Raw genomic sequence first — 72,089 nt, 5'->3', positions numbered from 1 at the left:
GGGCCTGTCTCCATGCTGTAAACCTCTATTCAGAGCCAATCAGATTTGAGTTTGATCGTGTTGACAACATCAAACCAATCGGGGTGTAAGAAAATTGCGAGGTCATCACAGGGATAAAGGCCAAAGTAACAGCTGTTACAAGGGAGAACATCTTGGACGAACATCTCCAGACGGCAGCGCAGACAATGGAACAGTAAATATTCCTCTCCGGAGCAGTACTTCACTCTGCTAGTTTAATATCTCTTAGAAGAATTATCCAACTATCAAAACGATGGATATCAAATCAGAAAACCTTATGGACAGCGGACAACTACCAGAGACTCTCACACTTTGAGTGCCATCCGACCTGGGTACATATACTTTTTGAGAGTGACTGAATGTCTATTATTACAGTTTGGGGTAATGAATGTTCCTTGTGTTATTGGAACAGCATTTCAGCCGAATTTATGTCAGTAAATATGTTACTTGTTTAGTTGAAGTTCCTGGTTATTGAACTAAAGTACCTTGTTACTTATTCACTTAAAGCCAGTCTCAAGCCATTATATTAACGAACCTCCAAAACTTTCATTGAGAAGGGATAACACTTTACCAAATAATTGTACCATATTATGACTTGAGGTAAAGGGGATTAGTCTCTGTGTCGGAACAATCAGCACAAGATGTTATTACCCCAAAACTGCCAGAAATTTATGTTCTAAGTTAAGACATGCGCCCGACTCATAAATGCATGTAATTACATAAGGAAACATTTGGTATACGGTACGGGAGCACAGTGGTTAGCATTGTTGCCTCACTGCACCAGGAACCCGGGTTCGAATCCCAGCTTGGGTCACTGTCTGTGTAGAGTTTGCATGTTCTACCCGTGTCTGCGTGGGTTTCCTCCGGGTGAACCAGTTTCCTCCCACAGTCTGGTTGGGTGCATTGGCCATGGTAAATTCTCCCACAGTGCCCCCGAACAGGTGCCAGAGTGTGGCAACTCGGGGATTTTCACAGTCACTTCAATTCAGTGTTAATGTAAGCCGACATGTGATGCTAATAAATAAATAAAACTTAAAACAATATTGTGCAATATTTTGATCAGACGATGTGTATGAGAGTCAGACGTGCACCAACCAGCAATCAAGAAGATAATTTAAATTAATTAGCCACCAATGGACCAGAATTTTACATTGTCCCTCTGTCTTTGCAGTGAGCAGATGTTCCGAATGTCAAGGCAGCTTTTACAGTTAAACTACATCCTGGATCCAGGGCAGGGTGAAAGGTGAGGCCTCAGATATATTCACCAATGTGTCTGGGGACTGAGCTCTGTGTATGATCACGTGTTCATGCCCTGGGACAGAATCCCAAATTCCATCAGGAAGCCAGATTAGACCCCAGCAACTTTTCTGTTTTGGCATTAATGTGAGGATTGTGTGCTTCACTCCAGGGGTAATTCCACCAACTAATTAGGGGCTCCAACCACATTCCATCGACTACCACCAACACACTTAAAATATAGGACACCTCCTCCGACTGACTTGGAACAACCCCACTGGTGAAAGCATTACAGAACCTGTCATTCATATATCACTGTTCACAGACAAAAATACCCCGTGGAAGATCGTAACACCATGTGATAACAGACTCTGAGACAAAGGGCCAAGCCCACCACACTGCACATTAAATGGCAGACGCGACCAAGACAAATTCCATGGATTTCTCAGCAACTTTCCCAGATGTCAGTGACCGCTGTGAGTCACAACATCTTGTTAAAACTCTGTCTCCCTCAGGACAGGTTTTGACCCTTTACTTTTGAAGATCGAGGTCTCCAAGTTAACTAAAAGCCACTAAACCATCTCAACCTCTCCGACTCGGACTGTCTCAGCCTTCCGTGTGATGGGAGAAGAAAATGTATTTCCAGATGACCTTCAGGGAGGAAATGAAGGTGAAAGGCAGAGTGATTCAGGGAAAGATTTCCCATGAGTTAAATCACAGACACCAAGGGTGAGAAATAAGAAGGGACAAAGAAGCAGGAAGAGAGAGACCAAGATTTCAGGAGGCTGGAGGTGGTGAACGAGCGGAAGATTTCTGGGGTGGACTGGCTTGAAACAACAGAAAGAATCCCAGAAGTATATATACCCGATATATTGATTTGATTTGATTTATTTTTGTCACAGGATGCAGTGAACAGTATTATTTCTTGCACTCTATACAAAGACTTACAAAACTCTATACCAACTCTTGCTCTCTACACTACATTTGTCGTGTACTTGGGTGAACAGGAAAGGAATTTAGTGTTACAGACATAGCTGGGACAGCAATTACTTTCAGGTAGGTTCATTCGAAAGTCTGACAGCAGCAGGGAAGAAGCTGTTCTTCAGTCAGTTGGTGCGTGACCTCAGGCTCTTGTATTTTTTTTCCAATGGAAGAAGATGGAAGAGAGAATGTCCGGGGTGCGTGGGGTCCTGAATTATACTAGCTGCTTTTCCGAGGCAGCAGGAAGTGTAGACAGAGTCAATGGATGGGAGGCTGGTTTGCCCAATGGACAGAGCCACCTTCACTACCCTTTGTAGATTTTTGTGGTCTTGGTTGGAGCAGAAATCATACCAAGCTTCTGATAAGGCCTTTTGACCCTAAGACAGTCGACCAAATTAGGCCACTTGCTTCACCATTCAATTATGGCTGATATTTTTCTCATCCCCATTCTCCTGCTTTTTCCCCATAACCCCTTATTAATCAAGAACCGAACTATCTCTGTCTTAAAGACACTCAATGACCTAGAACGTAGAACATTACAGCGCAGTACAGGCCCTTCGGCCCTCAATGTTGTGCCGACCAGTGGAACCAATCTAATGACCCTCTAACCTAAACTATTCCAATGTTATCCATATGCCTATCCACTGACCATTTCAACGCCCTTAAAGTTGGCAAGTCCACAACTACTGAGACAGGGCATTCCAGCCCTCTGAGGAAAGAACCCACCTCTGACATCTGCCCCATAATTACCACCCCTTAATTTAAAGCTATGTCCCCACGTGTTAGCCATCACCATCCGAGGAAAAAGGCTCTCACTCTCCACCGTATCAAAGAACAAAGAGCAAAATCAGCCCGGGAAACAGGCCCTTCGGCCCAGCTAGCCTGCGCCGCCATCTCATCACCACCAGTCCACCTCTCTACCCATGACCCCTGTCTAATGTTTTATGGCCATCCAGATTGGGGGAAATCGATTTAGGGACAATTTATTCCTGCCAATCAGCCTAACAGCACATCTTTGGGGTGTGGGAGGAAACCGGAGCACCCGGAGAAAACCCACGCAAGCATGGGGAGAATGCGCAAACTCCCCACAGACACCGGCCCAAATCCATGTGTCTGCACAGCAATCAGTGATAGTCACTGAGCTGTCGTCTTGCCCAGTATCTTGTCCAGTTTAGGCACACACTAACGACATGAAGCACTAGGCCAATCTCGAACAACTGAGAGCAGCCCCAGTATGACCCATCGCCTGTCTGCCCCTCATTGGACATGAGGTGGACCGACTTAAAACCTGTCAATGGAAGGAGAAAAAAAAACATTATTATCATACTATACCCATTTACATTACCAGGGATGCCCCAATGCTAATGACCCTTATTTAAAAGGTTCTCCTATATCCACCCATCTCCAACTCAGTCATGTGCCTGTCGAAGTTACTCTTAAATGACTCTAGCGTGTTTGCCTCCACCACCTTACTTGGCAGAGCATTCCATACCCCCACTACCCTCTGTGTGAAAAACCTCCCTCTAATATCTGTGTTGTACCGCTCCCCGCTCACCTTCAGTCCATGGCCCCTTGTCCTATGTGTCTCTATCATAGGAAATAGCTTACCTCTGTTTACTCTGTCTATACCCGTCATAATCTTATATACCTCTATTAGATCCCCCCTCAGTCGGCGTCTTTCAAGGGAAAAGAGCCCCAATTTCTTCAATCTTTCCTCATACCCCAGTCCTTCCATACCAGGCAACATCCTGGTAAACCTCCTCTGCACTCTCTCCAGAGTCTCCACGTCCTTCCGGTAGTAAGGCGACCAGAACTGGACGCAGTACTCCAAATGCAGTCTAACCAACGTTCTGTACAACTGCAACATTAGACTCCAGCTCTTATATTCTATACCCCTTCCTATAAAGACTAACATACCATAGGCTTTCTTCACCACGCTCTCCACTTGCACTGCCACCTTCAAAGACTTGTGCACTTGCACCCCCAGGTCTCACTGCGATTCAATACTCCTTACGGGCTTACCCTTTATCATATAACTTCCCTCTACATTATTCCGGCCAAAATGCATCACCTCACATTTATCCGGATTAAACTCCATTTGACACGTATCTGCCCAATCAACCCTCTGATCATCTTGTACGCCTCAATTAGGTCACCTCTCAACCTTCTTCTCTCTAATGAAAATAACCTCAAGTCCCTCAGCCTTCCCACCATACCAGACAACACCCTGGTAAACCTCCTCTGCACCCTTTCCAATGCCTCCACATCCTTCTTATAATGCAGCGACCAGAACTGTACACAATACTCCAAGTGCGGCCGCACCAGAGTTTTGTACAGTTGCAACATGACCTGGCCCCCACAGACGTCTGCAGCAGAGTTCCACAGATTCTCCACTCTCTGGCTGAAGTAATTCCTCATCTCTGTTTAAAAGGATCATCCCTTTAGCCTGAGGTTGTGCCCGCTGGTTCTAGTTTTCCCTACTGATGGAAACATCTTCTCCACATCCACTCTATCCAGGGCCTCGCAGTATCCTGGAAGTTTCAATAAGATCCACCTCCTCATCCTTCTAAACTCCAATGAGTACAGACCCAGAGTCCTCAACAGTTCCTCATATGACAAGCTCTTCATTCCAGGGATCAGTGTTGTGAACCTCCTCAGGACCCTTCCCAAGGCCAGCACATCCTTCCTTAGATATGGGGCCCATAACTGCTCACAATATTCCAAATGGGGTCTGACCAGAACCTTATACAGCCTCAGAAGTATATCTCTGATCTTGTATTTTAACTCTCTCGTGTTGAATGCTAACATTACATTTGCCTTTATAACTGAACCTGCACGTTAAGCTTCAGAGAATCTTGAACAAGGATTCCCAAGTCCCTTTGTGTTTCTGATTTTCTCAGCATTTCCCCATTTAGATAATAGTCTCTGCCTCCATTCCTCCTTCCAAAGTGTAAAACCTCACACTTTTCTACCTTGTATTCCACCTGCCACTTCTTTGCCTACTCTCTGCCTTCTGCCAGTCAGCCAATCCTCTATCCATCTTACCCTTAATACCGTGGGCCCTTAACTTCTTTTACAGTCTGTTATGTGACACCTTGTCAATGGCCTTTCAGGAATCGAAATAAATCCTGTCCATTGGTTCTCCTTTATCGAACTTTCTTGTTCCCTCCTCAAAGAACTCTAAGAGATTTGTCAGACATAACCTCCCCTTGATGAAGCCATGCTGACATTAGCTACTTTCCAGCCCTCTGGGACCCTCCCTGCCTCCAGTGATTCCTGAAAGATCACCACCAATGCCTCCACAATTTCCTCAGTTATCTCCTTGAGAACACCGGGCTGTAGTCCATCTGGTCCAGGTGATTTATCCACCTTCAGACCATTCAGTTTCTGCAGAAGCTTCTCCTTAGTGATGGCCACTGCACTCACCTGTGCCCCTGATTCTCCTGACACTTTGGCATCGCACTGGTGTCTTCCACCAGGAAGACTGATGCTAAGGAATGCATTTCTTTGTATCCTATTATTACCATTCCAGCCTCATTTTCCACTGGTCCAATGTCTATTTTTGCCTTTTATAGATTGAAAAAAAGACTCTTCCTATTTTCTTTTATATTACTAGTTAACTTCCACTTATATTTCTTTGTTTTCCCTCTTATTGCTTTTTTAATTGTCCTCTGCTCACTTTAGAGTCCTCCCAATCCTCTGGCTTCCCACTAATCCTCGCCACTTTGTCTGCTTTTCCTTTTGCTTTCCTATTTCCCTCGTCAGCCACGGGTGCCTCGTTCTCCCCTTAGCGTGTTTCCTCTTCCTTGCGATGGATTGTTGTTGTGTCTCCCAAATAACTCCCAAAACCTCCTGCCATTGCTGTTCCACCGTCTTCCCTGCTGGGCTCCCTTTCCAACCAGCTCCTCCCTCATGTCTTTATTTCATTGTAATCCCATTACATCTGATTCCAGCTTCTCCCTCTCAAACTGCAGGGTAAATTCGATCACATTGTGATCACTTCTCCCGAAGGGTTCCTTCACCTTACATTCCCTAATCCAGTCTGCCTCATTACACATCACCAAATCCAGAATTCCCTGTTCCCTACTAGACTCTGCCACAAGCTGCTCCGAAAAAACATCTCTGACACTTTCCACAAATTCCTTTTCTTGGGATCCACCTGATTTTCCCAGTCCACCTGCAGACTGAAGTCCCCAATGAGAATTATTTTATTGCCTTTTTTCTGTGCCTTTTCTGATGTATTTGCTGCCCCCATCCCGATTACTGCTCGGGGGCCTACATATAATTCCCATCAGGGTCTTTTTACTTTTGTGATTCCTCAAATCTACCCACAGAGATGTTATGCCTTCTGATCCTCTATCGCTTCTTGCTATCACAGAGTCAGAGAGTCATAGAGGTTTGCAGCACGGCCCAACTTGTCCGCACTGCCCTTTCTTGACCCCTAAACTAGTCCCAATTGCCCCAGTTTCGCCCATATCCCTCCATATCCATCTTACCCATGGAAATGTCTCAACGTTTTTTCAAAGACCAGCCTCTACTCCGAAACCTGGCAGCTTGTTCCAAACAGTCACTCCTCTCTGTGTGAAATAATTACTCCACTGGACCATATTTCTTCCCCTCACCCACCCCCATCTCAACTTTAACCTACGCTCTCTAGTTTTAAGACTCCCATAACTTTAAGAAAAGATATTGACTAACAAGCTGATCTGTGCCCGTTATTATTTTATCGACTTCTAAAAGATCACCCCAAAGCCTCCGACATTCCAGAGAAAAATATCCCAGACTAACTGGCCTCTCCTTATAACTCAAGCCATCAAGCTCCAGTAGCGTCCAAGTAAATATTTTCTGCTCTCTTTCCAGTTTAAAAATGTCCTTTCTATAATCGGGTGACCAGAATTGCACGCAGTATTCCAAGTGTGGCCTTACCAATGTCTTGTGCAACTTCAACAAGACGTCCCAACTCCTGTATTCAATGTTCTGACCAATGAATCAAGTCTGCCAAGTGCCTTCTTCACCACACTGTCCACCTGTGACTCTACTTTCAAAGAGATATGAACCTGTACCCTTTGTTCTATAATTCTCCCCAATGCCATACCATTAATTGAGTAAATCCTGTCCTGGTTCAATCAACTAAAATTCATCACCTCGCATTTATTGAAATTAAAATCCATCTGCCGTTTGTCAGCCCACTGGCCCATTTGATCAAGGTCTCATTGCAATCCTAGATAACCTTCTTCACTGTCCTCTGTGCCACCAATCTTGGTGTCATCTGAAACTTATTAACCATGCATACTAAATTATCATCCAAATCATTGATATAAATGACAAGTGACAGTGGATCCAGCACTGATTCCAGAGGCACATTACTGGTCACAGGCCTCCAGTTTGAAAAACAACTCTCTATAACCACCATTTGTCTTCTGTCATCAAGCCAATATTGTATCCATTTGGCTAGCTCATCCTAGATTCTGTGAGATTTAACCTTATGCAACAACCTACCATCTGTTGCCTTGCCAAAGGCCTTGCTAAAGGCCATGTAGACAACATCAACTGCACTGCCCTCATCTACCTTCTTTGTTACCCCTTCAAAAAACTCAGTCAAATTTGTGAGACATGATTTTCCACTCACAAAGCCATGCTGACTGTCCCTGATCAGTTGTTGCGTCTCTAAATGCCTGTAAATCCTGTCTCTCAAAATACCTTCCAACAACTTACCCACAATGGATGTGAGGCTCACTGGCCTGTAGTTCCCAAGCTTTTTTCTGCAGTCCTTCTTAAACAAAGGCCATCTTTGCCATCCTTCAATTTTCAGGCACGTCACCTGTGACTATCGATGATTCAAATATCTCTGCTTGGGGACACACAATTTCCTTCCTCGCCTCCCACAATATCCTCAGATACACTTCACCAGGTCCCAGCCATTTATCTACCTTGATGCGCTTTAAGGCTTCCAGCACCTTCTTCTCAGTTATCTGTACCCTCCTCAAGACATCATTACTTATTTCCCCAAGTTTCCGAACATTCATAATTTTCTCAAATGTGAAACCTTTGAGACACACATTTACCTCCTTAATCTTATCGACCCTGTGCCAATGAACTCGTGGCTCAGGTAGTAATCCAGAGATTATTACCTTTCTCGTTCTCTTTTTAGAGTTAGATCCTAACTGTTCATACTCCCTGAGGAAGGACATTTGTTCCTGTTCTAGCGATGTCATTGGTATCTACACTGTCCAAGAGAACTGGATCTTTCCCCTCCCAGTCCAAGTTCCTCTGCAGCCCAGATGAGAAATCCCCAACCCGAGCAGCAGACAGGGAACACAATCACAGGTCAAAGTCTGAGGATTCTGGATAGACCCTTTAGAACGGAGATGAGGAGACATTTCTTCACCCAAAGAGTGGTGAGCCTGTGGAATTCATTACCACAGGAAGTAGTTGATGGCAAAACATGGAATGTATTCAAGAGACGGCTGGATATAGCACTTGGAGCGAATGGGATCAAAGGTTATGGGGAGAAAGCAGGATGAGGCTATTGAGTTGGACGTTCAGCCATGATCGTGATGAATGACAGAGCAGGCTCGAAGGGCCAAATGGCCTCATCCTGCTCCTATCTCCTTTATTTCTATGTTTCCATGTAATGCACATGTACCTCTTGTTAAATCTGAATATTGGAGTATAAATTAGATATTGTAGTTTGTTTGACTTTGCAGATTTTGCAGAGTGAATTTCATGTTGTTTGATTCACATCGTTGTTTATTCTCCGAGCAGGTAACTGGCATTTCAAACTTCTGTCTCCTCTAAACACAACGTTACTGGTCATTAAACAGAGTGTGAGAAAATCAAGGCAGGAGTTCTTTCATGGACAAGCACGGTGCAGAAAAAGAGCGATTGACCTGCACACAGCCAGTACTGAGTGGGAGAGTCATGTCAATACCTGTCCTATTCCTGCAGTGAGTAACAGAATACTGAAAGGCCTGGATAGAGTGGATGTGTAGAAGATGCCTCCATTATTGGGGGAGACTGGGACACAAGGGCACAGCCTCAGAGGAAAGGGACAACCCTTCAGAACTGAGATGAGGAGGAATTTCCTCAGCCAGAGGGTGGGTGAATCTGTGGAATTGATTCCCACAGAAGGCTGTGTGGAGGAAGGTTCAATCGGTGTAATTAAGACAGAGATAGATCGGTTCTTCATTGGCAACGGAATAAAAGGTTCCGGGAGAATTGGGTTGAGAAACATATCAGCCCTGATGGAACGGTGACACAGAGTCGCTGGAACGAATGGCCCAATTCTGCACCTTGTGTTCTCATGGTATGAAAGGCTATTGGATTACGAGGGATATCAAGAGAACAAAATTCTCAAAAGCACCCTGATGAGGTCAAGATGCTGTGACGAGCAGCAGTCTAAAAGCCAGGGGAATAGTGAACCCGCGACTCTCCAATCTGTTATTACTGGTGATGAAATTATCCGCTGACCTGAAAATACTTTCATTAATGATGTTTTGCTGGATTGACTGTGTCCCCGCTGGCAGCTGTGAGGTAACTTCACCGAGCCATTGGAGGATTGGTTCAGGTATAAATCTGTGAGCTGCTTCCAATGCGTTACGCAGAGCACCAGTTGGAGGTTTACTGTCAGGAAATTTCAATAATCTCCGTGTAAAATGGGAGCAACCAAATATGTAGACATCAGTCTGATTGGTTATCCAGTTCTTGTCATTATCAGTATCCCTGGTGAGTAACAGGAAACAACTATTTATTTTAGAAAGCTCTGATTTCGATGAGTTGTCTTTTTATTCACACTTGATTCCACGTTGACCACCGCTGCTCCAGTTTCTGATGACAGTTCAGCCAAGAATATAATTGTACTTTTTCTTATTTGCATGGATCTGCAGATCTGAGAGAGAGAGAATATTAACAACATCTTGTGATTCACAAAGGACACTAACATCTGGGTGGATAGATGAGAAATCCATGTAATCTGTCTTGGTCGCATTTACCCTTTCATGTGCAGTGTGTTTTGCTGTATTACAGTTTGCCTGTTACCTGACATATGCCTCATGTCAATTGTGTGAATCAATCGTGGAGGAATGGTGGCACAGTTTTAGCATTGCTGCCTCACAGAACTAGGGACCTGTGTTTGATTCCCGGCTTGGCCGAATGCCTGTGTGGAGCCTGCACATTCTCCACGTGTCTGCGTGGGTTTCCTCTGTTTGCTCTGGTTCACTCCCAGACTCCAAAGATTTTGGGTGAATTAGTGTGCTAATTTCTCCCTCTGTGTACCCGAACAGGAGCTGGAGTGTGGTGACTCGGGGAGTAATTTTTATCCAATTTCTTACAGCCAACCTGATGGCGATCGTGGTCCTGTCCCGGGGAAGGTGCGGCCTCACCAAAGGGATCACCTGTTATATGGTCACCATGGCGATAGCCGATCTCCTGGTCTGCATTTTTAACGTCGCCCTGGTCATCTTTTACTATCATTTCCCGTATTCCTTCCTGATCTACACCAGTGTGTGTCGTGTAGTTGCTTTCATGCAAGTATCCAGCGTCCACTTGTCCGTCTGGTCCACAACATTATTTACCCTTGACCGTTTTGTAGCCATTTCTTGTCCAAAACTAAAATTAAAATACTGCACCGGGAGAACTGCCACTGTGATTCTCGTGGCCATGAGTGTACTCAGTTTTGCCATGAATATTCCGGTATATTTCCGTTATGAGCCCGTCTCTCTTGTTGGCAATGTGCAGTGGGGCTGTCAAACAGTGAAAGAATATGTTTCTTCACCAGCATGGCGAGCTTACAGGTGGATCGCTAGCCTCTCAGTCCCATTGGTGCCATTCCCCTTGTTAATGCTGTTGAATATTCTTACCGTCCGGCACATCTTGGTGGCCAGTAGGTCTCGCAGGGCCCTGAAGTCTCACGGCCCTGGGGAGGGCAGCAGTGACCCCGTGTTGAAGAGCAGAAGAACAAGCATCGTCCTGCTCTTCACCGTCTCAGGGAGCTTTATGGTTCTGTGGACGCCAATCACAATACTGGACCTCCTGTTTGACTTCACCGAGATGTCTACCTTGGAAGGTGCCAGCTCGCTTCACTTGGCAATGAGAATCACAATCCTGATGATGTATTCCAGCACCTGTATGAACACATGCATTTATATATTGACCCAGAGGAGGTTCCGGGAAGAGATTCTGAACATGGTGAAATATCCATTCATTCTCCTGTTCAAATTCCATAAGTAATTTTAGAAGAATGAAAATGCTGGATAGATTGGACGTGGTAGACATCCATTGTTAGGAGAGATTGGGTTCTGAGAACAGAGCCTCAGAGTTAAAGAACGACCTTTTAGAACAGAAATGAGGAGGAGTTTCTGCTGCCAGAGGATGCTGAACCTGTGGGATTCATTGCCACTGTTGGCTATGGAGGTTCTTGATTGGAAAGGTCATCAAAGTTTACGGGAAGAAGGTGGGAAAATGAGGTTGAGGAATATATCAGCCACGATCGAATGGAGGAGGAGACGAGATGTGCCCAATGAATTAATTCTGTTCCTTTATCATATGGCCTTAATTATTGGGAGATGGGAATGGAGGTTGGGGGATCTAATTGTTGTTTGATTTCTCAATTGGACCTCAGCAAGCAGAAATCATGGAAAATAGAATCATAGAAACCCTACAGCACAGGAAGAGACCATTCGGCCCATCGAGTCTGCACCGACCGCAATCCCACCCATTGCCTACCCCCACATCCCTACATATTTACCCGCTAATCCCTCTAACCTACACATCTCAGGACAATTTTAGCACGGCCAATCAACCTAACCCATACATTTTTGGACTGTGGGAGGAAACCGGAGCACCCGGAGGAAACCCACGCAGACACAAGGAGAATGTGCAAACCCCACACAGACAGTGATCCGAGCCGGGAATCGAACCCAGGTCCCTGGAGCTGTAGCGCAGAAGTGCTAACCACTGTGCTACTGTCACACTGTCAATTCTCGCTGTTCATGGCTTTTCTATCTTTCACAAAATCAGGGTTTTTATTCAGCTGAAGGCGTCTGGACTTATTTTGTTGTCCTTGACACATGGGGTTCCCATTGATGAGAAACTCAGCTGGACTTGCCACTTGAACACATTGGCTACAAGAGCGGGTCGGAGACTCGGAACACTGCGGCGAGTAACTCACCTCCTGACTCCCCAAAACCTGCCCACCATCTACAAGGCACAAGTCCCCACTTGCCTGGATGGGTTCAGCCCCAACAACACTCAAAAAACTCGATTCTCTCCAGGACAAAACAGCCCCGTTTGATTGGAACCACATCCACAAACACTCACTCCCTCCACCACCCACACTCAGGAACAGCAGTGTGGACCATCTACAAGATGCACTGCAGCAATTCACCAAAGATCCTTAGACAGCACCTTCCAAACCCATGACCATTCCCATCGAGTGCAGCAGATACATGTGGAAGACCATCGTCTGCAAGTTCCCCTCAGAGCCACTCACCATCCTGACTTGGAAATTTATCGGCCGTTCCTTCCCAGTTGCTGGGTCACAATCCTGGAATTCTCTCCCTGACGGCACTGTGGGTCAACCCACAGCACATGGACTGCAGCTGTTCAACAAGGCAGCTCACTACCACCTTCTCAAGGTCAACGAGGGATGGGCAATAAATGCTGGGCCCAGCCAGTGATGTTTATATTTTTAAAAAATTAGTGGGATATGGGTGTTGCATGTATTGGCCATGCTAAATTCTCCAGTGTGGCCAATATGGGATTTTCACAGTAACATCATTGCAGTGTTAATGTTAGCCTGCATGTGACACGAATAAATAATCTTCAAAAAACAGCTTAACAGAATAAAATATGCAGATTTGATCAGAGTTAACGTGGATGTTTTGTTTGGAACCGAATCTCAAGGTTTTCCTGGGAGGAGAAATGTGTCCGTGTGAGAAAGCAGCAATCCAGCCTCTTCTGCTGTGGGGGGGTGGGGGGGACCCGATGTTTATTGTAACTTTGGGCTGTGTCGGAGAGCTGGCCTCCAAATCCAATGACCTTCCCCATCAGCAGAGGGAGAATCAGTCACCGTGGGTGATCCATTCCGTATCCGGGGTACAGCTTTACCAAGTTGAAGTGAACCCACGTCCCCAAGTCTTCTCCATTGACTGGGACAGCCTGTCAGTCCCACTCCTGGTGTTAGCCACTTAGCTCAGGGGGCTGGCTGGATAGTTAGCGATGCAGAGTGACAGCGTGGGTTCGACTCCCGTACTGGCTGAGGTTATCCATGAAGACCCTGCCTTTCCCCTGGCCTGAGGTGTGGTGACCCTCAGGTTAAATCAGCCCCAGTCACCTCTGCCCCTCAAAGTGCAGAGCAGCCTATGGTCACCTGGGATGGTGGCGACGTTACTTTACAATAGTGCGGTCCCCAGAACTGGACACAACACTCCCGCTGAGGTCTAACCGGTGTCTGGGAGGACAGTAGAGGTCTCAATTTAATGTTTTCTCTGAAAAACAGCACTCATAGAAGTGCAGCACCCCCTCAGTGCTGGAACGGAGTGCCAGCATCATTACTGATGTCAAGTCCTGTCCTGGGACCCATCACATTCTGACCAGGAGCTGAGAGGATTTGCTTTGCCAGCGTGCAGTTTGAAATTTGGGAAATTAGTGGCAAATTTAGGAGTTTGGGAAAAAAATCAGGAAGAATATCCCAGAAGGCTTAAAGGCGTAGGTTAGAGGGATTAGTGAGTATAATCTGTAGGGATGTGGGGGTAGGGCCTGGGTGGGATTGTGTTCGGTGCAGACTCGATGGGTCGAAGGGCCTCTTTCTGCACTGTAGGGTTCGATGGAAATTTGGCATGTCCGCTTCAACTCTCACCACAGAAAGCATCCTTTCTGGTTGTATCACAGTTTGGTACGTCTCCTGCTTGTCCAAGTCCACAAGAAAGTGCAAAGGGTTGTGAACGTAGCCTAGCCCATCACGCAAACCAGCCTCCCATCCATTGGCTCTGTCTATACTTACTGTTGCCTCAGAAAAGCAGCCAGAATAAGCAAGGATGCCACGCACCCCGGACATTCTCTCTTTCTACTTCTCCCATCAGAAAGAAGGTACAACAGCCTGTGACCACGTACCAACCAACCCGAGAACAGCTTCTTCCCTGCTGCCATCAGACTTTTGAATGGACCGACCATATATTACGTTGACGTTTCTCCACACCCTCGCTGTGACCGTAACACTCTATTCTGCACCCTCTCCATTCCTCCACCTCTATGTACTCTATGTTAGATATCACTTCTCTGTATAGTGCACAAGAAACAATACTTTTCACTGGGAGGGATTAAATGGCCACATTTGTCCCAAATCCAGAAAATCCCAACCGAGGCCCACGGAATTTTCCATGGCCTGCCCCTTGCCCGCTCCGATTCCCGTGATGGGCAGGGCTGGTAAAATCCTGGTCACCGTATCCCTATCTGTGTGACATTAATAAATCAAATCAAATCAAACTGCTTCTGTCCGCTGACCCTACAGCCCACTGCTAACACCACTAATGTCTTCCTGTACCAATGTGCCCTGGTCATCACGGAAAAAATCCAAGGCTGAGATAGACAGATCCCCGGATTTTGAGAAAGTCAATGGATATTGGGGAAGGAGATGGGAAGTAGAGGAAGGAGATCCTGCTGATTGTATTGAATGGTGGAGCAGCAGGCTGGTGGGGGCCAGATAGTCCACTCCTGCTCCTAGTTCTTATCATCTGATAACCTTGTATTCTCTTCTTACTTTCAAGAAATAACAATATTATTGAGTCGGCTGTGACTGTGACATTAGGAGGTTTACAATAATGTATTGAGACTCTGTTGAATCTGTCACTAACAGAAACCCATTGAAACAAACATAGAACATTACAGCGCAAAACAGGCCCTTCGGCCCACGATGTTGCGCCGACCAGTTAAAAAACAATGACCCTCTAACCTAAACCAATCCCTTTTCATCCATAAACCTATCCACGGATCTCTTAAATGCCCCCAAACTAGGCGCATTTACAACTGCAGCAGGCAGGGCATTCCAATCCCTCACCATCCTCTGGGTAAAGAACCTACCCTTGACATCCGTCCTATAACTACCCCCCCTTAATTTAAAAACGGATAACAATGGCCTGAATCTTTTGCCCGTTGAGTCGCCAATGATGCCAGAAGTGGCCATGATGCCAGTGAGTGTGAAGATGGCACTGTGTAAGGCTGATTGCTGCTGGGGAGGGCAGGGAGAGGGTGGGTGCTGAGGAAAGGGTGGTGTGGGCTGGCCTTTCCTGTTGGAAAGTTCGAGTTTGGGGCTCGATTCTTCCAAAAACAGTCTGAGGGCTGAATTGGCGGGAAAAATGCTGGTAATGATGCTGATTTTACCAGTGGGAGTTTGACTGGAATCTCCCCACTCTGCAACACAGAGGACACAACCGGCAATATCATTCAAAGCTTGTGGGGGGAACGGGGGCGGAGGGGGTGGGGGGAGCTGATTCGCCCCAGAATTTGCCAGTTCTGGAACTCTACGCCTGTGCAGTCGGCCCGAACTGCCAGTCTCCCACTTGCTGGTCAGCTCGATCACTGGTCAGCCTGGGAACCCCCCACAGCTGCCCATCCAGAGCCCCCTCCCGCCAAACCCCCCAACCCCCCACAGCCCAGTTGTGGCCTCACTGTCCTGGGCCAGGCCCACCCCCCCCTCCCATCCCGAAGCAGCCCAGACTCCAGCCCCCCACACCCAACAGTGACGATCTCCCCCACTCCCCCAGGCCCCCTCCCTAACCACCCCCATCCTTCGGATGCTCCAGTTTCCTCCAAGACTCCGAATGACGAGCTGGTTGGCTGCATTTGGACGAGCAAAATTCTCCCTCAGTGTCTCCAAACAGGTGCCAGAGTGTGGCGACTGGAGGATTTTCACAGTAACTTCATTGCAGTGTTAATGTAAACCTTCTGGCTAATAAAGCGACTCACAAATAAGCTTTCTGGGTAAGATGTTTCAGGAGGGATATGGGCCAAAAGTAGGAAATTGGGACTGTCTTAGGAGTTTAAAAAGGGGTGGCACGGACAAGTTGGGCCGAAGGGCCTGTCTCCATGCTGTAAACCTCTATTCAGAGCCAATCAGATTTGAGTTTGATCGTGTTGACAACATCAAACCAATCGGGGTGTAAGAAAATTGCGAGGTCATCACAGGGATAAAGGCCAAAGTAACAGCTGTTACAAGGGAGAACATCTTGGACGAACATCTCCAGACGGCAGCGCAGACAATGGAACAGTAAATATTCCTCTCCGGAGCAGTACTTCACTCTGCTAGTTTAATATCTCTTAGAAGAATTATCCAACTATCAAAACGATGGATATCAAATCAGAAAACCTTATGGACAGCGGACAACTACCAGAGACTCTCACACTTTGAGTGCCATCCGACCTGGGTACATATACTTTTTGAGAGTGACTGAATGTCTATTATTACAGTTTGGGGTAATGAATGTTCCTTGTGTTATTGGAACAGCATTTCAGCCAAATTTATGTCAGTAAATATATTACTTGTTTAGTTGAAGTTCTTGGCTATTCAACTAAAGTACCTTGTTACTTATTCACTTAAAGCCAGTCTCAAGCCATTATATGAATGAACTTCCAAAACTTTAATTGAGAAGGGATAACACTTTACCAAATAATTGTACCAGATTATGACTTGAGGTAAAGGGGATTAGTCTCTGTGTCGGAACAATCAGCACAAGATGTTATTACCCCAAAACTGCCAGAAATTTATGTTCTAAGTTTAGACATGTGCCCGACTCATAAATGCATGTAATTACAGAAGGAAACATTTGGTACACGGTACGGGAGCACAGTGGTTAGCATTGTTGCCTCACTGCACCAGGAACCCGGGTTCGAATCCCAGCTTGGGTCACTGTCTGTGTAGAGTTTGCATGCCCTACCCGTGTCTGCGTGGGTTTACTCCGGGTGAACCAGTTTCCTCCCACAGTCTGGTTAGGTGCATTGGCCATGGTAAATTCTCCCACAGTGCCCCCGAACAGGTGCCAGAGTGTGGCAACTCGGGGATTTTCACAGGCACTTCAATTCAGTGTTAATGTAAGCCGACATGTGACGCTAATAAATAAATAAAACTTAAAACAATATTGTGCAATATTTTGATCAGACGATGTGTATGAGAGTCAGACGTGCACCAACCAGCAATCCAGAAGATAATTTAAATTAATTACCCAACAATGGACCAGAATTTTACATTGTCCCTCTGTCTTTGCAGTGAGCAGATGTTCCAAATGTCAAGGCAGCTTTTACGGTTAAACTACATCCTGGATCCAGGGCAGGGTGAAAGGTGAGGCCTCAGATATATTCACCAATGTGTCTGGGGACTGAGCTCTGTGTATGATCACGTGTTCATGCCCTGGGACAGAATCCCAAATTCCATCAGGAAGCCAGATTAGACCCCAGCAACTTTTCTGTTTTGGCATTAATGTGAGGATTGTGTGCTTCACTCCAGGGGTAATTCCACCAACTAATTAGGGGCTCCAACCACATTCCATCGACTACCACCAACACACTTAAAATATAGGACACCTCCTCCGACTGACTTGGAACAACCCCACTGGTGAAAGCATTACAGAACCTGTCATTCATATATCACTGTTCACAGACAAAAATACCCCGTGGAAGATCGTAACACCATGTGATAACAGACTCTGAGACAAAGGGCCAAGCCCACCACACTGCACATTAAATGGCAGACGCGACCAAGACAAATTCCATGGATTTCTCAGCAACTTTCCCAGATGTCAGTGACCGCTGTGAGTCACAACACCTCGTTAAAACTCTGTCTCCCTCAGGACAGGTTTTGACCCTTTACTTTTGAAGATCTCGGTCTCCAAGTTCCCTAAAAGCCACCAAACCATCTCAACCTCTCCGACTCGGACTGTCTCAGCCTTCCGTGTGATGGGAGAAGAAAATGCATTTCCAGATGACCTTCCGGGAGGAAATGAAGGTGAAAGGCAGAGTGATTCAGGGAAAGATTTCCCATGAGTTAAATCACAGACACCAAGGGTGAGAAATAAGAAGGGACAAAGAAGCAGGAAGAGAGAGACCAAGATTTCAGGAGGCTGGAGGTGGTGAACGAGTGGAAGATTTCTGGGGTGGACTGGCTTGAAACAACAGAAAGAATCCCAGAAGTATATATATCCGATATATGGATTTGATTTGATTTATTTTTGTCACAGGATACAGTGAAAAGTATTATTTCTTGCACTCTATACAAACACTTACAAAACTCTATACAAACTCTTGCTCTCTACACTACTTTTGTCGTGTACTTGGGGGAACAGGAAAGGACGGGGATGCAGAATTTAGTGTTACAGACATAGCTGGGACAGCAATTACTTTCAGGTAGGTTCATTCGAAAGTCTGACAGCAGCAGGGAAGAAGCTGTTCTTCAGTCAGTTGGTCCGTGACCTCAGGCTCTTGTATTTTTTTTCCAATGGAAGAAGATGGAAGAGAGAATGTCCGGGGTGCGTGGGGTCCTGAATTATACTGGCTGCTTTTCCGAGGCAGCAGGAAGTGTAGACAGAGTCAATGGATGGGAGGCTGGTTTGCCCAATGGACAGAGCTACCTTCACAACCCTTTGTAGATTTTTGTGGTCTTGGTTGGAGCAGAAATCAGACCAAGCTTCTGATAAGACCTTTTGACCCTAAGACATTCGACCAAATTAGGCCACTTGCTTCACCATTCAATTATGGCTGATATTTTTCTCATCCCCATTCTCCTGCTTTTTCCCCATAACCCCTTATTAATCAAGAACCGAACTATCTCTGTCTTAAAGACACTCAATGACCTAGAACGTAGAACATTACAGCGCAGTACAGGCCCTTCGGCCCTCAATGTTGTGCCGACCAGTGGAACCAATCTAATGACCCTCTAACCTAAACTATTCCAATGTTATCCATATGCCTATCCACTGACCACTTGAATGCCCTTAAAGTTGGCGAGTCCACAACTGCTGCAGGCAGGGCATTCCACGCCCTTACTACCCTCTGAGGAAAGAACCTACCTCTGACATCTGCCCCATAATTACCACCCCTTAATTTAAAGCTATGTCCCCACGTGTTAGCCATCACCATCCGAGGAAAAAGGCTCTCACTCTCCACCGTATCAAAGAACAAAGAGCAAAATCAGCCCGGGAAACAGGCCCTTCGGCCCAGCGAGCCCGCGCCGCCATCTCATCACCACCAGTCCACCTCTCCACCCATGACCCCTGTCTAATGTTTTATGGCCATCCAGATTGGGGGAAATCGATTTAGGGACAATTTATTCCTGCCAATCAGCCTAACAGCACATCTTTGGGGTGTGGGAGGAAACCGGAGCACCCGGAGAAAACCCACGCAAGCCTGGGGAGAATGCGCAAACTCCCACAGACACCGGCCCAAATCCATGTGTCTGCACAGCAATCAGTGATAGTCACTGAGCTGTCGTCTTGCCCAGTATCTGGTCCAGTTTAGGCACACACTAACAACATGAAGCACTAGGCCAACCTCGAACAACCAAGAGCAGCCCCAGTACGACCCATCGCCTGTATGCCCCTCGTTGGACACGAGGTGGACCGAGGTGAATGGAAAGAGAAAAAAACATTATTATCATACTATACCCATTTACATTACCAGGGATGCCCCAATGCTAATGACCCTTATTTAAAACTATCTCCTATATCCACCCATCTCCAACCCACTCATGTGCCTGTCGAAGTTACTCTTAAATGACTCTAGCGTGTTTGCCTCCACCACCTTACTTGGCAGAGCACTCTATACCCCCACTACCCTCTGTGTGAAAAACCTCCCTCTAATATCTGTGTTCTACCTCTCCCCCCTCACCTTCAGTCCATGGCCCCTTGTCCTACGTGTCTCTATCATAGGAAATAGCTTACCTCTGTTTACTCTGTCTATACCCTTCATAATCTTATATACCTCTATTAGATCCCCCCTCAGTCGGCGTCTTTCAAGGGAAAAGAGCCCCAATTTCTTCAATCTTTCCTCATACCCCAGTCCTTCCATACCAGGCAACATCCTGGTAAACCTCCTCTGCACTCTCTCCAGAGTCTCCACGTCCTTCCGATAGTAAGGCAACCAGAACTGGACGCAGTACTCCAAATGCAGCCAAACCAATGATCTGTACAACTGCAACATTAGACTCCAGCTCTTATATTCTATACCCCTTCCTATAAAGACTAACATACCATAGGCTTTCTTCACCACGCTCTCCACTTGCACTGCCACCTTCAAAGACTTGTGCACTTGCACCCCCAGGTCTCACTGCGACTCTATACTCCTTACGGGCTTACCCTTTATCATATAACTCCCCTCTACATTATTCCGGCCAAAATGCATCACCTCACATTTATCCGGATTAAACTCCATTTGACACGTATCTGCCCAATCAACCCTCTGATCATCTTGTATGCCTCAATTAGGTCACCTCTCAACCTTCTTCTCTCTAATGAAAATAACCTCAAGTCCCTCAGCCTTCCCACCATACCAGACAACATCCTGGTAAACCTCCTCTGCACCCTTTCCAATGCCTCCACATCCTTCTTATAATGCAGCGACCAGAACTGTACACAATACTCCAAGTGCGGCCGCACCAGAGTTTTGTACAGTTGCAACATGACCTGGCCCCCACAGACGTCAGCAGCAAAGAGTTCCACAGATTCACCACTCTCTGGCTGAAGTAATTCCTCATCTCTGTTTAAAAGGATCATCCCTTTATCCTGAGGTTGTGCCCGCTGGTTCTAGTTTTCCCTACTGATGGAAACATCCTCTCCACGTCCACTCTATCCAGGGCCTCGCAGTATCCTGTAAATTTCAATAAGATCCTCCCCCTCATCCTTCTAAACTCCAATGAGTACAGACCCAGAGTCCTCAACCGTTCCTCAAACGCCAAGCTCTTCATTCCAGGGATCAGTGTTGTTAAAATCCTCAGGACCCTTCCCAAGGCCAGCACATCCTTCCTTAGATATGGGGCCCATAACTGCTCACAATATTCCATATGGGGTCTGACCAGAACCTTATACAGCCTCAGAAGTATATCTCTGATCTTGTGTTTTAACTCTCTCGTGTTGAATGCTAACATTACATTTGCCTTTATAACTGAACCTACACGTTAAGCTTCAGAGAATCTTGAACAAGGATTCCCAAGTCCCTTTGTGTTTCTGATTTTCTCAGCATTTCCCCATTTAGATAATAGTCTCTGCCTCCATTCCTCCTTCCAAAGTGTAAAACCTCACACTTTTCTACCTTGTATTCCACCTGCCACTTCTTTGCCTACTCTCTGCCTTCTGCCAGTCAGCCAATCCTCTATCCATCTTACCCTTAATACCGTGGGCCCTTAACTTCTTTTACACTCTGTTATGTGACACCTTGTCAATGGCCTTTTGGGAATCGAAATAAATCCTGTCCATTGGTTCTCCTTTATCGAACTTTCTTGTTCCCTCCTCAAAGAACTCTAAGAGATTTGTCAGACATAACCTCCCCTTGATGAAGCCGTGCTGACATTAGCTACTTTCCAGCCCTCTGGGACCCTCCCTGCCTCCAGTGATTCCTGAAAGATCGCCACCAATGCCTCCACAATTTCCTCAGTTATCTCCTTGAGAACACCGGGCTGTAGTCCATCTGGTCCAGGTGATTTATCCACCTTCAGACCATTCAGTTTCTGCAGAAGCTTCTCCTTAGTGATGGCCACTGCACTCACCTGTGCCCCTGATTCTCCTGACACTTTGGCATCGCACTGGTGTCTTCCACCAGGAAGACTGATGCTAAGGAATGCATTTCTTTGTTTCCTATTATTACCATTCCAGCCTCATTTCCCACTGGTCCAATGTCTATTTTTGCCTTTTATAGATTGAAAAAAAGACTCTTCCTATTTTCTTTTATATTACTAGTTAACTTCCACTTATATTTCTTTGTTTTCCCTCTTATTGCTTTTTTAATTGTCCTCTGCTCACTTTCGAGTCTTCCCAATCCTCTGGCTTCCCACTAATCCTCGCCACTTTGTCTGCTTTTCCTTTTGCTTTCCTATTTCCCTCGTCAGCCACGGGTGCCTCGTTCTCCCCTTAGCCTGTTTCCTCTTCCTTGCGATGGGTTGTTGTTGTGTCTCCCAAATAACTCCCAAAAACTCCTGCCATTGCTGTTCCACCGTCTTCCCTGCTGGGCTCCCTTTCCAACCAGCTCCTCCCTCATGTCTTTATTTCATTGGAATCCCATTACATCTGATTCCAGCTTCTCCCTCTCAAACTGCAGGGTAAATTCGATCACATTGTGATCACTTCTCCCGAAGGGTTCCTTCACCTTACATTCCCTAATCCAGTCTGCCTCATTACACATCACCAAATCCAGAATTCCCTGTTCCCTACTAGACTCTGCCACAAGCTGCTCCCAAAAAACATCTCTGACACTTTCCACAAATTCCTTTTCTTGGGATCCACCTGATTTTCCCAGTCCAGCTGCAGACTGAAGTCCCCCATGAGAATTATTTTATTGCCTTTTTTCTGTGCCTTTTCTGATGTATTTGCTGCCCCCATCCCGATTACTGCTCGGGGGCCTGCATATAATTCCCATCAGGGTCTTTTTACTTCTGTGATTCCTCAAATCTACCCACAGAGATGTTATGCCTTCTGATCCTCTATTGCTTCTTGCTATCACAGAGTCAGAGAGTCATAGAGGTTTGCAGCACGGCCCAACTTGTCCGCACTGCCCTTTCTTGACCCCTAAACTAGTCCCAATTGCCTCAGTTTCGCCCATATCCCTCCATATCCATCTTACCCATGGAAATGTCTCAATGTTTTTTCAAAGACCAGCCTCTACTCCGAAACCTGGCAGCTTGTTCCAAACAGTCTCTCCTCTCTGTGTGAAAAAATTACTCCCCTGGACCATATTTCTTCCCCCTCACCCACCCCCATCTCAACTTTAACCTATGCTCTCTAGTTTTAAGACTCCTGTAACTTAAAGAAAAGATATTGACTAACAAGCTGATCTGTGCCCCTCATTATTTTATAGACCGCTAAAAGATCACCCCAAAGCCCCCTACGTTCCAAAGAAAATATCCCAGACTAACCGGACTCTCCTTATAACTCAAACCATCAAGCTCCAGTAGCGTCCAAGTCAATATTTTCTGCACTCTTTCCAGTTTAATAATATCCTTTCTGTAATAGGGTGACCAGAATTGCACACAGTATTCCAAGTGTGGCCTTAACAATGTCTTGTGCAACTTCAACAAGACGTCCCAACTCCTGTATTCAATGTTCTGACCAATGAAACCAAGTCTGCCAAGTGCCTCCTTCACCACACTGTCCACCTGTGACTCTACTTTCAAAGAGATATGAAGCTGTACCCTTTGTTCTATAATTCTCCCCAATGCAATACCATGAATTGAGTAAATCCTGTCCTAATTCAATCAACTAAAATGCATCACCTCGCATTCATTGAAATTAAAATCCATCTGCCGTTTGTCAGCCCACTGGCCCAATTGATCAAGGTCTCATTGCAATCCGAGATAACTTTCTTCACGGTCCTCTATGCCACCAATCTTGGTGTCATCTGAAACTTATTAACCATGCATACTAAATTATCATCCAAATCATTCATATAAATGACAAGTGACAGTGGATCCAGCACTGATCCCAGAGGCACATTACTGGTCACAGGCCTCCAGTTTGAAAAACAACTCTCTATAACCACCTGTCATCAAGCCAATATTGTATCCATTTGGCTAGCTCATCCTAGATCCCGTGAGATTTAACCTTATGCAAAAACCTACCATCTGTTGCCTTGCCAAAGGCCTTGCTAAAGGTCACGTAGACAACATCAACTGCACTCACCTCATCTACCTTCTTGGTTAACCCTTCAAAAACCTCAATTAAATTTGTGAGACATGATTTTCCACTGACAAAGCCATGCTGATTGTCCCTAATCAGTTGTTGCATCTCTAAATGCCTGTAAATCCTGTCTCTAAAAATACCTTCCAACAACTTACCCACAATGGATGTGAGGCTCACTGGCCTGTAGTTCCCGGGCTTTTTTCTGCAGTCCTTCTTAAACAAAGGTCATCTTTGCCATCCTTCAATTTTCAGGCACGTCACCTGTGACTATCGATGATTCAAATATCTCTGCTTGGGGACACACAATTTCCTTCCTCGCCTCCCACAATATCCTCAGATACACTTCACCAGGTCCCAGCCATTTATCTACCTTGATGCGCTTTAAGACTTCCAGCACCTTCTTCTCAGTTATCTGTACCCTCCTCAAGACATCATTACTTATTTCTCCAAGTTTCTGAACATTCATAATTTTCTCAGATGTGAAATCTTTGAGACACACATTTACCTCCTTAATCTTATCGACCCTGTGCCAATGAACTCGTGGCTCAGGTAGTAATCCAGAGATTATTACCTTTTTCATTCTCTTTTTAGAGTTAGATCCTAACTGTTCATACTCCCTGAGGAAGGACATTTGTTCCTGTTCTAGCGATGTCATTGGTATCTACACTGACCAAGAGAACTGGATCTTTCCCCTCCCAGTCCAAGTTCCTCTGCAGCCCAGATGAGAAATCCCCAACCCGAGCAGCAGACAGGGAACACAATCACAGGTCAAAGTCTGAGGATTCTGGATAGACCCTTTAGAACGGAGATGAGGAGACATTTCTTCACCCAAAGAGTGGTGAGCCTGTGGAATTCATTACCACAGGAAGTAGTTGATGGCAAAACATGGAATGTATTCAAGAGACGGCTGGTTATAGCACTTGGAGCGAATGGGATCAAAGGTTATGGGGAGAAAGCAGGATTAGGCTATTGAGTTGGACAATCAGCCATGATCGTGATGAATGGCAGAGCAGGCTCGAAGGGCCAAATGGCCTCATCCTGCTCCTATCTCCTTTATTTCTATGTTTCTATGTAATGCACATGTACCTCTTGTTAAATCTGAATATTGGAGTATAAATTAGATATTGTAGTTTGTTTGACTTTGCAGATTTTGCAGAGTGAATTTCATGTTGTTTGATTCACATCGTTGTTTATTCTCCGAGCAGGTAACTGGCATTTCAAACTTCTGTCTCCTCTAAACACAACGTTACTGGTCATTAAACAGAGTGTGAGAAAATCAAGGCAGGAGTTCTTTCATGGACAAGCACGGTGCAGAAAAAGAGCGATTGACCTGCACACAGCCAGTACCGAGTGGGAGAGTCATGTCAATACCTGTCCTATTCCTGCAGTGAGTAACAGAATACTGAAAGGCCTGGATAGAGTGGATGTGTAGAAGATGCCTCCATTATTGGGGGAGACTGGGACACAAGGGCACAGCCTCAGAGGAAAGGGACAACCCTTCAGAACTGAGATGAGGAGGAATTTCCTCAGCCAGAGGGTGGGTGAATCTGTGGAATTGATTCCCACAGAAGGCTGTGTGGAGGAAGGTTCAATCGGTGTAATTAAGACAGAGATAGATCGGTTCTTCATTGGCAACGGAATAAAAGGTTCCGGGAGAATTGGGTTGAGAAACATATCAGCCCTGATGGAACGGTGACACAGAGTCGCTGGAACGAATGGCCCAATTCTGCACCTTGTGTTCTCATGGTATGAAAGGCTATTGGATTACGAGGGATATCAAGAGAACAAAATTCTCAAAAGCACCCTGATGAGGTCAAGATGCTGTGACGAGCAGCAGTCTAAAAGCCAGGGGAATAGTGAACCCGCGACTCTCCAATCTGTTATTACTGGTGATGAAATTATCCGCTGACCTGAAAATCATTTCATTAAATGATGTTTTGCTGGATTGACTGTGTCCCCGCTGGCAGCTGTGAGGTAACTTCACCGAGCCATTGGAGGATTGGTTCAGGTATAAATCTGTGAGCTGCTTCCAATGCATTACGCAGAGCACCAGTTGGAGGTTTACTGTCGGGAAGTTTCAATAATCTCCGTGTAAAATGGGAGCAACATCAGTCTGATTGGTTATCCAGTTCTTGTCATTATCAGTATCCCTGGTGAGTAACAGGAAACAACTATTTATTTTAGAAAGCTCTGATTTCGATGAGTTGTCTTTTTATTCACACTTGATTCCACGTTGACCACCGCTGCTCCAGTTTCTGATGACAGTTCAGCCAAGAATATAATTGTACTTTTTCTTATTTGCATGGATCTGCAGATCTGAGAGTGAGAGAATATTAACAACATCTTGTGATTCACAAAGGACACTAACATCTGGGTGGATAGATGAGAAATCCATGTAATCTGTCTTGGTCGCATTTACCATTTCATGTGCAGTGTGTTTTGCTGTATTACAGTTTGCCTGTTACCTGACATATGCCTCATGTCAATTGTGTGAATCAGTCGTGGAGGAATGGTGGCACAGTTTTAGCATTGCTGCCTCACAGAACCAGGGACCTGTGTTTGATTCCCGGCTTGGCCGAATGCCTGTGTGGAGCCTGCACATTCTCCACGTGTCTGCGTGGGTTTCCTCTGTTTGCTCTGGTTCCCTCCCAGACTCCAAAGATTTTGGGTGAATTAGTGTGCTAATTTCTCCCTCTGTGTACCCGAACAGGAGCTGGAGTGTGGTGACTCGGGGAGTAATTTTTATCCAATTTCTTACAGCCAACCTGATGGCGATCGTGGTCCTGTCCCGGGGAAGGTGCGGCCTCACCAAAGGGATCACCTGTTATATGGTCACCATGGCGATAGCCGATCTCCTGGTCTGCATTTTTAACGTCGCCCTGGTCATCTTTTACTATCATTTCCCGTATTCCTTCCTGATCTACACCAGTGTGTGTCGTGTAGTTGCTTTCATGCAAGTATCCAGCGTCCACTTGTCCGTCTGGTCCACAACATTATTTACCCTTGACCGTTTTGTAGCCATTTCTTGTCCAAAACTAAAATTAAAATACTGCACCGGGAGAACTGCCACTGTGATTCTCGTGGCCATGAGTGTACTCAGTTTTGCCATGAATATTCCGGTATATTTCCGTTATGAGCCCGTCTCTCTTGTTGGCAATGTGCAATGGGGCTGTCAAACAGTGAAATAATATGTTTCTTTACCAGCATGGCGAGCTTACAGGTGGATCGCTCGCCTCTCAGTCCCATTGGTGCCATTCCCCTTGTTAATGCTGTTGAATATTCTTACCGTCCGGCACATCTTGGTGGCCAGTAGGTCTCGCAGGGCCCTGAAATCTCACGGCCCTGGGGAGGGCAGCAGTGACCCCGTGTTGAAGAGCAGAAGAATAACCATCGTCCTGCTCTTCACCGTCTCAGGGAGCTTTATGGTTCTGTGGACGCCAATCACAATACTGAACCTCCTGTTTGACTTCACCGAGATGTCTACCTTGGAAGGTGCCAGCTCGTTTCACTTGGCAATGAGAATCACAATCCTGATGATGTATTCCAGCACCTGTATGAACACATGCATTTATATATTGACCCAGAGGAGGTTCCGGGAAGAGATTCTGAACATGCTGAAATATCCATTCATTCTCCAGTTCAAATTCCATAAGTAATTTTAGAAGAATGAAAATGCTGGATAGACTGGACGTGGTAGACATCCATTGTTAGGAGAGATTGGGTTCTGAGAGCACAGCCTCAGAGTTAAAGAACGACCTTTTAGAACAGAAATGAGGAGGAGTTTCTGCTGCCAGAGGATGCTGAACCTGTGGGATTCATTGCCACTGTTGGCTATGGAGGTTCTTGATTGGAAAGGTCATCAAAGTTTACAGGAAGAAGGTGGAAAAATGAGGTTGAGGAATATATCAGCCACGATCGAATGGAGGAGGAGACGAGATGGGCCCAATGAATTAATTCTGTTCCTTTATCATATGGTCTTAATTATTGGGAGATGGGAATGGAGGTGGGGGGATCTAATTGTTGTTTGATTTCTCAATTGGACCTCAGCAAGCAGAAATCATGGAAAATAGAATCATAGAAACCCTACAGCACAGGAAGAGACCATTCGGCCCATCGAGTCTGCACTGACCACAATCCCACCCGTTGCCTACCACCATATCCCGACATATTTACCCGCGAATCCCTCTAACCTACACATCTCAGGACAATTTTAGCACGGCCAATCAACCTAACCCATACATCTTTGGACTGTGGGAGGAAACCGGAGCGCCCGGAGGAAACCCACGCAGACACAAGGAGAATGTGCAATCTCCACACAGACAGTGACCCGAGCCGGGAATCGAACCCAGGTCCCTGGAGCTGTAAAGCAGCAGTGCTGACCACTGTGCTACTGTCACACTGGCAAGTCTCGCTGTTCATGGCTTTTCTATCTTTCACAAAATCAGGGTTTTTATTCAGCTGAAGGCGTCTGGACTTATTTTGTTGTCCTTGACACATGGGGTTCCCGTTGATGAGAAACTCAGCTGGACTTGCCACTTGAACACATTGGCTACAAGAGCGGGTCGGAGACTCGGAACACTGCGGCGAGTAACTCACCTCCTGACTCCCCAAAACCTGCCCACCATCTACAAGATGCACTGCAGCAATTCACCAAAGATCCTTAGACAGCACCTTCCAAACCCATGACCATTCCCATCGAGTGCAGCAGATACATGGGGAAGACCATCGTCTGCAAGTTCCCCTCAGAGCCACTCACCATCCTGACTTGGAAATTTATCGGCCGTTCCTTCCCAGTTGCTGGGTCACAATCCTGGAATTCTCTCCCTGACGGCACTGTGGGTCAACCCACAGCACATGGACTGCAGCGATTCAAACAGGCAGCTCACTACCACCTTCTCAAGGTCAACGAGGGATGGGCAACAAATGCTGGGCCCAGCCAGTGATGTTTATATTTTTAAAAAATTAATTTGTGGGATATGGGTGTTGCATGTATTGGCCATGCTAAATTCTCCAGTGTGGCCAACGTGGGATTTTCACAGTGGTTTCATTGCAGTGTTAATGTTAGCCTGCATGTGACACGAATAAATAATCTTCAAAAAACAGTTGAACAGAATAAAATATGCAGACTTGATCAGAGTTAACGTGGATGTTTTGTTTGGAACCGAATCTGAAGGTTTTCCTGGGAGGAGAAATGTGTCCGTGTGAGAAAGCAGCAGTCCAGCCTCTTCTGCTGTGGGGGTCGGGGGGACCCGATGTTTATTGTAACTTTGGGCTGTGTCGGAGAGCTGGCCTCCAAATCCAATGACCTTCCCCATCAGCAGAGGGAGAATCAGTCACCGTGGGTGATCCATTCCATATCCGGGGTACAGCTTTACCAAGTTGAAGTGAACCCACGTCCCCAAGTCTTCTCCATTGACTGGAACAGCCTGTCAGTCCCACTCCTGGTGTTAGCCACTTAGCTCAGGGGGCTGGCTGGATAGTTAGCGATGCAGAGTGACAGCGTGGGTTCGATTCCCGGACTGGCTGAGGTTATCCATGAAGACCCTGCCTTTCCCCTCGCCTGAGGTGTGGTGACCCTCAGGTTAAATCAGCCCCAGTCACCTCTGCCCCTCAAAGTGCAGAGCAGCCTATGGTCACCTGGGATGGTGGTGACGTTACTTTATAATAGTGCGGTCCCCAGAACTGGACACAACACTCCCGCTGAGGTCTAACCGGTGTCTGGGAGGACAGTAGAGGGCTCAATTTAATGTTTTCTCTGAAAAACAGCACTCATAGAAGTGCAGCACCCCCTCAGTGCTGGAACGGAGTGCCAGCCTCATTACTGATGTCAAGTCCTGTCCTGGGACCCATCACATTCTGACCAGGAGCTGAGAGGATTTGCTTTGCCAGCGTGCAGTTTGAAATTTGGTAAAGTAGTGGCAAATTTAGGAGTTTGGGAAAAAATCAGGAAGAATATCCCAGAAGGCTTAAAGGCATAGGTTAGAGGGATTAGTGAGTATAATCTGTAGGGATGTGGGGGTAGGGCCTGGGTGGGATTGTGTTCGGTGCAGACTCGATGGGCCGAAGGGCCTCTTTCTGCACTGTAGGGTTCGATGGAAATTTGGCATGTCCGCTTCAACTCTCACCACAGAAAGCATCCTTTCTGGGTGTATCACAGTTTGGTACGTCTCCTGCTTGTCCAAGTCCACAAGAAAGTGCAAAGGGTTGTGAACGTAGCCCAGCCCATCACGCAAACCAGCCTCCCGTCCATTGGCTCTGTCTATACTTACTGTTGCCTCAGAAAAGCAGCCAGAATAAGCAAGGATGCCACGCACCCCGGACATTCTCTCTTTCTACTTCTCCCATCAGAAAAAAGGTACAACAGCCTGTGACCGCGTACCAACCAACCCGAGAACAGCTTCTTCCCTGCTGCCATCAGACTTTTGAATGGACCGACCATATATTAAGTTGACCTTTCTCCACACCCTCGCTGTGACCGTAACACTCTATTCTGCACCCTCTCCATTCCTCCACCTCTATGTACTCTATGTTAGATATGACTTCTCTGTATAGCGCACAAGAAACAATACTTTTCACTGGGAGGGATTAAATGGCCTCATTTGTCCCAGGTCCAGAAAATCCCAACCGAGGCCGATGGAATTTTCCATGGCCTGCCCCGTTGCCCGCTCCGATTCCCGTGATGGGCAGGGCTGGTAAAATCCTGGTCACCATATCCCTATCTGTGTGACATTAATAAATCAAATCAAATCAAACTGCTTCTGTCCGCTGACCCTACAGCCCACTGCTAACACCACTAATGTCTTCCTGTACCAATGTGCCCTGGTCATCACGGAAAAAATCCAAGGCTGAGATAGACAGATCCCCGGATTTTGAGAAAGTCAATGGATATTGGGGAAGGAGACGGGAAGTAGAGGAAGGAGATCCTGCTGATTGTATTGAATGGTGGAGCAGCAGGCTGGTGGGGGCCAGATAGTCCACTCCTGCTCCTAGTTCTTATCATCTGATAACCTTGTATTCTCATATTACTTTCAAGAAATAACAATATTATTGAGTCGGCTGTGACTGTTACATTAGGAGGTTTACAATAATGTATTGAGACTCACTCTGTTGAATCTGTCAGTAACATAGAACATAGAACATTACAGCGCAGAACAGGCCCTTCGGCCCACGATGTTGCGCCGACCAGTTAAAAAACAATGACCCTCTAACCTAAACCAATCCCTTTTCATCCATAAACTTATCCATGGATCTCTGGGCGCATTTACAACTGCTGCAGGCAATTTACCCTCTGGGTAAAGAACCTACCCCTGACATCCGTCCTATAACTAGCCCCCCTTAATTTAAAGCCATGCCCCCTTGTGCTAGCTTTCTCCATCCGAGGAAAAAGGCTATCACTATCCACCCTATCTAAACCTCTAATCATCTTATATGTTTCAATAAGATCCCCTCTTAGCCGCCTTCTTTCTAGCGAAAACAACCCCAAATCCCTCAGTCTCTCCTCATAGGACCTCCCCTCCATACCAGGCAACATCCTGGTAAACCTCCTCTGCACCCTCTCCAAAGCCTCCACATCCTTCCTATAATGTGGGGACCAGAACTGCACACAGTACTCCAAGTGCGGCCGCCCCAGAGTTGTGTACAGTTGCAATATGACGCTGCGACTCCTAAATTCAATCCCCCTACCAATAAACGCCAAGACACCGTATGCCTTCTTAACAACCTTATCTACTTGATTCCCTACTTTCAGGGATCTATGTACACATACACCTAGATCCCTCTGTTCATCCACACTACTCAGAGTCCTACCATTAGCCCTATACTCAACACATCTGTTATTCCTACCAAAGTGAATTACATCACACTTCTCTGCATTAAACTCCATCCGCCACCTCTCGGCCCAGCTCTGCAACCTGTCTAAGTCACCCTGCAAACTACGACACCCTTCCTCACAATCTACCACACCTTCGACTTTGGTGTCATCAGCAAATTTACTAATCCACCCAACTATACCCTCATCCAGGTCATTAATAAAAATTACAAACAGCAGTGGCCCCAAAACAGATCCCTGAGGCACACCACTCGTAACTGAACTCCATGACGAATATTTACCATCAACCACCACCCTCTCCTATCTGCTAGCCAATCCCTGATCCAATTTCCTAGATTACCCTCAATCCCATACATCTGCATTTTCTGCAGAAGCCTACCATGGTGAACCTTATCAAACGCCTTAGTAAAATCCATATATACCACGTCAACTGCCTTTCCCCCATCCACCTCTTTGGTCACTTTCTCAAAAAACTCAATAAGGTTAGTAAGGCATGACCTACCCGCTACAAAACCATGCTGACTATCACCAATCAATTCATTACTCTCCAAATAACTATAAATCCTATCCCTAATAATTTTTTCTAAAACCTTGCCCACAACAGAAGTAAGACTCACCGGTCTATAATTCCCGGGGAAGTCTCTGTTCCCCTTCTTAAATGTGAGGTAATCCATTTCGGTAGGAATAACAGATGTGTTGAGTATAGGGCTAACGGGAGGACTTTGAATAGAGTGGAGGAGCAGAGGGATCTAGGTGTATGTGTACATAGATCCCTGAAAGTTGGGAATCAAGTAGATAAGGTTGTTAAGAAGGCGTACGGTGTCTTGGCGTTTATTGGTAGGGGGATTGAATTTAGGAGTCGCAGCGTCATGTTGCAACTGTACACAACTCTGGTGCGGCCGCACTTGGAGTACTGTGTGCAGTTCTGGTCCCCACATTACAGGAAGGATGTGGAGGCTTTGGAGAGGGTGCAGAGGAGGTTTACCAGGATGTTGCCTGGTATGCAGGGGAGGTCCTATGAGGAGAGACTGAGGGATTTGGGGTTGTTTTCACTGGAAAGAAGGCGGCTAAGAGGGGATCTTATAGAAACATATAAGATGATTAGAGGTTTAGATAGGGTGGATGGTGATAGCCTGTTTCCTCGGATGGAGAAATCTAGCACGAGGGGGCATGGCTTTAAATTAAGGGGGGGTAGTTATAGGACGGATGTCAGGGGCAGGTTCTTTACCCAGAGGGTGGTGAGGGACTGGAATGCCCTGCCTGCTGCAGTTGTAAATGCGCCTAGTTTGGGGGCGTTTAACAGATTGGTGGATAGGTTTATGGACGAAAAGGGATTGGTTTAGATTAGTGGGTCAATGTTTTTTTTTAAAAATAAGACTGGTCGGCGCAACATTGTGGGCCGAAGGGCCTGTTCCGCGCTGTAATGTTCTATGTTCTATGTTCTATGTTCTAAACAATGGGACAACATTCGCTATCCTCCAATCTTCCAGTACTATACCTGAGACCAACGACGACCTGAAGATCAGAGCCAGAGGCTCTGCAATCACCTCTCTTGCCTCCCAGAGAATCCTCAGGTAAATCCCGTCCGGACCAGGGGACTTATCTATTTTCAATCCCTCAACAATATCCAGCATATCCCCCTTATCAACTGCAATACTGTCTAGTTTACACCCCTGCAACCCAGTGTCCTCCTCAGCTATATTCATGTCCCCCTGCGTGAACACCGAAGAGAAATATTGGTTCAATGCCTCACCAATCTCTTCCGGTTCCACACACAACTTCCCTCTGCTGTCTGTAACTGGCCCTAATCTTGCCCTAACCAACCTTCTGTTCTTAACATACCTATAGAACGCCTTAGGATTCTCCTTAATCCTATCAGCCAAAGTCTTCTCATGTCCTCTTTTAGCCCTTCTTAATTCACTCTTCAACTCCCTCCTAGCCAATCTAAAGCTTTCTAGTGCACTACCTGAGCCCTCAAGTCTCATCCGGACATAAGCCTCCTTTTTCTTTTTAACCAACGAATCAACTTTTTTAGTGCACCACGGTTCCCTAGCTCTACCAATTCCTCCTTGCCTGACAGGGACATACCTATCAAGGACTCGCAGTAGCTGCTCATTGAAAAAACTCCACATTTCGGACGTTCCCAGTCCCTGTAGTCTCCTGGTCCAACCTATGCTTCCTAATTCTCTCCTAATAGCCTCATAATTACCCTTCCCCCAGCTAAAACTACTGACCCGAGGTTGATGCCTATCCCTTTCCATCACTAATGTGAACGTAACCGAATTGTGGTCACTATCACCAAAATGCACACCAACTTCCAAGTCCAGCACCTGGTCTGGCTCATTTCCCAGCACCAAATCCAATATAGCCTCACCTCTAGTTGGCCTATCTACATACTGAGTCAAAAAACCTTCCTGCACGCTTTGTACAAACACTGACCCCTCTAACGAGCTAGAGCTATAGCAATTCCAATCAATATTCGTAAAGTTAAAGTCCCCCATAACAATTACCCTATTACTTTCACTCCTAACCAGGATCGTCTCTGCAATCCTTTCCTCAACCTCTCTAGAACTTTTAGGAGGTCTATAAAAGACTCCCAGCAGGGTGACCTCTCCTCTCCTATTTCTAATCTCCGCCCATACTACCTCAACAGACAAGTCCTCATCAAACTTCCTCTCTGACACTGTGACACAGTCCTTGACTAATAATGCTACCCCTCCCCCCCTTCTACCTCCTTCTCTACTCCGACTAAAGCATTTGAACCCCGGGACCTGCAACATCCATTCCTGACCCTGCTCTATCCATGTCTCTGAAATGGCCACAACATCAAAGTCCCAGGTACTGATCCACGCTGCAAGTTCATCCACTTTATTGCGAATACTCCTCGAATTAAAGTACACGCATTTCAAACCCTGCTCCGCCCCACCCCCGCGATGCCGTGCATTGCAGTCCCCATCTATGCCCCCCTCACTTTCACCCCCTCTACTCAGGATCCCACCCCCCCTCCGAATCAGTTTAAACCACTCCGCATAGCCTTTGCAAATTTACTCCCCAGGATATTGGTTCCCCTCTGGTTCAGGTGTAGACCATCCCTCTTATAGAGGTCCCACCTTCCCCAGAATGAGCCCCAATTGCTCAAGTACCTGAACCCCTCCCTCCTGCACCATCCCCTCAGCCACGAGTTCAAACTTTCCCTCTCTCTATTCCTCTCTAAACTATCCCGTGGCACAGGCAAGAGTCCAGAGATAACCACTCTGTCTGTCTTGGCCTTTAGTTTCCACCCCAACTCCATGAATCTCTGCTTAATATCCCCTTCCCTTAACCTCCCTATGTCATGCGTCCCCACATGAACTATAACTTGGGGTTGATCTCCCTCTCCCCTAAGAGTCCTGAATACCCTTTCCGATACATCGCGGACCCCAGCCCCTGGGAGGCAACACACCAGCCCTGAGTCCCTCCCATTACTACCGACTCTCCTATCTGTCCCCTTCACTGTGGAGTCCCCAATCACTAGGCCCAATCTTTTACATCCCCTAACCACCTGAGCTTTTACAATAGGCTCACCCCCAGAGACCTGCTCCCTTTGGCTATCCCCAGTTGATTCCTCCTCAACTGTAGCCTCCAGGACCGAAAACCTATTTTGGAGGGGAACAGCCCCAGGGGATTGTCCCCCCAATTGCTTCTTTCCCCTCTTCCTGGCATTTACCCAAGACTCATTTCTGGGAGTGACTATCTCCTTATAACTCCTATCAATGTCCTCCTCCGCCTCCCGAATTATGCGGAGTTCCTCTAATTCCACCTCCAGCTCCTTTACACGCTCCTCCAGAAGCTGCAATCGAACACACTTCCTACAAGTAAAATCACCTGAAACACTACTGGAGTCCCTCACCACATACATCCCGCAGGAGATGCAGCTTACTGCCTGAACTGCCATCCCTGAAACAATTACCAGCAGAAAAAAAACAAAAGGAAAAAAAACTTCCCACGCACTTATAATTAGGTTAGAGGAGGTGGGAGGGTGGGATTCTCTACCAGTGTAGAGGATCGGGTATCCTCTCTGCTCTAATTTATAGGGTCAGGGACCCAAGAAAAAAAAAACTACAACTACCGGTAAGCGTCCTAGTGACGACTTCCGGCTTCTAACTAATTTAAAAAAAAACGCCGATACTCGCGACTTTACACTAGAAATAAAAAGTTAAAAAATATAAACAGAAAATGTACCTTTCTTGCTGCCTCCTCACACGCCCAAAAATCGTTGCCTCTCGATGCTGCTCCTCAGGAACAATGAGAAACCCATTGAAACAAACGGATAACAATGGCCTGAATCTTTTGCCCGTTGAGTAGCCAATGATGCCAGAAGTGGCCATGATGCCAGCGAGTGTGAAGATGGCACTGTGTAAGGCTGATTGATGCTGGGGAGGGCAGGGAGAGGGTGGGTGCTGAGGAAAGGGTGGTGTGGGCTGGCCTTTCCTGTTGGAAAGTTCGAGTTTGGGGCTCGATTCTTCCAAAAACAGTCTGAGGGCTGAATTGGCGGGAAAAATGCTGGTAATGATGCTGATTTTACCAGTGGGAGTTTGACTGGAATCTCCCCACTCTGCAACACAGAGGTCACAACCGGCAACATCATTCAAAGCTTGTGGGGGGACGGGGGCGGAGGGGGTGGGGGGGGCGGGGGGGAGCTGATTCGCCCCAGAATTTGCCAGTTCTGGAACTCTACGCCTGTGCAGTCGGCCCGAACTGCCGGTCTCCCACTTGCTGGTCAGCTCGATCACTGGTCGGCCTGGGAACCCCCCCCACTGCTGCCCATCCAGAGCCCCCTCCCGCCAAACTCCCCAACCCCCCACAGCCCAATTGTGGCCTCACTGTCCTGGGCCAGGCCCACCCCCACCTCCCATCCCGGAGCAGCCCAGACTCCAGTCCCCCACACCCAACTGTGACGATCTCCCCCACTCCCCCAGGCCCCCTCCGTAACCACCCCCATCCTTCCGATGCTCCAGTTTCCTCCAAGACTCCGAATGACGAGCTGGTTGGCTGCATTTGGACGAGCAAAATTCTCCCTCAGTGTCTCCAAACAGGTGCCAGAGTGTGGCGACTGGAGGATTTTCACAGTAACTTCATTGCAGTGTTAATGTAAACCTTCTGGCTAATAAACCGACTCACAAATAAGCTTTCTGGGCGAGATGTTTCGGGAGGGATATGGGCCAAAATTAGGAAATTGGGACTGTCTTAGGAGTTTAAAAAGGGGTGGCACGGACAAGTTGGGCCGAAGGGCCTGTCTCCATGCTGTAAACCTCTATTCAGAGCCAATCAGATTCGAGTTTGATCGTGTTGACAACATCAAACCAATCGGGGTGTAAGAAAATTGCGAGGTCATCACAGGGATAAAGGCCAAAGTAACAGCTGTTACAAGGGAGAACATCTTGGACGAACATCTCCAGACGGCAACGCAGACAATGGAACAGTAAATATTCCTCTCCGGAGCAGTACTTCACTCTGCTAGTTTAATATCTCTTAGAAGAATTATCCAACTATCAAAACGATGGATATCAAATCAGAAAACCTTATGGACAGCGGACAACTACCAGAGACTCTCACACTTTGAGCGCCATCCGACCTGGGTACATATACTTTTTGAGAGTGACTGAATGTCTATTATTACAGTTTGGGGTAATGAATGTTCCTTGTGTTATTGGAACAGCATTTCAGCCGAATTTATGCGAGTAAATTGTTTAGTTGAAGTTCCTGGTTATTGAACTAAAGTACCTTGTTACTTATTCACTTAAAGCCAGTCTCAAGCCATTATATTAATGAACCTCCAAAACTTTCATTGAGAAGGGATAACACTTTACCAAATAATTGTACCAGATTATGACTTGAGGTAAAGGGGATTAGTCTCTGTGTCGGAACAATCAGCACAGGATGTTATTACCCCAAAACTGCCAGAAATTTATGTTCTAAGTTAAGACATGCGCCCGACTCATAAATGCACGTAATTACATAAGGAAACATTTGGTACACGGTACGGGAGCACAGTGGTTAGCATTGTTGCCTCACTGCACCAGGAACCCGGGTTCGAATCCCAGCTTGGGTCACTGTCTGTGTAGAGTTTGCATGTCCTACCCGTGTCTGCGTGGGTTTACTCCGGGTGAACCAGTTTCCTCCCACAGTCTGGTTAGGTGCATTGGCCATGGTAAATTCTCCCACAGTGCCCCCGAACAGGCGCCAGAGTGTGGCAACTCGGGGATTTTCACAGTCACTTCAATTCAGTGTTAATGTAAGCCGACATGTGACGCTAATAAATAAATAAAACTTAAAACAATATCGTGCAATATTTTGATCAGACGATGTGTATGAGAGTCAGACGTGCACCAACCAGCAATCCAGAAGATAATTTAAATTAATTAGCCACCAATGGACCAGAATTTTACATTGTCCCTCTGTCTTTGCAGTGAGCAGATGTTCTGAATGTCAAGGCAGCTTTTACGGTTAAACTACATCCTGGATCCAGGGCAGGGTGAAAGGTGAGGCCTCAGATATATTCACCAATGTGTCTGGGGACTGAGCTCTGTGTATGATCACGTGTTTGTGCCCTGGGGGAGAATCCCAAATTCCATCAGGAAGCCAGATTAGACCCCAGCAACTTTTCTGTTTTGGCATTAATGTGAGGATTGTGTGCTTCACTCCAGGGGTAATTCCACCAACTAATTAGGGGCTCCAACCACATTCCATCGACTACCACCAACACAGTTAAAATATAGGACACCTCCTCCGACTGACTTGGAACAACCCCACTGGTGAAAGCATTACAGAGCCTGTCATTCATATATCACTGTTCACAGACAAAAATACCCCGTGGAAGATCGTAACACCATGTGATAACAGACTCTGAGACAAAGGGCCAAGCCCACCACACTGCACATTAAATGGCAGACGTGACCAAGACAAATTCCATGGATTTCTCAGCAACTTTCCCAGATGTCAGTGACCGCTGTGAGTCACAACATCTCGTTAAAACTCTGTCTCCCTCAGGACAGGTTTTAGAACATAGAACATAGAACATTACAGCACGGAACAGGCCCTTCGGCCCACAATGTTGCGCCGACCAGTCTTATTTTTTAAAAAAAACATTGACCCACTAATCTAAACCAATCCCTTTTCGTCCATAAACCTATCCACCAATCTCTTAAACGCCCCCAAACTAGGCGCATTTACAACTGCAGCAGGCAGGGCATACCAGTCCCTCACCACCCTCTGGGTAAAGAACCTGCCCCTGACATCCGTCCTATAACTACCCCCCCTTAATTTAAAGCCATGCCCCCTCGTGCTAGATTTCTCCATCCGAGGAAACAGGCTATCACCATCCACCCTATCTAAACCTCTAATCATCTGATATGTTTCTATAAGATCCCCTCTTAGCCGCCTTCTTTCCAGTGAAAACAACCCCAAATCCCTCAGTCTCTCCTCATAGGACCTCCCCTGCATACCAGGCAACATCCTGGTAAACCTCCTCTGCACCCTCTCCAAAGCCTCCACATCCTTCCTGTAATGTGGGGACCAGAACTGCACACAGTACTCCAAGTGCGGCCGCACCAGAGTTGTGTACAGTTGCAACATGACGCTGCGACTCCTAAATTCAATCCCCCTACCAATAAACGCCAAGACACCGTACGCCTTCTTAACAACCTTATCTACTTGATTCCCAACTTTCAGGGATCTATGTACACATACACCTAGATCCCTCTGCTCCTCCACTCTATTCAAAGTCCTCCCGTTAGCCCTATACTCAACACATCTGTTATTCCTACCGAAATGGATTACCTCACACTTCTCCGCATTAAACTCCATCCGCCACCTCGCGGCCCAGCTCTGCAACCTGTCCAAGTCACCCTGCAAACTTCGACACCCTTCCTCACAATCTACCACACCTCCGACTTTGGTGTCATCAGCAAACTTACTAATCCACCCAACTATACCCTCATCCAGATCATTAATAAAGATTACAAACAGCAGTGGCCCCAAAACAGATCCCTGAGGCACACCACTCGTAACCGAACTCCATGATGAATAATTACCATCAACCACCACCCTCTGTCTCCTATCTGCTAACCAATTCCTGATCCAAGTACCTAAATTACCACCAATCCCATACATCTGCATTTTCTGCAGAAGCATACCATGGTGAACCTTATCAAACGCCTTACTAAAATCCATATATGCCACATCTACTGCCTTACCCCTATCCACCTCTTTGGTCACCTTCTCAAAGAACTCAATAAGGTTAGTAAGGCACGACCTTCCTGCTACAAAACCATGCTGACTATCTCTAATCAATTCATTACTCTCCAAATAACTATAAATCCTATCCCTAATAATTCTTTCTAAAACCTTGCCCACTACAGAAGTAAGACTCACTGGTCTATAATTCCCAGGGAAATCTCTGCTCCCCTTCTTAAACAATGGGACAACATTCGCTGTCCTCCAATCTTCCGGTACTATACCAGAGACCAACGACGACCTGAAGATCAGAGCCAGTGGCTCTGCAATCACCTCTCTTGCCTCCCATAGAATCCTAGGGTAAATCCTGTCTGGACCAGGGGACTTATCTATTTTCAACCCATCTAGAATATCCAACACATCCTCTGTATCAACTACAATACTTTCTATTTTACACCCCTTCACCCCAGTGACCTCCTCAGCTACATTCATATCGTCCTGCGTGAACACCGAAGAGAAATAATGGTTCAATGCCTCTCCAATCTCTTCCGGTTCCACACACAACTTCCCCCTACTGTCTGTAACTGGCCCTAATCTTGCCCTGACCAACCTTCTGTTCTTGACATACCTATAGAACGCCTTAGGATTCTCCTTAATCCTATCAGCCAAAGTCATCTCATGCCCTCTTCTAGCCCTTCTTAACTCCCTCTTCAACTCCCTCCTAGCCAATCTAAAGCTTTCTACTGCACTACCCGAGCCCTCAAGCCTCATCCGAACATAAGCCTCCTTCTTCTTCCTAACCAACAAATCAACTTTTTTTGTGCACCACGGTTCCCTAGCCCCACCAATTCCTCCTTGCCTGACAGGGACATACCTATCACAGACCCACAGTAGCTGCTCCTTGAAAAAACTCCACATTTCAGACGTTCCTAGTCCCTGTAATCTCCTAGTCCAACCAATGCTTCCTAATTCTCTCCTAATGGCCTCATAATTACCCTTCCCCCAGCTAAAACTACTGACCCGAGGTTCATGCCTATCCCTTTCCATCACTAAGGTGAACGTAACCGAATTGTGGTCACTATCACCAAAAAGCACACCAACTTCCAAGTCTAGCACCTGGTCTGGCTCATTTCCCAGCACCAAGTCCAATATAGCCTCACCTCTAGTTGGCCTATCTACATATTGAGTCAAAAAACCTTCCTGCACACTTTGAACAAAAACTGACCCCTCTAACGAGCTAGAGCTATAGCAATTCCAATCAATGTTAGTAAAGTTAAAATCCCCCATAACAATTACCCTATTACTTTCACTCCTAACCAGGAGTGAAACCCTTTACTTTTGAAGTTCGAGGCCTCCAAGTTCCCTAAAAGCCACCAAACCATCTCAACCTCTCCGACTCGGACTGTCTCAGCCTTCCGTGTGATGGGAGAAGGAAATGCATTTCCAGATGACCTTCCGGGAGGAAATGAAGGTGAAAGGCAGAGTGATTCAGGGAAAGATTTCCCATGAGTTAAATCACAGGCACCAAGGGTGAGAAATAAGAAGGGACAAAGAAGCAGAAAGAGAGACACCAAGATTTCAGGAGGCTGGAGGTGGTGAACGAGTGGAATATTTCTGGGGTGGGCTGGCTTGAAACAACGGAAAGAATTCCAGAAGTAGATATATCCTATATATTGATTTGATTTGATTTATTTTTGTCACAGGATACAGTGAACAGTATTATTTCTTGCACTCTATACAAACACTTACACAACTCTATACAAACTCTTGCTCTCTACACTACATTTGTCGTGTACTTGGGGGAACAGGAAAGGACGGGGTGCAGAATTTAGTGTTACAGACATAGCTGGGATAGCAATTACTTTCAGGTAGGTTCATTTGAAAGTCTGACAGCAGCAGGGAAGAAGCTGTTCTTCAGTCAGTTGGTCCGTGACCTCAGGCTCTTGTATTTTTTTTCCAATGGAAGGAGATGGAAGAGAGAATGTCCGGGGTGCGTGGGGTCCTGAATTATACTGGCTGCTTTTCCGAGGCAGCAGGAAGTGTAGACAGAGTCAATGGATGGGAGGCTGGTTTGCCCAATGGACAGAGCCACCTTCACAACCCTTTGTAGATTTTTGTGGTCTTGGTTGGAGCAGAAATCAGACCAAGCTTCTGATAAGACCTTTTGACCATAAGACATTCAACCAAATTAGGCGACTTGCTTCACCATTCAATTATGGCTGATATTTTTCTCATCCCCATTCTCCTGCCTTTTCCCCATAACCCCTTATTAATCAAGAACCTATCTATCTCTGTCTTAAAGACACTCAATGACCAAGAACGTAGAACATTACAGCGCAGTACAGGCCCTTCGGCCCTCGATGTTGCGCCGACCAGTGGAACCAATCTGATGATCCTCTAACCTAAACTATTCCAATGTTATCCATATGCCTATCCACTGACCATTTGAATGCCCTTAATGTTGGCGAGTCCACAACTGCTGCAGGCAGGGCATTCCACACCCTTACTACCCTCTGAGGAAAGAACCTACCTCTGATATCTGTCCTATAATTACCACCCCTTAATTTAAAGCTATGTCCCCTCATGTTAGCCATCACCATTCAAGGAAAAAGGATCTCATTATCCACGCTATCTAACCCTCTGATCATCTTCTATGGCTCAATTAGGTCACCTCTCAACCTTCTTCTTTCTAAAGAAAATAACCTCAAGTCCCTCAGCCTTTCCTCATAAGACCTTCCCACCATACCAGGCAACATCCTGGTAAACCTCCTCTGCACCCTTTCCAATGCCTCCACATCCTTCTTATAATGCAGCGACCAGAACTGTACACAATACTCCAAGTGCGGCCGCACCAGAGTTTTGTACAGTTGTAACATGACCTGGCCCCCACAGACGTCTGCAGCAAAGAGTTCCACAGATTCCCCACTCTCTGGCTGAAGTAATTCCTCCTCATCTCTGTTTTAAAGGAACGTCCCTTTATCCTGAGGTTGTGCCCTCTGGTTCTAGTTTTCCCTACTGATGGAAACATCCTCTCCATGTCCACTCTATCCAGGGCCTCGCAGTATCCTGTAAGTTTCAATAAGATCCTCCCCCTCATCCTTCTAAACTCCAATGAGTACAGACCCAGAGCCCTCAACCGTTCCTCAAACGACAAGCTCTTCATTCCAGCGATCAGTGTTGTTAAAATCCTCAGGACCCTTCCCAAGACCAGCACATCCTTCCTTAGATATGGGGCCCATAACTGCTCACAATATTCCAAATGGGGTCTGACCAGAACCTTATACAGTCTCAGAAGTATATCTCTGATCTTGTATTTTAACTCTCTCGTGTTGAATGCTAACATTGCATTTGCCTTTATAACTGAACCTACACGTTAAGCTTCAGAGAATCTTGAACAAGGATTCCCAAGTCCCTTTGTGTTTCTGATTTTCTCAGCATTTCCCCATTTAGATAATAGTCTCTGGATCCATTCCTCCTTCCAAAGTGTAAAACCTCACACTTTTCTACCTTGTATTCCACCTGCCACTTCTTTGCCTACTCTCTGCCCTCTGCCAGTCAGCCAATCCTCTATCCATCTTACCCTTAATACCGTGGGCCCTTAACTTCTTTTACACTCTGTTATGTGACACCTTGTCAATGGCCTTTTGGGAATCGAAATAAATCCTGTCCATTGGTTCTCCTTTATCGAACTTTCTTGTTACCGCCTCAAAGAACTCTAAGAGATTTGTCAGACATAACCTCCCCTTGATGAAGCCATGCTGACATTAGCTACTTTCCAGCCCTCTGGGACCCTCCCTGCCTCCAGTGATTCCTGAAAGATCGCCACCAATGCCTCCACAATTTCCTCAGTTATCTCCTTGAGAACACCGGGCTGTAGTCCATCTGGTCCAGGTGATTTATCCACCTTCAGACCATTCAGTTTCTGCAGAAGCTTCTCCTTAGTGATGGCCACTGCACTCACCTGTGCCCCTGATTCTCCTGACACTTTGGCATCGCACTGGTGTCTTCCACCAGGAAGACTGATGCTAAGGAATGCATTTCTTTGTTTCCTATTATTACCATTCCAGCCTCATTTTCCACTGGTCCAATGTCTATTTTTGCCTTTTATAGATTGAAAAAAAGACTCTTCCTATTTTCTTTTATATTACTAGTTAACTTCCACTTATATTTCTTTGTTTTCCCTCTTATTGCTTTTTTAATTGTCCTCTGCTCACTTTAGAGTCCTCCCAATCCTCTGGCTTCCCACTAATCCTCGCCACTTTGTCTGCTTTTCCTTTTGCTTTCCTATTTCCCTCGTCAGCCACGGGTGCCTCGTTCTCCCCTTAGCCTGTTTCCTCTTCCTTGCGATGGGTTGTTGTTGTGTCTCCCAAATAACTCCCAAAAACTCCTGCCATTGCTGTTCCACCGTCTTCCCTGCTGGGCTCCCTTTCCAACCAGCTCCTCCCTCATGTCTTTATTTCATTGGAATCCCATTCCATCTGATTCCAGCTTCTCCCTCTCAAACTGCAGGGTAAATTCGATCACATTGTGATCACTTCTCCCGAAGGGTTCCTTCACCTTACATTCCCTAATCCAGTCTGCCTCATTACACATCACCAAATCCAGAATTCCCTGTTCCCTACTAGACTCTGCCACAAGCTGCTCCCAAAAAACATCTCTGACACTTTCCACAAATTCCTTTTCTTGGGATCCACCTGATTTTCCCAGTCCACCTGCAGACTGAAGTCCCCCATGAGAATTATTTTATTGCCTTTTTTCTGTGCCTTTTCTGATATATTTGCTGCCCCCATCCTGATTACTGCTCGGGGGCCTACATATAATTCCCATCAGGGTCTTTTTACTTTTGTGATTCCTCCAATCTACCCACAGAGATGTTATGCCTTCTGATCCTCTATCGCTTCTTGCTATCACAGAGTCAGAGAGTCATAGAGGTTTGCAGCACGGCCCAACTTGTCCGCACTGCCCTTTCTTGACCCCTAAACTAGTCCCAATTGCCCCAGTTTCGCCCATATCCCTCCATATCCATCTTACCCATGGAAATGTCTCAATGTTTTTTCAAAGACCAGCCTCTACTCCGAAACCTGGCAGCTTGTTCCAAACAGTCACTCCTCTCTGTGTGAAATAATTACTCCACTGGACCATATTTCTTCCCCTCACCCACCCCCATCTCAACTTTAACCTACGCTCTCTAGTTTTAAGACTCCCATAACTTTAAGAAAAGATATTGACTAACAAGCTGATCTGTGCCCCTTATTATTTTATCGACTTCTAAAAGATCACCCCAAAGCCTCCGACATTCCAGAGAAAAATATCCCAGACTAACTGGCCTCTCCTTATAACTCAAGCCATCAAGCTCCAGTAGCGTCCAAGTAAATATTTTCTGCTCTCTTTCCAGTTTAAAAATATCCTTTCTATAATAGGGTGACCAGAATTGCACGCAGTATTCCAAGTGTGGCCTTACCAATGTCTTGTGCAACTTCAACAAGACGTCCCAACTCCTGTATTCAATGTTCTGACCAATGAATCAAGTCTGCCAAGTGCCTTCTTCACCACACTGTCCACCTGTGACTCTACTTTCAAAGAGATATGAACCTGTACCCTTTGTTCTATAATTCTCCCCAATGCCATACCATTAATTGAGTAAATCCTGTCCTGGTTCAATCAACTAAAATTCATCACCTCGCATTTATTGAAATTAAAATCCATCTGCCGTTTGTCAGCCCACTGGCCCATTTGATCAAGGTCTCATTGCAATCCTAGATAACCTTCTTCACTGTCCTCTGTGCCACCAATCTTGGTGTCATCTGAAACTTATTAACCATGCATACTAAATTATCATCCAAATCATTGATATAAATGACAAGTGACAGTGGATCCAGCACTGATCCCAGAGGCACATTACTGGTCACAGGCCTCCAGTTTGAAAAACAACTCTCTATAACCACCATTTGTCTTCAGTCATCAAGCCAATATTGTATCCATTTGGCTAGCTCATCCTAGATCCTGTGAGATTTAACCTTATGCAACAACCTACCATCTGTTGCCTTGCCAAAGGCCTTGCTAAAGGCCATGTAGACAACATCAACTGCACTTCCCTCATCTACCTTCTTTGTTACCCCTTCAAATAACTCAATCAAACTTGTGAGACATGACTTTCCACTGACAAAGCCACGTTGACTGTCCCTGATCGGTCCTTGCATCTCTAAATGCCTATAAATCCTCTGTCTCAAAATACCTTCCAACAACTTACCCACAATGGATGTGAGGCTCACTGGCCTGTAGTTCCCAGGCTTTTTTCTGCAGTCCTTCTTAAACAAAGGCCATCTTTGCCATCCTTCAATTTTCAGGCACGTCACCTGTGACTATCGATGATTCAAATATCTCTGCTTGGGGACACACAATTTCCTTCCTCGAAGTGTATCTGAGGATATTGTGGGAGGCGAGGAAGTGTATGTGAGGATATTGTGGGAGGCATCAGGTCCCAGCCATTTATCTACCTTGATGCGCTTTAAGACTTCCCGCATCTTCTTCTCAGTTATCTGTACCCTCCTCAAGACATCATTATTTATTTCCCCAAGTTTCCAAACATTCATAATTTTCTCAGATGTGAAATCTTTGAGACACACATTTACCTCCTTAATCTTATCGACCCTGTGCCAATTAGCTGGTGGCTCAGGTAGCAATCCAGAGATTATTACCTTTCTCGTTCTCTTTTTAGAGTTAGATCCTAACTGTTCATACTCCCTGAGGAAGGACATTTGTTCCTGTTCTAGCGATGTCATTGGTATCTACACTGACCAAGAGAACTGGATCTTTCCCCTCCCAGTCCAAGTTCCTCTGCAGCCCAGATGAGAAATCCCCAACCCGAGCAGCAGACAGGGAACACAATCACAGGTCAAAGTTTGAGGATTCTGGATAGACCCTTTAGAAGGGAGATGAGGAGACATTTCTTCACCCAAAGAGTGGTGAGCCTGTGGAATTCATTACCACAGGAAGTAGTTGATGGCAAAACATTGAATGTATTCAAGAGACGGCTGGATATAGCACTTGGGGCGAATGGGATCAAAGGTTATGGGGAGAAAGCAGGATGAGGCTATTGAGTTGGACAATCAGCCATGATCGTGATGAATGACAGAGCAGGCTCGAAGGGCCAAATGGCCTCATCCTGCTCCTATCTCCTTTATTTCTATGTTTCCATGTAATGCACATGTACCTCTTGTTAAATCTGAATATTGGAGTATAAATTAGATATTGTAGTTTGTTTGACTTTGCAGATTTTGCAGAGTGAATTTTATGTTGTTTGATTCACACCGTTGTTTATTCTCCGAGCAGGTAACTGGCATTTCAAACTTCTGTCTCCTCTAAACACAACGTTACTGGTCATTAAACAGAGTGTGAGAAAATCAAGGCAGGAGTTCTTTCATGGACAAGCACGGTGCAGAAAAAGAGCGATTGACCTGCACACAGCCAGTACTGAGTGGGAGAGTCATGTCAATACCTGTCCTATTCCTGCAGTGAGTAACAGAATACTGAAAGGCCTGGATAGAGTGGATGTGTAGAAGATGCCTCCATTATTGGGGGAGACTGGGACACAAGGGCACAGCCTCAGAGGAAAGGGACAACCCTTCAGAACTGAGATGAGGAGGAATTTCCTCAGCCAGAGGGTGGGTGAATCTGTGGAATTGATTCCCACAGAAGGCTGTGTGGAGGAAGGTTCAATCGGTGTAATTAAGGCAGAGATAGATCGGTTCTTCATTGGCAACGGAATAAAAGGTTCCGGGAGAATTGGGTTGAGAAACATATCAGCCCTGATGGAACGGTGACACAGAGTCGCTGGAACGAATGGCCCAATTCTGCACCTTGTGTTCTCATGGTATGAAAGGCTATTGGATTACGAGGGATATCAAGAGAACAAAATTCTCAAAAGCACCCTGATGAGGTCAAGATGCTGTGACGAGCAGCAGTCTAAAAGCCAGGGGAATAGTGAACCCGCGACTCTCCAATCTGTTATTACTGGTGATGAAATTATCCGCTGACCTGAAAATCATTTCATTAATGACGTTTTGCTGGATTGACTGTGTCCCCGCTGGCAGCTGTGAGGTAACTTCACCGAGCCATTGGAGGATTGGTTCAGGTATAAATCTGTGAGCTGCTTCCAATGCATTACGCAGAGCACCAGTTGGAGGTTTACTGTCGGGAAGTTTCAATAATCTCCGTGTAAAATGGGAGCAACCAAATATGTAGACATCAGTCTGATTGGTTATCCAGTTCTTGTCATTATCAGTATCCCTGGTGAGTAACAGGAAACAACTATTTATTTTAGAAAGCTCTGATTTCGATGAGTTGTCTTTTTATTCACACTTGATTCCACGTTGACCACCGCTGCTCCAGTTTCTGATGACAGTTCAGCCAAGAATATAATTGTACTTTTTCTTATTTGCATGGATCTGCAGATCTGAGAGAGAGAGAGAATATTAACAACATCTTGTGATTCACAAAGGACACTAACATCTGGGTGGATAGATGAGAAATCCATGTAATCTGTCTTGGTCGCATTTACCCTTTCATGTGCAGTGTGTTTTGCTGTATTACAGTTTGCCTGTTACCTGACATATGCCTCATGTCAATTGTGTGAATCAATCGTGGAGGAATGGTGGCACAGTTTTAGCATTGCTGCCTCACAGAACCAGGGACCTGTGTTTGATTCCCGGCTTGGCCGAATGCCTGTGTGGAGCCTGCACATTCTCCACGTGTCTGCGTGGGTTTCCTCTGTTTGCTCTGGTTCCCTCCCAGACTCCAAAGGTTTTGGGTGAATTAGTGTGCTAATTTCTCCCTCTGTGTACCCGAACAGGAGCTGGAGTGTGGTGACTCGGGGAGTAATTTTTATCCAATTTCTTACAGCCAACCTGATGGCGATCGTGGTCCTGTCCCGGGGAAGGTGCGGCCTCACCAAAGGGATCACCTGTTATATGGTCGCCATGGCGATAGCCGATCTCCTGGTCTGCATTTTTAACGTCGCCCTGGTCATCTTTTACACTCATTTCCCGTATTCCTTCCTGATGTACACCAGTGTGTGTCGTGTAGTTGCTTTCATGCAAGTATCCAGCGTCCACTTGTCCGTCTGGTCCACAACGTTATTTACCCTTGACCGTTTTGTAGCCATTTCTTGTCCAAAACTAAAATTAAAATACTGCACCGGGAGAACTGCCACTGTGATTCTCGTGGCCATGAGTGTACTCAGTCTTGCCATGAATATTCCGGTATATTTCCGTTATGAGCCCTACTCTCTTGTTGCCAATGTGCAATGGGGCTGTCAAACAGTGAAAGAATATGTTTCTTCACCAGCATGGCGAGCTTACAGGTGGATCGCTAGCCTCTCAGTCCCATTGGTGCCATTCCCCTTGTTACTGCTGTTGAATATTCTTACCGTCCGGCACATCTTGGTGGCCAGTAGGTCTCGCAGGGCCCTGAAATCTCACAGCCCTGGGGAGGGCAGCAGTGACCCCGTGTTGAAGAGCAGAAGAACAAGCATCGTCCTGCTCTTCACCGTCTCAGGGAGCTTTATGGTTCTGTGGACGCCAATCACAATACTGAACCTCCTGTTTGACTTCACCGAGATGTCTACCTTGGAAGGAGCCAGCTCGCTTCACTTGGCAATGAGAATCACAATCCTGATGATGTATTCCAGCACCTGTATGAACACATGCATTTATATATTGACCCAGAGGAGGTTCCGGGAAGAGATTCTGAACATGGTGAAATATCCATTCATTCTCCAGTTCAAATTCCATAAGTAATTTTAGAAGAATGAAAATCCTGGATAGACTGGACGTGGTAGACATCCATTGTTAGGAGAGATTGGGCTCTGAGAGCACAGCCTCAGAGTAAAAGAACGACCTTTTAGAACAGAAATGAGGAGGAGTTTCTGCTGCCAGAGGATGCTGAACCTGTGGGATTCATTGCCACTGTTGGCTATGGAGGTTCTTGATTGGAAAGGTCATCAAAGTTTATGGGAAGAAGGTGGGAAAATGAGGTTGAGGAATATATCAGCCACGATCGAATGGAGGAGGAGACGAGATGGGCCCAATGAATTAATTCTGTTCCTTTATCATATGGCCTTAATTATTGGGAGATGGGAATGGAGGTGGGGGGATCTAATTGTTGTTTGATTTCTCAATTGGACCTCAGCAAGCAGAAATCATGGAAAATAGGATCATAGAAACCCTACAGCACAGGAAGAGACCATTCGGCCCATCGAATCTGCACCGACCGCAATCCCACCCATTGCCTACCCCCACATCCCTACATATTTACCCGCTAATCCCTCTAACCTACACATCTCAGGACAATTTTAGCACGGCCAATCAACCTAACCCATACATTTTTGGACTGTGGGAGGAAACCGGAGCGCCCGGAGGAAACCCACGCAGACACAAGGAGAATGTGCAAACTCCACACAGACAGTGACCCGAGCCAGGAATCGAACCCAGATCCCTGGAGCTGTAAAACAGCAGTGCTAACCACTGTGCTACTGTCACACTGTCAATTCTCGCTGTTCATGGCTTTTCTGTCTTTCACAAAATCAGGGTTTTTATTCAGCTGAAGGCGTCTGGACTTATTTTGTTGTCCTTGACACATGGGGTTCCCATTGATGAGAAACTCAGCTGGACTTGCCACTTGAACACATTGGCTACAAGAGCGGGTCGGAGACTCGGAACACTGCGGCGAGTAACTCACCTCCTGACTCCCCAAAACCTGCCCACCATCTACAAGGCACAAGTCCCCACTTGCCTGGATGGGTTCAGCCCCAACAACACTCAAAAAACTCGATTCTCTCCAGGACAAAGCAGCCCCGTTTGATTGGAACCACATCCACAAACACTCACTCCCTCCACCACCCACACTCAGTAACAGCAGTGTGGACCATCTACAAGATGCACTGCAGCAATTCACCAAAGATCCTTAGACAGCACCTTCCAAACCCATGACCATTCCCATCGAGTGCAGCAGATACATGGGGAAGACCATCGTCTGCAAGTTCCCCTCAGAGCCACTCACCATCCTGACTTGGAAATTTATCGGCCGTTCCTTCCCAGTTGCTGGGTCACAATCCTGGAATTCTCTCCCTAACGGCACTGTGGGTCAACCCACAGCACATGGACTGCAGCGGTTCAACAAGGCAGCTCACTACCACCTTCTCAAGGTCAACGAAGGATGGGCAATAAATGCTGGATCAGCCAGTGATGTTTATATTTTTAAAAAATTAATGTGTGGGATATGGGTGTTGCATGTATTGGCCATGCTAAATTCTCCAGTGTGGCCAATATGGGATTTTCACAGTAACATCATTGCAGTGTTAATGTTAGCCTGCATGTGACACGAATAAATAATCTTCAAAAAACAGTTGAACAGAATAAAATATGCAGATTTGATCAGAGTTAACGTGGATGTTTTGTTTGGAACCGAATCTCAAGGTTTTCCTGGGAGGAGAAATGTGTCCGTGTGAGAAAGCAGCAATCCAGCCTCTTCTGCTGTGGGGGGGTGGGGGGGGACCCGATGTTTATTGTAACTTTGGGCTGTGTCGGAGAGCTGGCCTCCAAATCCAATGACCTTCCCCATCAGCAGAGGGAGAATCAGTCACCGTGGGTGATCCATTCCGTATCCGGGGTACAGCTTTACCAAGTTGAAGTGAACCCACGTCCCCAAGTCTTCTCCATTGACTGGAACAGCCTGTCAGTCCCACTCCTGGTGTTAGCCACTTAGCTCAGGGGGCTGGCTGGATAGTTAGCGATGCAGAGTGACAGCGTGGGTTCGATTCCCGGACTGGCTGAGGTTATCCATGAAGACCCTGCCTTTCCCCTCGCCTGAGGTGTGGTGACCCTCAGGTTAAATCAGCCCCAGTCACCTCTGCCCCTCAAAGTGCAGAGCAGCCTATGGTCACCTGGGATGGTGGCGACGTTACTTTATAATAGTGCGGTCCCCAGAAGTGGACACAACACTCCCGCTGAGGTCTAACCGGTGTCTGGGAGGACAGTAGAGGTCTCAATTTAATGTTTTCTCTGAAAAGCAGCACTCATAGAAGTGCAGCACCCCCTCAGTGCTGGAACGGAGTGCCAGCCTCATTACTGATGTCAAGTCCTGTCCTGGGACCCATCACATTCTGACCAGGAGCTGAGAGGATTTGCTTTCCCAGCGTGCAGTTTGAAATTTGGTAAATTAGTGGCAAATTTAGGAGTTTGGGAAAAAAATCAGAAAGAATATCCCAGAAGGCTTAAAGGCGTAGGTTAGAGGGATTAGTGAGTATAATCTGTAAGGATGTGGGGGTAGGGCCTGGGTGGGATTGTGTTCGGTGCAGACTCGATGGGTCGAAGGGCCTCTTTCTGCACTGTAGGGTTCGATGGAAATTTGGCATGTCCGCTTCAACTCTCACCACAGAAAGCATCCTTTCTGGGTGTGTCACAGTTTGGTACGTCTCCTGCTTGTCCAAGTCCACAAGAAAGTGCAAAGGGTTGTGAACGTAGCCCAGCCCATCACGCAAACCAGCCTCCCATCCATTGGCTCTGTCTATACTTACTGTTGCCTCAGAAAAGCAGCCAGAATAAGCAAGGATGCCACGCACCCCGGACATTCTCTCTTTCTACTTCTCCCATCAGAAAAAAGGTACAACAGCCTGTGACCACGTACCAACCAACTCTAGAATAGCTTCTTCCCTGCTGCCATCAGACTTTTGAATGGACCGACCATATATTACGTTGACCTTTCTCCACACCCTCGCTGTGACCGTAACACTCTATTCTGCACCCTCTCCATTCCTCCACCTCTATGTACTCTATGTTAGATATCACTTCTCTGTATAGCGCACAAGAAACAATACTTTTCACTGGGAGGGATTAAATGGCCACATTTGTCCCAAATCCAGAAAATCCCAACCGAGGCCAATGGAATTTTCCATGGCCTGCCCCGTTGCCCGCTCCGATTCCCGTGATGGGCAGGGCTGGTAAAATCCTGGTCACCGTATCCCTATCTGTGTGACATTAATAAATCAAATCAAATCAAACTGCTTCTGTCCGCTGACCCTACAGCCCACTGCTAACACCACTAATGTCTTCCTGTACCAATGTGCCCTGGTCATCACGGAAAAAATCCAAGGCTGAGATAGACAGATCCCCGGATTTTGAGAAAGTCAATGGATATTGGGGAAGGAGATGGGAAGTAGAGGAAGGAGATCCTGCTGATTGTATTGAATGGTGGAGCAGCAGGCTGGTGGGGGCCAGATAGTCCACTCCTGCTCCTAGTTCTTATCATCTGATAACCTTGTATTCTCTTATTACTTTCAAGAAATAACAATATTATTGAGTCGGCTGTGACTGTGACATTAGGAGGTTACGGCAAATTGTGCGGACGGTGTGGAAAGTCTGCAGAAGGATCTAGATAGGCTGGGCGAATGGGCCAGGAAATGGCAAATGGAATTTAATGTTGGCAAGTGCGAGGTGGTCCACTTTGGTAGGAAGAATGGTAGGAAGGACTATTACTTACGTGGCGAAAAACTTCAGCAGGCGACGGTGCAGAGGGACCTCGGGGTCCTTGTGCATGAGTCGCAAAAACCCAGCTTGCAGGTGCAGCAGGTGGTCAGGAAGGCGAATGGGATGCTGACCTTCATAGCGAGGGGGGTTGAATATAAAAGTAGGGAGGTCTTGCTGCAGCTGTATAGGGCATTGGTGAGGCCGCAGCTGGAGTACTGTGTGCAGTTTTGGGCGCCGCACCTGCGCAAAGATATTTTGGCCTTGGAGGGAGTGCAGAGGAGGTTTACTAGGCTGATACCGGAGTTGAGGGGGTTGAGGTATGAGGAGAGGCTGAATAAACTAGGCTTGTACTCGTTGGAGTTTAGAAGAATGAGGGGGGATCTCATTGAGACGTATAAGATGATGAATGGGATGGATAGGATAGAGGTGGAGAGACTCTTCCCGTTCAAAAAAGACAGTAGGACTAGGGGGCACAGCCTCAAGATAAAGTGGGGGGTGGTTTAGAACGGAGTTGAGGAGGAACTTCTTCACGCAAAGAGTGGTGAATCTCTGGAATTCTCTGCCCGTTGAAGTGGTGGAGGCTGCCTCGCTAAATATTTTTAAGACGTGGGTTCATGGGTTTTTGATAAGTGAGGGGATTAAGGGTTATGGGGAGAGGGCGGGAATGTGGAACTGAGCCACGACAGATCAGCCATGATCTTATTGAATGGCGGGGCAGACTCGAAGGGCTAGATGGCCTACTCCTGCTCCTATTTCTTATGTTCTTATGTTCTTACAAAAATGTATTGAGACTCACTCTGTTGAATCTGTCACTAACAGAAACCCATTGAAACAAACGGATAACAATGGCCTGAATCTTTTGCCCGTTGAGTAGCCAATGATGCCAGAAGTGGCCATGATGCCAGTGAGTGTGAAGATGGCACTGTGTAAGGCTGATTGCTGCTGGGGAGGGCAGGGAGAGGGTGGGTGCTGAGGAAAGGGTGGTGTGGGCTGGCCTTTCCTGTTGGAAAGTTCGAGTTTGGGGCTCGATTCTTCCAAAAACAGTCTGAGGGCTGAATTGGCGGGAAAAATGCTGGTAATGATGCTGATTTTACCAGTGGGAGTTTGACTGGAATCTCCCCACTCTGCAACACAGAGGACACAACCGGCAATATCATTCAAAGCTTGTGGGGGGAACGGGGGCGGAGGGGGTTGGGGGGGGTGGGGGGAGCTGATTCGCCCCAGAATTTGCCTGTTCTGGAACTCTACGCCTGTGCAGTCGGCCCGAACTGCCAGTCTCCCACTTGCTGGTCAGCTCGATCACTGGTCAGCCTGGGAACCCCCCCCCACAGCTGCCCGTCCAGAGCCCCCTCCCGCCAAACTCCCCAACCCCCCACAGCCCAATTGTGGCCTCACTGTCCTGGGCCAGGCCCACCACCCCCGTCCCATCCCGGAGCAGCCCAGACTCCAGTCCCCCACACCCAACAGTGACGATCTCCCCGACTCCCCCAGGCCCCCTCCGTAACCACCCCCATCCTTCGAATGCTCCAGTTTCCTCCAAGACTCCGAATGACGAGCTGGTTGGCTGCATTTGGCCGTGCAAAATTCTCCCTCAGTGTCTCCAAACAGGTGCCAGAGTGTGGCGACTGGAGGATTTTCACAGTAACTTCATTGCAGTGTTAATGTAAACCTTCTGGCTAATAAAGCGACTCACAAATAAGCTTTCTGGGTAAGATGTTTCGGGAGGGATATGGGCCAAAAGTAGGAAATTGGGACTGTCTTAGGAGTTTAAAAAGGGGTGGCACGGACAAGTTGGGCCGAAGGGCCTGTCTCCATGCTGTAAACCTCTATTCAGAGCCAATCAGATTTGAGTTTGATCGTGTTGACAACATCAAACCAATCGGGGTGTAAGAACATTGCGAGGTCATCACAGGGATAAAGGCCAAAGTAACAGCTGTTACAAGGGAGAACATCTTGGACGAACATCTCCAGACGGCAGCGCAGACAATGGAACAGTAAATATTCCTCTCCGGAGCAGTACTTCACTCTGCTAGTTTAATATCTCTTAGAAGAATTATCCAACTATCAAAACGATGGATATCAAATCAGAAAACCTTATGGACAGCGGACAACTACCAGAGACTCTCACACTTTGAGTGCCATCCGACCTGGGTACATATACTTTTTGAGAGTGACTGAATGTCTATTATTACAGTTTGGGGTAATGAATGTTCCTTGTGTTGTTGGAACAGCATTTCAGCCGAATTTATGTCAGTAAATATATTACTTGTTTAGTTGAAGTTCCTGGTTATTGAACTAAAGTACCTTGTTACTTATTCACTTAAAGCCAGTCTCAAGCCATTATATGAATGAACCTCCAAAACTTTCATTGAGAAGGGATAACACTTTACCAAATAATTGTACCAGATTATGACTTGAGGTAAAGGGGATTAGTCTCTGTGTCGGAACAATCAGCACAAGATGATATTACCCTAAAACTGCCAGAAATTTATGTTCTAAGTTTAGACATGCGCCTGACTCATAAATGCATGAAAATGAGGGATTTGAGGTTGTTTTCGTTAGAAAGAAGGCGGCTAAGAGGGGACCTTATTGAAACATATAAGATGATTAGAGGTTTAGATAGGGTGGATAGTGATAGCCTTTTTCCTCGGATGGAGAAAGCTAGCACGAGGGGGCATAGCTTTAAATTAAGGGGGGGTAGTTATAGGACGGATGTCAGGGGTAGGTTCTTTACCCAGAGGGTGGTGAGGGATTGGAATGCCCCGCCTGCTGCAGCTGTAAATGCGCCTAGTTTGGGGGCGTTTAAGAGATCCGTGGATAGGTTTATGGATGGAAAGGGTTTGGTTTAGGTTAGAGGGTCATTGTTTTTTAACTGGTCGGTGCAACATCGTGGGCCGAAGGGCCTGTTCTGCGCTGTAATGTTCTATGTTCTATATGTTCTATTACATAAGGAACCATTTGGTACACGGTTCGGGAGCACAGTGGTTAACATTGTTGCCTCACTGCACCAGGAACCCGGGTTCGAATCCCAGCTCGGGTCACTGTCTGTGTAGAGTTTGCATGTCCTACCCGTGTCTGCGTGGGTTTACTCCGGGTGAACCAGTTTCCTCCCACAGTCTGGTTAGGTGCATTGGCCATGGTAAATTCTCCCACAGTGCCCCCGAACAGGCGCCAGAGTGTGGCAACTCGGGGATTTTCACAGTCACTTCAATTCAGTGTTAATGTAAGCCGACATGTGACGCTAATAAATAAATAAAACTTAAAACAATATCGTGCAATATTTTGATCAGACGATGTGTATGAGAGTCAGACGTGCACCAACCAGCAATCAAGAAGATAATTTAAATTAATTAGCCACCAATGGAACAGAATTTTACGTTGTCCCTCTGTCTTTGCAGTGAGCAGATGTTCCAAATGTCAAGGCAGCTTTTACAGTTAAACTACATCCTGGATCCAGGGCAGGGTGAAAGGTGAGGCCTCAGATATATTCACCAATGTGTCTGGGGACTGAGCTCTGTGTATGATCACGTGTTCATGCCCTGGGACAGAATCCCAAATTCCATCAGGAAGCCAGATTAGACCCCAGCAACTTTTCTGTTTTGGCATTAATGTGAGGATTGTGTGCTTCACTCCAGGGGTAATTCCACCAACTAATTAGGGGCTCCAACCACATTCCATCGACTACCACCAACACAGTTAAAATATAGGACACCTCCTCCGACTGACTTGGAACAACCCCACTGGTGAAAGCATTACAGAACCTGTCATTCATATATCACTGTTCACAGCCAAAAAACCCCGTGGAAGATCGTAACACCATGTGATAACAGACTCTGAGACAAAGGGCCAAGCCCACCACACTGCACATTAAATGACAGACGTGACCAAGACAAATTCCATGGATTTCTCAGCAACTTTCCCAGATGTCAGTGACTGCTGTGAGTCACAACACCTCGTTAAAACTCTGTCTCCCTCAGGACAGGTTTTGACCCTTTACTTTTGAAGATCGAGGTCTCCAAGTTCCCTAAAAGCCACTAAACCATCTCAACCTCTCCGACTCGGACCGTCTCAGCCTTCCGTGTGATGGGAGAAGAAAATGCATTTCCAGATGACCTCCCAGGAGGAAATGAAGGTGAAAGGCAGAGTGATTCAGGGAAAGATTTCCCATGAGTTAAATCACAGACACCAAGGGTGAGAAATAAGAAGGGACAAAGAAGCAGGAAGAGAGACACCAAGATTTCAGGAGGCTGGAAGTGGTAAACGAGCAGAATATTTCTGGGGTGGACTGGCTTGAAACAACGGAAAGAATTCCAGAAGTATATATACCCGATATATGGATTTGATTTGATTTATTTTTGTCACAGGATACAGTGAACAGTATTATTTCTTGCACTCTATACAAACACTTACACAACTCTATACAAACTCTTGCTCTCTACACTACATTTGTCGTGTACTTGGGGGAACAGGAAAGGATGGGGTGCAGAATTTAGTGTTACAGACATAGCTGGGATAGCAATTACTTTCAGGTAGGTTCATTCGAAAGTCTGACAGCAGCAGGGAAGAAGCTGTTCTTCAGTCAGTTGGTCCGTGACCTCAGGCTCTTGTATTTTTTTTCCAATGGAAGGAGATGGAAGAGAGAATGTCCGGGGTGCGTGGGGTCCTGAATTATACTGGCTGCTTTTCCGAGGCAGCAGGAAGTGTAGACAGAGTCAATGGATGGGAGGCTGGTTTGCCCAATGGACAGAGCTACCTTCACAACCCTTTGTAGATTTTTGTGGTCTTGGTTGGAGCAGAAATCATACCAAGCTTCTGATAAGACCTTTTGACCCTAAGACATTCGATCAAATTAGGCCACTTGCTTCACCATTCAATTATGGCTGATATTTTTCTCATCCCCATTCTCCTGCTTTTTCCCCATAACCCCTTATTAATCAAGAACCGAACTATCTCTGTCTTAAAGACACTCAATGACCAAGAACGTAGAACATTACAGCGCAGTACAGGCCCTTCGGCCCTCGATGTTGCGCCGACCAGTGGAACCAATCTGATGACCCTCTAACCTAAACTATTCCCATGTTATCCATATGCCTATCCACTGACCATTTGAATGCCCTTAAAGTTGGCAAGTCCACAACTGCTGCAGGCAGGGCATTCCATGCCCTTACTACCCTCTGAGGAAAGAACCTACCTCTGACATCCGTCCTATAATTACCACCCCTTAATTTAAAGCTATGGCCCCTCATGTTAGCCATCACCATCCGAGGAAAAAGGCTCTCACTATCCACCCTATCTAACCCTCTGATCATCTTGTATGCCTCAATTAGGTCACCTCTCAGCCTTCTTCTTTCTAAAGAACATAACCTCAATTCCCTCAGCCTTTCCTCATAAGCCCTTCCCACCATACCAGGCAACATCCTGGTAAACCTCCTCTGCACCCTTTCCAATGCTTCCACATCCTTCTTATAATGCAGCGACCAGAACTGTACGCAATACTCCAAGTGCGGCCGCACCAGAGTTTTGTACAGTTGCAACATGACCTGGCCCCCACAGACGTCTGCAGCAAAGAGTTCCACAGATTCCCCACTCTCTGGCTGAAGATATTCCTCCTCATCTCTGTTTTAAAGGATCGTCCCTTTTTCCTGAGGCTGTGCCCTCTGGTTCTAGTTTTACCTACTGATGGAAACATCCTCTCCACGTCCACTCTATCCAGGGCCTCGCAGTATCCTGTCAGTTTCAATAAGATCCTCCCCCTCATCCTTCTAAACTCCAATGAGTACAGACCCAGAGCCCTCAACCGTTCCTCAAACGACAAGCTCTTCATTCCAGCGATCATTCTTGTGAAAATCCTCAGGACCCTTCCCAAGACCAGCACATCCTTCCTTAGATATGGGGCCCATAACTGCTCACAATATTCCAAATGGGGTCTGACCAGAACCTTATACAGCCTCAGAAGTATATCTCTGATCTTACTCTCTCGTGTTGAATGCTAACATTACATTTGCCTTTATAACTGAACCTACACGTTAAGCTTCAGAGAATCTTGAACAAGGATTCCCAAGTCCCTTTGTGTTTCTGATTTTCTCAGCATTTCCCCATTTAGATAATAGTCTCTGCCTCCATTCCTCCTTCCAAAGTGTAAAACCTCACACTTTTCTACCTTGTATTCCACCTGCCACTTCTTTGCCTACTCTCTGCCCTCTGCCAGTCAGCCAATCCTCTATCCATCTTACCCTTAATACCGTGGGCCCTTAACTTCTTTTACAGTCTGTTATGTGACACCTTGTCAATGGCCTTTTGGGAATCGAAATAAATCCTGTCCATTGGTTCTCCTTTATCGAACTTTCTTGTTACCGCCTCAAAGAACTCTAAGAGATTTGTCAGACATAACCTCCCCTTGATGAAGCCATGCTGACATTAGCTACTTTCCAGCCCTCTGGGACCCTCCCTGCCTCCAGTGATTCCTGAAAGATCGCCACCAATGCCTCCACAATTTCCTCAGTTATCTCCTTGAGAACACCGGGCTGTAGTCCATCTGGTCCAGGTGATTTATCCACCTTCAGACCATTCAGTTTCTGCAGAAGCTTCTCCTTAGTGATGGCCACTGCACTCACCTGTGCCCCTGATTCTCCTGACACTTTGGCATCGCACTGGTGTCTTCCACCAGGAAGACTGATGCTAAGGAATGCATTTCTTTGTTTCCTATTATTACCATTCCAGCCTCATTTTCCACTGGTCCAATGTCTATTTTTGCCTTTTATAGATTGAAGAAAAGACTCTTCCTATTTTCTTTTATATTACTAGTTAACTTCCACTTATATTTCTTTGTTTTCCCTCTTATTGCTTTTTTAATTGTCCTCTGCTCACTTTCGAGTCTTCCCAATCCTCTGGCTTCCCACTAATCCTCGCCACTTTGTCTGCTTTTCCTTTTGCTTTCCTATTTCCCTCGTCAGCCACGGGTGCCTCGTTCTCCCCTTAGCCTGTTTCCTCTTCCTTGCGATGGGTTGTTGTTGTGTCTCCCAAATAACTCCCAAAACCTCCTGCCATTGCTGTTCCACCGTCTTCCCTGCTGGGCTCCCTTTCCAACCAGCTCCTCCCTCATGTCTTTATTTCATTGGAATCCCATTACATCTGATTCCAGCTTCTCCCTCTCAAACTGCAGGGTAAATTCGATCACATTGTGATCACTTCTCCCGAAGGGTTCCTTCACCTTACATTCCCTAATCCAGTCTGCCTCATTACACATCACCAAATCCAGAATTCCCTGTTCCCTACTAGACTCTGCCACAAGCTGCTCCGAAAAAACATCTCTGACACTTTCCACAAATTCCTTTTCTTGGGATCCACCTGATTTTCCCAGTCCACCTGCAGACTGAAGTCCCCCATGAGAATTATTTTATTGCCTTTTTTCTGTGCCTTTTCTGATGTATTTGCTGCCCCCATCCTGATTACTGCTCGGGGGCCTGCATATAATTCCCATCAGGGTCTTTTTACTTCTGTGATTCCTCCAATCTACCCACAGAGATGTTATGCCTTCTGATCCTCTATTGCTTCTTGCTATCACAGAGTCAGAGAGTCATAGAGGTTTGCAGCACGGCCCAACTTGTCCGCACTGCCCTTTCTTGACCCCTAAACTAGTCCCAATTGCCCCAGTTTCGCCCATATCCCTCCATATCCATCTTACCCATGGAAATGTCTCAATGTTTTTTCAAAGATCAGCCTCTACTCCGAAACCTGGCAGCTTGTTCCAAACAGTCACTCCTCTCTGTGTGAAATAATTACTCCACTGGACCATATTTCTTCCCCTCACCCACCCCCATCTCAACTTTAACCTATGCTCTCTAGTTTTAAGACTCCATAACTTAAAGAAAAGATATTGACTAACAAGCTGATCTGTGCCCCTCATTATTTTACAGACCTCTAAAAGATCACCCCAAAGCCTCCGACATTCCAGAGAAAAATATCCCAGACTAACCGGACTCTCCTTATAACTCAAACCATAAAGCCCCAGTAGCGTCCAAGTAAATATTTTCTGCACTCTTTCCAGTTTAATAATATCCTTTCAATAATAGGGTGACCAGAACTGTACACAGTTCAAGGCCAAGTGTGGCCTTACCAATGTCTTGTGCAACTTCAACAAGACGTCCCAACTCCTGTATTCAATGTTCTGACCAATGAACCCAAGTCTGCCAAGTGCCTTCTTCACCACACTGTCCACCTGTGACTCCACTTTCAAAGAGATATGAACCTGTACCCTTTGTTCTGTAACTCTCCCCAATGCCATACCATTAATTGAGTAAATCCTGTCCTGGTTCAATCAACTAAAATTCATCACCTCGCATTTATCTAAATTAAACTCCATCTGCCATTTGTCAGCCCACTGGCCCATTTGATCAAGGTCTCATTGCAATCCTAGATAACCTTCTTCACTGTCCTCTGTGCCACCAATCTTGGTGTCATCTGAAACTTATTAACCATGCGTACTAAATTATCATCCAAATCATTGATATAAATGACAAGTGACAGTGGATCCAGCACTGATTCCAGAGGCACATTACTGGTCACAAGCCTCCAGTTTGAAAAACAACTCTCTATAACCACCATTTGTCTTCTGTCATCAAACCAATATTGTATCCATTTGGCTAGCTCACCCTAGATCCCGTGAGATTTAACCTTATGCAACAACCTACCATCTGTTGCCTTGCCAAAGGCCTTGCTAAAGGCCACGTAGACAACATCAACTGCACTGCCCTCATCTACCTTCTTTGTTACCCCTTCAAAAAAATCAGTCAAATTTGTGAGACATGATTTTCCACTCACAAAGCCATGCTGATTGTCCCTAATCAGTTGTTGCGTCTCTAAATGCCTGTAAATCCTGTCTCTCAAAATACCTTCCAACAACTTACCCACAATGGATGTGAGGCTCACTGGCCTGTAGTACCCAAGCTTTTTTCTGCAGTCCTTCTTAAACAAAGGCCATCTTTGCCATCCTTCAATTTTCAGGCACGTCACCTGTGACTATCGATGATTCAAATATCTCTGCTTGGGGACACACAATTTCCTTCCTCGCCTCCCACAATATCCTCAGATACACTTCATCAGGTCCCAGCCATTTATCTACCTTGATGCACTTTAAGACTTCCAGCACCTTCTTCTCAGTTATCTGTACCCTCCTCAAGACATCATTACTTATTTCCCCAAGTTTCCGAACATTCATAATTTTCTTAAATGTGAAATCTTTGAGACACACATTTACCTCCTTAATCTTATCGACCCTGTGCCAATGAACTCGTGGCTCAGGTAGTAATCCAGAGATTATTACCTTTCTCGTTCTCTTTTTAGAGTTCGATCCTAACTGTTCATACTCCCTGAGGAAGGACATTTGTTCCTGTTCTAGCGGTGTCATTGGTATCTACACTGACCAAGAGAACTGGATCTTTCCCCTCCCAGTCCAAGTTCCTCTGCAGCCCAGATGAGAAATCCCCAACCCGAGCAGCAGACAGGGAACACAATCACAGGTCAAAGTCTGAGGATTCTGGATAGACCCTTTAGAACGGAGATGAGGAGACATTTCTTCACCCAAAGAGTGGTGAGCCTGTGGAATTCATTACCACAGGAAGTAGTTGATGGCAAAACATTGAATGTATTCAAGAGACGGCTGGTTATAGCACTTGGGGCAAATGGGATCAAAGGTTATGGGGAGAAAGCAGGATGAGGCTATTGAGTTGGACGTTCAGCCATGATCGTGATGAATGACAGAGCAGGCTCGAAGGGCCAAATGGCCTCCTCCTGCTCCTATCTCCTTTATTTCTATGTTTCTATGTAATGCACATGTACCTCTTGTTAAATCTGAATATTGGAGTATAAATTAGATATTGTAGTTTGTTTGACTTTGCAGATTTTGCAGAGCGAATTTCATGTTGTTTGATTCACATCGTTGTTTATTCTCCGAGCAGGTAACTGGCATTTCAAACTTCTGTCTCCTCTAAACACAACGTTACTGGTCATTAAACAGAGTGTGAGAAAATCAAGGCAGGAGTTCTTTCATGGACAAGCACGGTGCAGAAAAAGAGCGATTGACCTGCACACAGCCAGTACCGAGTGGGAGAGTCATGTCAATACCTGTCCTATTCCTGCAGTGAGTAACAGAATACTGAAAGGCCTGGATAGAGTGGATGTGTAGAAGATGCCTCCATTATTGGGGGAGACTGGGACACAAGGGCACAGCCTCAGAGGAAAGGGACAACCCTTCAGAACTGAGATGAGGAGGAATTTCCTCAGCCAGAGGGTGGGTGAATCTGTGGAATTGATTCCCACAGAAGGCTGTGTGGAGGAAGGTTCAATCGGTGTAATTAAGGCAGAGATAGATCGGTTCTTCATTGGCAACGGAATAAAAGGTTCCGGGAGAATTGGGTTGAGAAACATATCAGCCCTGATGGAACGGTGACGCAGAGTCGCTGGAACGAATGGCCCAATTCTGCACCTTGTGTTCTCATGGTATGAAAGGCTATTGGATTACGAGGGATATCAAGAGAACATAATTCTCAAAAGCACCCTGATGAGGTCAAGATGCTGTGACGAGCAGCAGTCTAAAAGCCAGGGGAATAGTGAACCCGCGACTCTCCAATGTGTTATTACTGGTGATGAAATTATCCGCTGACCTGAAAATCATTTCATTAATGACGTTTTGCTGGATTGACTGTGTCCCCGCTGGCAGCTGTGAGGTAACTTCACCGAGCCATTGGAGGATTGGTTCAGGTATAAATCTGTGAGCTGCTTCCAATGCATTACGCAGAGCACCAGTTGGAGGTTTACTGTCGGGAAGTTTCAATAATCTCCGTGTAAAATGGGAGCAACCAAATATGTAGACATCACTCTGATTGGTTATCCAATTCTTGTCATTATCAGTATCCCTGGTGAGTAACAGGAAACAACTATTTGTTTCAGAAAGCCCTGGTTTTGATGTGTTGTCTTTTTCTTCTCCCTTGCTGTCTGTTGCTGATTCCACGTTGACCATCGCTGCTCCAACTTCTGGTCATGATGTGGGTATGCCGGCGATGGACTGGCGTAAAAATAGTAAAAAGTCTGACAACACCAGATTTTAGTCCAACCTATTTATTTGATAATATACTCACTAGCTTTCGGGTTAGCCCCTTCGTCAGGTGAATGGAGAGTTCTGGCCTCAGACAGAGCATATAAAGCACAGACAGTTTAGAGATTACTGATTAAAATGCGAATCCTTACACCTAACCTGCTGTTCAAGACCTGAAGTGGCTGATAATGTGAGTGGAAGGAGCACTGATCACAGTTTAAAGAGATGTGTATTGTCTCCAGACAGTATAGTAAATGAGGTTTTGCAAACCCAGGCAAGTCATGGGGGTTACAGATAGTGCGACATGAACTCTCCATTCACCTGACGAAGGGGGTAACCCCAAAAGCTAGTGAGTATATTATCAAATAAATAGGTTGGACCAACTTCTGGTGACAGTTTCACCAAGAGTAGTATCTTCCTTTTCTTTGCTTAAAACTGGACCAGCAGATGGGCACCACGACAGCTCAGTGACTATCACTGTTTGCTGTGCAGATACATGGATTTGGGCCGGTGTCTGTGGGAGTTTGCGCATTCTCCCCGTGCTTGCGTGGGTTTCCTCCGGGTGCTCCGGTTTCCTCCCACACCCCAAAGATGTGCTATTAGGCTGATTGGTGCAACAAATTGTCCCTAAATTATTGTCCCCTTAATCTGGTTTCCAATGGCAGGGGTACCATAAGCAAAGGCACGGGTCAAGGGAGGTGTAGGAAAAATACATTGTTAAGATGGCGGCGAGGGCTCGTTGGGCCGAAGGGCCTGTTTCCCGTTTTGCGGATCTGATTCAGAGTTTTAACAGGATGCTGTGATTCACAGTGGACACTGACATCTGGATGGGTTGATGAGAAATCCATGGAATCTGTCTTGGCTGCATCTGCCATTTAATCTGCTTGACCTCAGTTTGCCTGTAAACTCACAGTGTTAATTATGTTAGTGTGTTGGTGAAACGATGGCGTGGTGTTTGGCACTGTTGTCTCACTGCACCAGGGTTCCACTCCCGGCTTGGGTGAACGTCCGTGTGGAAACTGCAGGTTGTTCACTCTCTGCGTGGGTTTCCACCGGGTGCTCCGGTTTCCTCATACAGCCCGAAACACGGACTGGTTAGTTGCATGGGTAATGCTAATTTCTCCCTCAGTGTACCCCCAAACAGGCACCAGAGTGTGGTGACTCGGGGAGTAATTTTTATCCAATTTCTTACAGCCAACCTGATGGCGATCGTAGTCCTGTCCCGGGGAAGGTGCGGCCTCACCAAAGGGATCACCTGTTATATGGTCACCATGGCGATAGCCGATCTCCTGGTCTGCATTTTTAACGTCACCCTGGTGGGCATCTTCCGCTCTCATTTTGCCTATTCCTTCCTGATCTACACCAGTGTGTGTCGAGTCGAAGCTTTCATGCAAGTATCCAGCGTCCACTTGTCCGTCTGGTCCACAACATTATTTACCCTTGACCGTTTTGTTGCCATTTCTTGTCCAAAACTAAAATTAAAATACTGCACCAGGAGAACTGCCACTGTGATTCTCGTGGCCATGAGTGTACTCAGTCTTGCCATGAATATTCCGGTATATTTCCGTTATGAGCCCTACTCTCTTGTTGCCAATGTGCAATGGGGCTGTCAAACAGTGAAAGAATATGTTTCTTCACCAGCATGGCGAGCTTACAGGTGGATCGCTAGCCTCTCAGTCCCATTGGTGCCATTCCCCTTGTTAATGCTGTTGAATATTCTTACCGTCCGGCACATCTTGGTGGCCAGTAGGTCTCGCAGGGCCCTGAAATCTCACGGCCCTGGGGAGGGCAGCAGTGACCCCGTGTTGAAGAGCAGAAGAACAACCATCGTCCTGCTCTTCACCGTCTCGGGGAGCTTTATGGTTCTGTGGACGCCAATCGTAATACTGGACCTCCTGTTCGACTTCACCGAGATGTCTACCTTGGAAGGAGCCAGCTCGCTTTACTTGACAATGAGAATCACAATCCTGATGATGTATTCCAGCACCTGTATGAACACATGCATTTATATATTGACCCAGAGGAGGTTCCGGGAAGAGATTCTGAACATGCTGAAATATCCATTCATTCTCCTGTTCAAATTCCATAAGTAATTTTAGAAGAATGAAAATGCTGGATAGACTGGACGTGGTAGACATCCATTGTTAGGAGAGATTGGGTTCTGAGAACAGAGCCTCAGAGTAAAAGAACGACCTTTTAGAACAGAAATGAGGAGGAGTTTCTGCTGCCAGAGGATGCTGAACCTGTGGGATTCATTGCCACTGTTGGCTATGGAGGTTCTTGATTGGAAAGGGCATCAAAGTTTACGGGAAGAAGGTGGGAAAATGAGGTTGAGGAATATATCAGCCACGATCGAATGGAGGAGGAGACGAGATGGGCCCAATGAATTAATTCTGTTCCTTTATCATATGGTCTTAATTATTGGGAGATGGGAATGGAGGTGGGGGGATCTAATTGTTGTTTGATTTCTCAATTGGACCTCAGCAAGCAGAAATCATGGAAAATAGAATCATAGAAACCCTACAGCACAGGAAGAGACCATTCGGCCCATCGAGGTGGCGGATGGAATTTAATGTGGAGAAGTGTGAGGTGATTCATTTCGGTAGGAATAACAGATGTGTTGAGTATAGGGCTAACGGGAGGACTTTGAATAGTGTGGAGGAGCAGAGGGATCTAGGTGTATGTGTACATAGATCCCTGAAAGTTGGGAATCAAGTAGATAAGGTTGTTAAGAAGGCATACGGTGTCTTGGCGTTTATTGGTAGGGGGATTGAATTTAGGAGTCGCAGAGTCATGATGCAACTGTACACAACTCTGGTGCGGCCGCACTTGGAGTATTGTGTGCAGTTCTGGTCCCCACATTACAGGAAGGATGTAGAGGCTTTGGAGAGGGTGCAGAGGAGGTTTACCAGGATGTTGCCTGGTATGGAGGGGAGATCCTACGAGGAGAGACTGAGAGATTTGGGGTTGTTTTCGCCGGAAAGAAGGTGGCTAAGAGGGGACCTTATTGAAACATATAAGATGATTAGAGGTTTAGACAGGGTGGATAGTGATAGCCTTTTTCCTAGGATGGAGAAAGCTAGCACGAGGGGGCATGGCTTTAAATTAAGGGAGGGTAGTTATAGGACGGATGTCAGGGGTAGGTTCTTTACCCAGAGGGTGGTGAGGGACTGGAATGCCCTGCCAGCTGCAGTTGTAAATGCGCCTAGTTTGGGATGTTTAAGAGATCTGTGGATAGGTTTATGGACGAAATGGGATTGGTTTAGATTAGTGGGTTAGTGTTGTTTTTTTTTAAAAGCTGGTCGGTGCAACATCGTGGGCCGAAGGGCCTGTTCTGCGCTGTAATGTTCTATGTTCTGAGTCAGCACCGACCACAATCCCACCCACTTCCTACCCCCCATATCCCTACATATTTACCCGCTAATCCCTCTAACCTACACACCTCAGGACAATTTTAGCACGGCCAATCAAGCTAACCCATACATTGTTGGACTGTGGGAGGAAACCGGAGCACCCGGAGGAAACCCACGCAGACACAAGGAGAATGTGCAAACCCCACACAGACAGTGACCCGAGCCGGGAATCGAACCCAGGTCCCTGGAGCTGTAAAACAGCAGTGCTGACCACTGTGCTACTGTCACACTGTCAATTCTCGCTGTTCATGGCTTTTCTGTCTATCACAAAATCAGGGTTTTTATTCAGCTGAAGGCGTCTGGACTTATTTTGTTGTCCTTGACACATGGGGTTCCCATTGATGAGAAACTCAGCTGGACTTGCCACTTGAACACATTGGCTACAAGAGTGGGTCGGAGACTCGGAACACTGCGGCGAGTAACTCACCTCCTGACTCCCCAAAACCTGCCCACCATCTACAAGGCACAAGTCCCCACTTGCCTGGATGGGTTCAGCCCCAACAACACTCAAAAAACCCGACGCTCTCCAGGACAAAGCAGCCCCGTTTGATTGGAATCACATCCACAAACACTCACTCCCTCCACCACCCACACTCAGGAACAGCAGTGTGGACCATCTACAAGATGCACTGCAGCAATTCACCAAAGATCCTTAGACAGCACCTTCCAAACCCATGACCATTCCCATCGAGTGCAGCAGATACATGGGGAAGACCATCGTCTGCAAGTTCCCCTCAGAGCCACTCACCATCCTGACTTGGAAATTTATCGGCCGTTCCTTCCCAGTCGCTGGGTCACAATCCTGGAATTCTCTCCCTGACGGCACTGTGGGTCAACCCACAGCACATGGACTGCAGCGATTCAAACAGGCAGCTCACTACCACCTTCTCAAGGTCAACGAGGGATGGGCAATAAATGCTGGGCCCAGCCAGTGATGTTTATATTTTTAAAAAATTAATTTGTGGGATATGGGTGTTGCATGTATTGGCCATGCTAAATTCTCCAGTGTGGCCAATATGGGATTTTCACAGTGGTTTCATTGCAGTGTTAATGTTAGCCTGCATGTGACACGAATAAATAATCTTCAAAAAACAGTTGAACAGAATAAAATATGCAGACTTGATCAGAGTTAACGTGAATGTTTTGTTTGGAACCGAATCTCAAGGTTTTCCTGGGAGGAGAAATGTGTCCGTGTGAGAAAGCAGCAATCCAGCCTCTTCTGCTGTGGGGGGGTGGGGGGGACCCGATGTTTATTGTAACTTTGGGCTGTGTCGGAGAGCTGGCCTCCAAATCCAATGACCTTCCCCATCAGCAGAGGGAGAATCAGTCACCGTGGGTGATCCATTCCATATCCGGGGTACAGCTTTACCAAGTTGAAGTGAACCCACGTCCCCAAGTCTTCTCCATTGACTGGAACAGCCTGTCAGTCCCACTCCTGGTGTCAGCCACTTAGCTCAGGGGGCTGGCTGGATAGTTAGCGATGCAGAGTGACAGCGTGGGTTCGATTCCCGTACTGGCTGAGGTTATCCATGAAGACCCTGCCTTTCCCCTCGCCTGAGGTGTGGTGACCCTCAGGTTAAATCAGCCCCAGTCACCTCTGCCCCTCAAAGTGCAGAGCAGCCTATGGTCACCTGGGATGGTGGCGACGTTACTTTATAATAGTGCGGTCCCCAGAACTGGACACAACACTCCCGCTGAGGTCTAACCGGTGTCTGGGAGGACAGTAGAGGTCTCAATTTAATGTTTTCTCTGAAAAACAGCACTCATAGAAGTGCAGCACCCCCTCAGTGCTGGAACGGAGTGCCAGCCTCATTACTGATGTCAAGTCCTGTCCTGGGACCCATCACATTCTGACCAGGAGCTGAGAGGATTTGCTTTGCCAGCGTGCAGTTTGAAATTTGGGAAATTAGTGGCAAATTTAGGAGTTTGGGAAAAAATCAGGAAGAATATCCCAGAAGGCTTAAAGGCGTAAGTTAGAGGGATTAGTGAGTATAATCTGTAGGGATGTGGGGGTAGGGCCTGGGTGGGATTGTGTTCGGTGCAGACTCGATGGGCCGAAGGGCCTCTTTCTGCACTGTAGGGTTTGATGGAAATTTGGCATGTCCGCTTCAACTCTCACCGCAGAAAGCATCCTTTCTGGGTGTATCACAGTTTGGTACGTCTCCTGCTTGTCCAAGTCCACAAGAAAGTGCAAAGGGTTGTGAACGTAGCCCAGCCCATCACGCAAACCAGCCTCCCATCCATTGGCTCTGTCTATACTTACTGTTGCCTCAGAAAAGCAGCCAGAATAAGCAAGGATGCCACGCACCCCGGACATTCTCTCTTTCTACTTCTCCCATCAGAAAGAAGATACAACAGCCTGTGACCACGTACCAACCAACTCTAGAACAGCTTCTTCCCTGCTGCCATCAGACTTTTGAATGGACTGACCATATATTAAGTTGACCTTTCTCCACACCCTCGCTGTGACCGTAACACTCTATTCTGCACCCTCTCCATTCCTCCACCTCTATGTACTCTATGTTAGATATCACTTCTCTGTATAGCGCACAAGAAACAATACTTTTCACTGGGAGGGATTAAATGGCCACATTTGTCCCAAATCCAGAAAATCCCAACCGAGGCCGATGGAATTTTCCATGGCCTGCCCCGTTGCCCGCTCCGATTCCCGTGATGGGCAGGGCTGGTAAAATCCTGGTCACCGTATCCCTATCTGTGTGACATTAATAAATCAAATCAAATCAAACTGCTTCTGTCCGCTGACCCTACAGCCCACTGCTAACACCACTAATGTCTTCCTGTACCAATGTGCCCTGGTCATCACGGAAAAAATCCAAGGCTGAGATAGACAGATCCCCGGATTTTGAGAAAGTCAATGGATATTGGGGAAGGAGATGGGAAGTAGAGGAAGGAGATCCTGCTGATTGTATTGAATGGTGGAGCAGCAGGCTGGTGGGGGCCAGATAGTCCACTCCTGCTCCTAGTTCTTATCATCTGATAACCTTGTATTCTCTTATTACTTTCAAGAAATAACAATATTATTGAGTCGGCTGTGACTGTGACATTAGGAGGTTTACAATAATGTATTGAGACTCACTCTGTTGAATCTGTCACTAACAGAAACCCATTGAAACAAACATAGAACATAGAACATTACAGCGCAGAACAGGCCCTTCGGCCCACGATGTTGCGCCGACCAGTTAAAAAACAATGACGCTCTAACCTAAACCAAACCCTTTCCATCCATAAACCTATCCACGGATCTCTTAAACGCCCCCAAACTAGGCGCATTTACAACTGCAGCAGGCAGGGCATTCCAATCCCTCACCACCCTCTGGGTAAAGAACCTACCCCTGACATCCGTCCTATAACTACCCCCCTTTAATTTAAAAACGGATAACAATGGCCTGAATCTTTTGCCTGTTGAGTAGCCAATGATGCCAGAAGTGGCCATGATGCCAGTGAGTGTGAAGATGGCACTGTGTAAGGCTGATTGCTGCTGGGGAGGGCAGGGAGAGGGTGGGTGCTGAGGAAAGGGTGGTGTGGGCTGGCCTTTCCTGTTGGAAAGTTCGAGTTTGGGGCTCGATTCTTCCAAAAACAGTCTGAGGGCTGAATTGGCGGGAAAAATGCTGGTAATGATGCTGATTTTACCAGTGGGAGTTTGACTGGAATCTCCCCACTCTGCAACACAGAGGACACAACCGGCAATATCATTCAAAGCTTGTGGGGGGAACGGGGGCGGAGGGGGTTGGCGGGGTGGGGGGGGTGGGGGGAGCTGATTCGCCCCAGAATTTGCCAGTTCTGGAACTCTACGCCTGTGCAGTCGGCCCGAACTGCCAGTCTCCCACTTGCTGGTCAGCTCGATCACTGGTCAGCCTGGGAACACCCCCCAACAGCTGCCCATCCAGAGCCCCC

Source organism: Carcharhinus amblyrhynchos, unplaced genomic scaffold (assembly GCF_965287045.1).
Source record: "Carcharhinus amblyrhynchos unplaced genomic scaffold, sCarAmb.v2.hapA scaffold_39, whole genome shotgun sequence".
Lineage (NCBI taxonomy): Eukaryota > Metazoa > Chordata > Chondrichthyes > Carcharhiniformes > Carcharhinidae > Carcharhinus > Carcharhinus amblyrhynchos.
Note: the sequence above shows the minus strand (reverse complement) of the source record.